General features: G+C 34.2%; 8 protein-coding genes and 1 pseudogene across 8 annotated transcripts in view; 3 read left to right on the plus strand and 6 right to left on the minus strand.

Annotated features, from left to right (window-relative positions):
- Positions 1-2,290, minus strand: part of LOC113425608 (olfactory receptor 14J1-like) — a 6,892-nt gene extending 4,602 nt beyond the window's left edge. Inside the window, exons 1-2 of the mRNA XM_026687834.2 lie at positions 2,268-2,290; positions 807-1,697 (exon numbers count right to left, since the gene is read on the minus strand). Coding sequence (XP_026543619.2) covers positions 807-1,615 — 809 coding nt within the window. The 5' untranslated portion in view covers positions 1,616-1,697; positions 2,268-2,290. The remainder of the gene's footprint in view (positions 1-806; positions 1,698-2,267) is intronic.
- A 7,886-nt stretch (positions 2,291-10,176) lies between these two features.
- On the plus strand, positions 10,177-11,091 carry LOC113425636 (olfactory receptor 14J1-like). The gene has a single exon (XM_026687860.1). It carries the CDS (start codon positions 10,177-10,179, stop codon positions 11,089-11,091), a length of 915 nt encoding a protein of 304 aa, XP_026543645.1.
- Positions 11,092-18,808: 7,717 nt separating this feature from the next.
- Positions 18,809-19,723, plus strand: LOC113425639 (olfactory receptor 14C36-like). Its single transcript, XM_026687862.2, has one exon. The coding sequence runs from the start codon at positions 18,809-18,811 to the stop codon at positions 19,721-19,723; it is 915 nt and encodes a 304-aa protein (XP_026543647.1).
- Positions 19,724-27,425: 7,702 nt separating this feature from the next.
- On the minus strand, positions 27,426-28,379 carry LOC113425609 (olfactory receptor 14A16-like). The gene has a single exon (XM_026687835.1). The coding sequence runs from the start codon at positions 28,377-28,379 to the stop codon at positions 27,426-27,428; it is 954 nt and encodes a 317-aa protein (XP_026543620.1).
- A 4,987-nt stretch (positions 28,380-33,366) lies between these two features.
- On the minus strand, positions 33,367-34,296 carry LOC113425610 (olfactory receptor 14A16-like). The gene has a single exon (XM_026687836.1). The coding sequence runs from the start codon at positions 34,294-34,296 to the stop codon at positions 33,367-33,369; it is 930 nt and encodes a 309-aa protein (XP_026543621.1).
- A 4,225-nt stretch (positions 34,297-38,521) lies between these two features.
- Positions 38,522-39,466, minus strand: LOC113425611 (olfactory receptor 14A16-like). The gene has a single exon (XM_026687838.1). It carries the CDS (start codon positions 39,464-39,466, stop codon positions 38,522-38,524), a length of 945 nt encoding a protein of 314 aa, XP_026543623.1.
- A 948-nt stretch (positions 39,467-40,414) lies between these two features.
- On the minus strand, positions 40,415-41,392 carry LOC113425612 (olfactory receptor 14A16-like). The gene has a single exon (XM_026687839.2). The coding sequence runs from the start codon at positions 41,372-41,374 to the stop codon at positions 40,415-40,417; it is 960 nt and encodes a 319-aa protein (XP_026543624.1). The 5' UTR covers positions 41,375-41,392.
- A 10,451-nt stretch (positions 41,393-51,843) lies between these two features.
- On the plus strand, positions 51,844-53,692 carry LOC113425638 (olfactory receptor 14A16-like; annotated as a pseudogene).
- A 3,382-nt stretch (positions 53,693-57,074) lies between these two features.
- On the minus strand, positions 57,075-58,001 carry LOC113425613 (olfactory receptor 14I1-like). The gene has a single exon (XM_026687840.2). The coding sequence runs from the start codon at positions 57,993-57,995 to the stop codon at positions 57,075-57,077; it is 921 nt and encodes a 306-aa protein (XP_026543625.1). The 5' UTR covers positions 57,996-58,001.
- Between the last annotated feature and the right edge of the window lie 2,947 nt (positions 58,002-60,948).

The raw sequence follows: 60,948 nt of genomic DNA on the forward strand, positions 1-60,948 counted from the left end.
AGGAATATATAAAGATGTATTATTTTTATCATAACTACAATATAATTATAGGATAGATTTGGGATGATAATATGAATTGTCATAAAATAAATCAGCTAAAATATGGATTATTTGGTAAAACATGAATGAATAATAGTATAGTCAAATGATTGATTAACAACGATATTAATGTATTTAGTAATATTTGATTGACAATATGAGAACATATACAATGAAATTGTAAGTGATGACTATGAAGTGAATGCACAAAACAATTTGTAAACCAAACGCCACACTCTATGTATATATGTGGAAGATGGCTTGATGTTTTTATGTTGTGTTTGTCTATGTTTGTCTAAAAAAAAACAATAAAATTTTTTTTCAAAAAAAAAAAAAGAATGCTTTTAAACATTTTGGAATTCTTCAAATAAAGGATTAGGAAATCCTCCAAAATATAGCTAGTTCATAATCCTATCATGAAATGTGGAAAGGAAGTTCCAAAGAACTGATTCAAATCAGAACCTTTGGCAAATGGGGAAAAAATTGGGTTTAATATAATTCTAGATAAATGGGATAATGTATGGACAAAACAACTAAAATTTACATTATAGTTTGAAAGAAAACTTTTATAAAATGATGTACTTGTACTTGACCAGCAAAAATGTATAAAGAGATATCATCATCACCTTTTCAATGTAAGCTAAGCTAAGCTATTTAATGGGTGTATGGGATGTATAGCTTACTTTTGTCCCTCTGTCTCTTTTTTCTTTTTCCCATTAACACAAATAAAGAAGTACATCCAAGTTCACAAATGACCAAATGACCACAGCCTAAGAAGTTTTGAAAGAGTAGCTTTGATATCCCTGTTTCTCATGCTATAAATTAATGGATTCAGCATGGGTGGAAGTGTGGAATAAATTAATGTAATTATGAAATCAAGATTTGATGGTCTATTAGAAATGGGTCTTAGATAAGCAAAGGAGGCAGTAAACAAAAATATAGAGAAGACACTAAGGTGTGGCACACAAGTGGAGAATGCCTTTTTCCTTCCTTGAACAGAAGGAATTTTCAGAACAGCTGAAAATATTTCTACATAAGAAACTATTACAAAAACAAAACACCCAGTTGATAATACAGCACTAAATGCTACAACTCCAATTTCAGTAACATATAAACCAGAGCAGGCAATCTTAAGTAAATGAGGAATTTCACAATAAAACTGATTGACAATATTAGAGCACAGAGGAATAGTAAATGTTTTAGTAGTGTGCAATGTAGCATTGAGGAAAGTGGCAATCCACACACTGCAGATCATTTTGGTGCAGGCCTTCCTGTTCATTATCATTTCATATTGTAGAGGATTGCAAATGGCAACATACCTATCATATGCCATGACAGTGAGCAAGGCAACATCAGAGCCCAGGAAGAAGACAAACAAGAGGACTTGAGCAACACACCCTGAGTAAGAAATATGCCTTGTATTTGTAACAGAATTAAAAACAGCTTTGGGAATGATAACTGAAACAGAACCAATGTCTTGCAAAGCTAAATTCATTAGGAAGAAGTACATGGGAATATGAAGATGGTGGTCAAAAACAACAGCAGAAATGATGACAAGATTCCCTGTTACCGTCATTAAATATAATATTAGTAACAAAGTTGTGTATATAACCTGTAGCTCCCAAATCTTTGAAAATTGCAAAAGAAAAAAGATGGATGTGTTGTTTTCCATTCTTGTTCATGAACCATGATATATCTGGGAGGGAAAGTAGTGAAGTTAAATATTTTCTATTCAATTAACTTCCAATGGATTTAATGAGGAGCTGAGCAGTTTTCCATAAAATTAAATCTCTATTTGCAAATGGACTAAAAACATTCTAAGATACATCATCTGTTTACTCTTCAATATAGGACATTTGTACTCTGGGCTTACCTCCTTTTGGTAATTTGTGAAGACAAAATCTTCATAAATAGAATAAAAAGTTAAATAGAATGAAATGATAAAATAGAATGAATAAATAGAACTTATTTTAAAGTTGCTTCCTAGAATGGCTGAACTAGTGGAAGAGGCAGGCAAACAATTTTTTCCTTCATGAATTTTTTTTTTGCCTGTCTCTTCCACTAGTATTATAACTAGCTAAGTTGATACCCTTTTGGCAACATTCACATCTATTAAAATTGCCACCTTATTGTGGTTGTAGGAGTTGCTATTTAAAGGATGATCTTTAGCATTTAACAATTCTACAAAGCAAGAAATATCAGTGCTTCTTAGTCCCACCGTTTGAAATATAGAATGAAAATTGTAAAGACTTCCTTCATTTCTAAATCTTATTAAGATCTTAATGAAATTAAAACATATAGATAAGTTCTGATTTGATTTAAACTTAAAGGGTAATTTAGTCTACAGTATACTGACCAGATAAAATTAAACGAATGACTCACCATCTTTATTCAAAAAGATTTTTCCCTATTGTCTTTGTGCTGCCACCAATACAAATTTATGTTGTTAAGCTATCAATAAGAATTTATCCATTTTCCACATCACAGTATGGCCACAATAGAGCATATTTTTTACTATATTCTTTGGGACCTGTCCCAAAGGTCTATATTACTCTAGCTGAAGAATTCTGCAGAGGATGAAATCAATGATATTCTAATTTGCAAAACTGATAACTGAAGAGGATGCATCAAAATAGTTGAACATTAACACATTCTCTGTGAGTTTTTGTATAATAGAAATCTAAAATTGTGCCATTTGAAAGTGTTTTAGGTTACATTAGCTTCTTTCCAGTTATGGGTTAGGTTGTTGAAAACAGTTACAGTTATAAACTGAGAAAATGTTGATATCTATCTATCTATCTATCTATCTATCTATCTATCTATCTATCTATCTATCTATCTATCTATCTATCTATCTATATATATATATATATATATATACATATATATATATATATATATATATATATATATCAACATTGTCCTATTCATATATAACTTTATATGCATTTTGTTATATATAAATACACCCATACATACATATACACACATATGTGTATACATATATACACATACATATACACACACACATATACACACATACATACACACACACACACACATACAAATGCAATGTTTTCTTCAGTTTAAAATAACTAATTATTTTTACAGTTTTAATACACACAGACACACAAAAATACAATGGGGAATAAATAATAAAAGTAGAGGTTGATAATACCCCATTTTTTGGATAGACAGTAACTACACTGGGAGGGCTGATCGTGAAAATTCAATGGAATATTATTATTATTATTATTATTATTATTATTATTATTATTATTATTATTATTATTATTATTATTATTATTATTATTATTATTATTATTATTCACAAAAAACAACAATGTACACAACAAATGAGATAACTATGCTGGGTTTCGTATCACAAATCACTAGTTGAACACTTCCCAAGTGTTTAGGATTGCGTGATATATCGGCGGATAATGCGAGCAGATCCCAGTAAGGTAGCCTTCTGCAGCTGACCAATGGTGATTTTGTTAGTGCCAAATGTTTTCAAGTGCTTGCCTAGGTCTTTAGACACAGCACCCAGTGTGCTGAGTACCACTGGAACCACCTGCACTAGTTTATGCCAGAGTCTCTTCAGTTCAATTCTCAAGTCCTGATATCTGGTGATTTTTTCAAGTTGCTTCTCGTCGATTCTGCTGTCACCAGGTATGACAATGTCGATGATCCACACTTTTTTCTTCTCCACAATCATGATATCCAGGGTGTTGTGTTCCAAAACTTTATCAGTCTGTGTTGTTGTTGTTGTTGTTATTATTATTATTAATAATAATAATAATAATAATAATAATAATAATAATAATAATAATAATAATAATAATAATAATAATAATAATAATAATAATAATTGCTTAAAACCATAAAACCAACCATGAACTGAGGAGGCAAAGTTAAAGCTACAGTCTTGCCTTAATTGCATAGATTGGAACATTTTTGAAGATTTCTTTGCAGACTTGGATGAACTCACAGATACCATAACATCATATGTTAGTTGTTGTGAAGACCTATGTGTGCCAACCAAATACAAATACAGAGCAACAACAAGCCTTGATTCACAGCTAAACTCAAGGAGCTACATTATGCCAGAGAGGAAGCCTACAGGAAAGGAGATAAAATGCTGGATAATCAGGTCAGAAATGTATTAACAAAAGAGATAAGAGCAGCAAAAATAAGCTACTATGAAAAGCCGAGGAATCAGCTCTCAAAAAATGAACCAACAAATATATGGAAAACTCTTAAAAATATCAGTGATTACAGCAAACTGCCTTTCCATGCTGAAGGGAATTGACAAGTGGCAGATGACATGACTGTATTTTACTCTAGGTTTGAGAGGAAACCACTGTCAACTATCGCCATCATCTCCATTTAAGTGTAGACTACACTTCTTCTAGAAAAATGAAATATCCTGGGAAATATTAAAAAGGCAGAATATTTCCCCTAAAAAGAGTAAAGTAGAAACTCAGAGAAGCAGAAACTCACCCCCACCCTGTGATAATGGGCCATTAAGGCCTAGGCCAGAGTATTCTACATAATAAAGGGTCTACCCTTCTCCCATCTGACCTCGGAAGACTGTATCAGCCAACACTCAGGTGAAGCCACGTGGTCCAGACAAAGCCTACAAAGTTAGCTAAGACCCCCACCCCTGGGAGTCTGACAGCCAATATTTCTTACACAGGAATAGGAAACACCAAGGTGGGGCCTAACAGAGGTTATATAAGGGTGTCTCAGCATCTTGGTCATCCCTTCTTGACCTTCTCATCTTGAAGTATGTGATCATCCTTTCTTTTTCACTTTGGAGCTCCAAGCCATGTGGTCCTGCTGTCCACTATTAAACCATCTTTCCAAATATGTTTCCAGTGTCTTTTTCCCCACTTGGAACTGAACCCAGAAGGATATTTCTTTCAACATAAGGTACATAAGGTAAACAACAGCCAAGTGTCCTCCAACTGACCCCATCCCTTTGAGCCCCCAATCTCTGGTCATCACAGAAAAAGATGTGTGAGATCTATTTCACAGACAAAAGCCTGGAAAAGCACAAGGCCCAGACAAGATAACTCCTTCTTCCTTGAAAGCTTATGCTGACCAACTGGCCCTCATCTTCACCCGCATCTTTAATAAATCACTAAAGATATGTTACATTCCTTCTTGCTTCAAATGCTCTTCTATCATCCTGATGCCAAAGAAACCCTCCATCAAGGAGCTGAATGACTACAGACTAGTTGCTCTGACAACTGTAGTTTTGAAAAGTTCATGCTGGCCCACCTTTGAAAGGTTTGTGCTGCCCCCCCTGAAAACCATCACAGATCCACTGTTAGATATTTTGCAATTTGCCTACTGAGCAAATAAATCAGCAACAGAGGTGGTATTCAGCAGGTTCTGACCAGTTCTGGAGAACCAGTAGTGGAAATTTTGAGTAGTTTGCAGAACCAGCAAATACTGCCTCTGATTGGCTCGTCCCCATCTATTTTCTGCCTCCCAAGTCCCAGCTGATTGGGTCTTCTTCTGTTGCCCTGCACAGGAGAACGGAGCTAGAAATCAGGTTAGTGGGGTGGGGAGGGAATGGAATTTTGCAGTATCCTTCCCTTGTCATGCCCACCAAGCCACACCAAGCCCACCAAGCAATGCCCACAGAACTGGTAATAAAAAAATTGAATCCCACCACTGATCAGCAGCCATTAATATGGCTCTGCACCACATCCTATGACATCTTGAATCTCCAAAGACCTATGCAAAGGTCCTTTTTATAGATTTCAGTTTGGCATTAAATACCATCATTCCAGATATTCTTCTATCTAAACTGATTTAGCTAGCCATGCTTAACCATACTTGTAAATGGATTGTATCAGATACCCATACAATTATGACAACACCCCCATCCCCCAGGCTGTGTGCTCTCTTCACTTCTCTTCTCTCTCTATACCAACAACTGCATCTTATAGGATCCCTTTGTTAAAGTATGAAGTTTGCAGGTGGTACAACAGTGATTGGCAAAAAATAATAATCAGAAAATAAAATACAAGCTGAATAGTCAAGACCTTGTTGATGATCCAAACTCTGTCAAGGACCTTGGAGTACTCATCTCTAAGTACTCATGATCTAAGTGCTAGAGCCCACTGTAACTGCATAGCCAAAAAGGCATTAAGAGTTGTTAACCTAAACCTACATAGCTTTTTCTCTGGTAATATCACACTACTAACGAGAGCATACAAACATTTGCTAGACCAATACTCGAATACAGCTCATCAGTCTGGAACTCACATCACGTATCTGATATTAGCACAATTGAGAAAGTCCAGAAATAGTTCACAAGAAGAGTTCTCCACTCCTCTACTCATTGCAGAATATCTTATGCCACCAGACTTGAAATTCTAGACCTAGAAAATCTAGAACTACACCGCTTTCGGTTCAATCTAAGTATAGTATATAAAATCATACATTGCAATGTTCTACCTGTCAATGAATACTTCAGCTTCAACCAAAACAATACAAGAGCACACAATAGATACAAAGTCAAGGTTAAGCGCACCAAACTTGATTTCAGGAAATACAACTTCAGCAACGGAGTGGTCAATGTCTGGAATACTCTACCTTTCTCTGTGGTTTCTTCCCCAAACCCCAAAAACTTTAACCTTAAACTGTCTACTATTGACCTCACCCCTTTAAGTGCACAAACGTGCCTACCATCCCTGTCCTATTGTTTCTTTTTATTTTTCTTATATGTATCCATTTCATGTATTCGTAATTATGTTTATACTTATCCCTATTATCTTATAAGCAATTGACAAATAAATAAATAAAATAAATAAATAAAAAGAATAATATAGGCCTTTGATTACATGGGCAAAGTCTCTACCTCAATTTGTCTGATTTGCTCCCCTATGCCAGAAGGAATTAAAATACCTACTCTTTTAAAAAGTGTATTTTATGTATTGAATGCATTTGGATGATGTACATTTTTCATAATCATCTCCTACAGATAATTCTCAAATATTTGTTGTTTTCACATTATTATATGACATAAGGCAGAATATTGATTTTTTTCCCAAAGAAAAATAGTCTATAATACACTGGATGAATATAAACATTTGGTTGAAAAAAGGTTACTTTATCAACAAGTTTATTTTGTGAAATCTAGTTGATTTGGACCATGTATATTTTCCATAGTCATTCCCTATAGATAATTCTTAAATCATTTTTTTCATATTGCCCTGTATAATACATATCCTTGGCTGAACAAATGTTTTATTGGATCCTAATTTGACCCTTCCCCCCACCAGCATCCTTCATAAATACTGTTTATCTTGATGGTAAATTTTCTGCCAGGTTTTCTGAAATAATATAACACTATGTCTACCCATTCAAACACACACACAGAGAGAGAAACATATTTACTCTTTTAAATATCTTCAGTGTTAGTTTAGCACTGAGCCCAGCTTTTTTTAGCAGCCCTAAGTCCATGTTAGTGGGAAAAAATGTACTTAGAGCTTTGTTCAGACTTCTTTCAATGTATGCATCAAGTTATGTATTGGCCTTTCAGATTTCTTTGATTGTGTGTGTGCGTGTGTGTGTGCGTGTGTGTGTTCATGTGCATGTGCATGTGTGTGTGAATCACAATGTGTTACTTTCTACATTTTAAATATTTAAGTACTTTTGGTCTCTTACAAACCTGATGGTTGAGGTGAACTTGATGTACGGTTTTACTTTTTAAATATCCTTTCAGCTTACACAGATCCAATTGTTTGACAATTGTAATTAACACATTCATTTTTTATTTATTTATTTATTTATTTTGTCAAACAATTATTAGATAACAGGTATAAGTATAAACATGGTTATAAATACATGAAATGGATACAAATAAGAAAAAAAAGAAACAATAGGACAGGGATGGTAGGCATGTTTTGATGTGCTTATGCACGCCCTCTACAGACCTCTTAGGAAAAGGGTGAGGTCAATAGTAGACAGTCTAATGTTGAAGATTTTGGGGTTTGGGGAAGAAACCACAGAGTCAGGTGGAGTATTCCAGACATTGACTACTCTGTTGCTGAAGTCGTATTTCCTGCAATCAAGTTTGGTGCAGTTTATCTTTAGTTTGTATCTATTTTGTCGTCTTGTATTGTTTTGGTTGAAACTGAAGTATTCATTGATATGTAGGATATTGCAATATATAATTTTATGTACTATACTTAGATCGAACCGAAGACAGCATAGTTCTAGGTTGTCTAGGTCTAAAATTTCAAGTCTGGTGGAATAAGGTATTCTGCTATGAGTAGAGGAATGGAGGATTCTTCTTGTAAAATATTTCTGGACTTTCTCAATTGTATTAATATCAGATATGTAATGCGGTTTCCAGACTGATGAGCTGTATTCGAGTATTGGTCTAGCAAATGTTTTATATGCTCTAGTTAGTAGAGTGATATTACCGGGGAAAAAGCTATGCAGGATTAGGTTAACAACTCTTTTAAGGGCTTTTTGTAGTTACAGTGGGCTCTAGCACTTAGATCAATTGAGATGAGTACTCCAAGGACCTTGACAAAGTTTTTGTCATCAACAAGGTCTTGACTATTCAGCTTGTATTTTATTTTTTGATTTTTTTTGCCAATATGTAAGATAGAGCATTTATTTGTTGAGATTTGAAGTTGCCATTTGTTTGACCATTCTGACACATAGTTGAGGTCTTTTTGAAGGGTAACAGCATTGTCAGTGGTGTTGAATAGCTTTACATCATCAGCGAAAAGAATTTGCATCAACATGCATCAACCAGAAAGTAAACTTTCCTCTCTGTGCTGTCATCATTGATTCACATTAACTTTCAGAATGAATCCCCCAGGAACAAAAATTTTAGTCTCTGCTGAACTACTGGAAACAAATTCTGACAAACATATTTTATTCATAATAATATATATCCCGTAGTTGTCACTTGATATACAAGTGCAGAAAAGCCTTTTGATTGTCTGAAAGAGAAAAAAAGAGGAAAGGATGATGTGTAGCATATATGGCCTCATGAGTGGCCAGAAGAACACATTGATTTGAAGGGACCGAAAACTAGAGAAGAAATTCATCTGGAAATAAAATATATGAAGAGAGAAAGTGAGATGTATGTTTTCATAATTTTACTGATATACTGGATATTGTTCTTAAAACAGAATGGAATTTATTATGTACTCAGTTGTTTATAAAATATTTAAATAATGTATTTATATACCATCCACACCTAATATATTTCTGTAGAGTATTTCTGTAAATATTTCATTATCTCTATTGAGCCCATGTAGTTAATATACCTACACAGGTTTATCATGCCAAATAAATGCCACCAACCAAATAATATATCCTGTCCGATGCCTGTAAAATAAATGTGTATCTATGTTGGACACTGAATAATTTTGGACAGAGAAGAATACTGTGGAATGTCATAATATATTACAGTAGAGTACAATTAAGTAATAAGATTGTTATCCTCAATGAATCTCATGATATCCCCTTCCCACAAATTTATCAAGGGCACAACTTAAATGAACAAAAAACAAGGTGTGAAGTGCATTCAAAAACATAGAGAAAATTTATGATTATATACACATATACATTCTAGCATTTGCAGTCAGATAGGCAGGTATCTAGTTACCTAGGAAAACATATACAGAAATTCAAAATGATAATTCTCATTGTTTTATAGTTTTATTTGATATTCTTATATATTTTAATTCAGTTAATTTCTTTCTCTTATTCTCTCCTTTCAGAATGAAAAATGATCCCATATATTATACAATATTTAATTGTGTTAGGTCAAGGAGGTGACAGATTCTAGCATTTTCAGCATTTTCTTCTTAACAACATGTAATTTTTGATTAGAAAATATTGCTAATTATTCAATTTTACTTGCTGAGATATTCTTTAATCACATATTCATCTCATGTGTTGATAAAAATCTTGAAAATATTCTTTGATAATCAACCTCCAATACACATTTTATAACTTTTTCATGTTTCCTCCATCATCAGAAGTATTCATATTCAAATGCAAATGTTATTTTATAAGAAGTTGTGATTTTAATATTTATCTTTTTGTTTTCTTTCAGCTGATGCAATCACTCTTGGTAATGAATTTTAAGAAATGGCAAATCAATCATTCATCACTGAATTTCTGCTCCTTGAATTCTCAGCAGTCCGAGAACTGCAAATTGCACATTTCTGTTTATTTCTGACTTTATATTTAATGACCCTAACAGGGAATATTCTTATAATCTTTGCAGTGGTTTTTGATTACCGTCTCCACACACCCATGTACTTCTTTCTAATGAATTTGGCCATCCAGGACATTGCTTCTGTCTCAGCGCTTATCCCAAAAATTATGCTCAATTATGTATTGAACAACCAATACATTTCTTATTCTGGATGTGTTGCTCAAGTCCTTTTCTTTATCTCCTTTGTAGGATGTGATGTTGCACTTCTTACAGTCATGGCCTATGATCGCTATGTTGCCATCTGCAACCCTTTGCAATATGAACTGATAATGAATAGAAGAGTTTGCATGCAAATGGTTGGAAGTGTATGGATTGCTGGTTTCCTCTATGGAGGATTGCATACTGGTGGCACTTTTGCATCACCTTTCTGTTCCAATGTTGTCAATCAATTCTTCTGTGAAATCCCACAGTTACTTAAGCTGGCTTGCTCTGATTTATTCCTAGCTGAAATTGGAGCTCTAATTTTTAGTTCTCTAGTTGTGGTTGGCATCCTTATCTTCATTGTTGCTACCTATGTGCAAATCTTCTCTGCTGTTCTGAGAATTCCTTCTGTTCAAGCGAGGAAAAAGGCATTGTCCACCTGTCTACCCCATGTCACTGTTTTCTCTGTATTTGCAACTGTTGTGTGCTTTGCTTATCTTAGATCCCCACCTCAGAAACCTTCCCATATGGATTTGGCAATTACTATAATGTACTCCATTATTCCACCCATGCTAAATCCATTAATCTATAGCCTGAGAAATAAAGAAATTAAAAATGCTCTATCAAAGCTGTTACATTTCTGAGATTCTTCTAAGAATATTTTGTTTATGTAGGTGTAGCTATGAATCTATGATTGTATAGCCATTTTATTAGGGAACTGATGTCAAATGTTAATTTCAGCAATAACTGTCAGATATATGTAGAAAAACATGGATAAAACTTTCATAAAAGTATTAATTATTGAAGAGTGTTGCATGCTGGAAATAAACCTCTCTTAAAATGTATATGTACATATATGTATATGCATATGTCTCTCTCTTTCCCTCCCCCTCCCTCCCTCTGTCCCACTCCCTCCCTCCCTCCCCGCTCTCTCTGTGTGTATACATACATACACTTTTCGGATTGTTCCCCAATAGGATAGATTTTTTTCAGAGGAAATATCTCAATGCTCCCATTTCCTCTCAGTGAGTAAATTATTTGAATCCTTGGTTGAGCTAAAATATTGCTTATAACATATGAGTTGTCTCATTATAATAATCTCATAAATAAACCTACAGTTTATTAAACCAATAAAAGTGATGCAAGACCTCTCTTCTCCCACTACCCAGGAAGAAAGACAAAAAAAATCACAAATCACAAATCTAAATCAGAAAGCTTTTAATGACTAATTTCCTAAACTCTCCTTGTGATAAACAAAGTCAGAACAAGGCACATGCTATTTTGCTATTTGAAATGAAACAATCTGTGGATTGGATAATATGAGCTCTTTGACAAAGATGTTTTGCTTGGTTCTGTCTGTCTGTCTGTCTGTCTGTCTGTCTGTCTGTCTATCTATCTATCTATCTATCTATCTATCTATCTATCTATCTATCTATCTATCTATCTATCTAATTTATCATCTCTGTCATCTCTATATCTTTCCCATCTCTCTCTCTCTATCTCTCTATCACTACCTATATTTATCTATAAGATCATCTATATTTACAGTGTGTGTGTGTGTGTGTGTGTGTGTGTGTGTATAAAACAATCATCTATTATCTGTCTGTATGTCTGTCCATCACCTATCTGTATCTAGCCATCTATCTATTTATATATTTTTCTATCTAAATATTAAGATTATTCAGTTCCCTAATATTAACTGAAAATAAGAAAAAACCAATCAGTTGGTCCAAGTTATAATCTTTTATGTCTTTTTCCATTACAGATAAAAACTTTTCTTTCTTCATTGGTTTATCTAAGGTGTATACAAAAGCATCAAAGTATCCCAGTAACCACTGGACAAAATGGAGTATCCATCTGTATCTTTTATCTTTTTAATTTAATCTTTATCTTTTTAATCCTTTTGCAAGGATTTTTTGTTTTGTTTTTTGTTTTATTTTGTTATAAAATAATGGACTGTGGCCATACTTTTTCAAATTGATGTTTCCAGAGGGGGAAAAAACCCTAAAATTGTTATGAATAGTTTTCCTGCATAGCAATGCAATCTGTCTCCACTAAGCATTAGAACTGCTAGAAATTCAAATACAACAAGAAAATAGAATCTCACCATTATTATTTTTTTATTGACTTAAGACTTTTGTATATCTGAACACCTTGTACCAAATTCTGGGAGGCTCTCAATCAAAACTTAAAAACAACATAAAAACCATATAAAAGCCACTAAAACCATCAACATTAGAAACAAAAACATAGTGGTAAGTTAAGCTTTTGACATGCAGACATTACTCATCCTAACTCAGCCCTTAGTGGAAAAGGCAGGTCTTTAGAGCTTTTCAGATGAGTAGGAGATATAGAGGTCTGCCAAAATTCAAGGGGAATAATGTTTCATAGGGCAGGGGCTGCCATGCTTCCTAGCTCCCACAAGCTAGGAAGCATGTCAGAAAATGATAGAAGTATGCCTACACTTTTTAACCCAGTAGGATCGGTAAATGAACATAAATTGAAATTATTTGCTAACAATATTGTATCAACAAGCACTAAATTTAATGATTGTTTAATAACATTGATTGAACTCATAAAACATTATGATTTGGTGTCATGTTACTGAATCAACAAAGACAAAACAAAATTTTAAAAAAAAGGAAAAACTGAAACACTGATGTGCAAAATGAATGCAGATGAACCATAAATTGTATGTTGATTAAGAGGCTCTAATGTTATCTTTAACAAGGTAATTCATAGTCTGTTTCTTAATTTGCAATACTTTTTCTACTTTTAATTCATTCCAATACTATAATTTAAACAAAAGAATTATGCAAAAAGGGGAAACATTGAAAATGTTGATTGAATTTGAAAATCCTATAACACATAATAACAATAGCACTTAGACACATATAGTGCTTTACAGCCTTCTCTAAGCAGTTTTACAGAGTCAGCATATTGTCCCCAACAATCTGGGTACTCATTTTACCCACCTTGGGAGGATGGAAGGCTGAGTCAACCTTGAGCCTGGTGGGATTTGAATTGTCAAAGTTCAGGCAACTGATAGTTAGCAGTACTGAACTACATAGCCAAAAAGGCATTAAGAGTTGTTAACCTAATCCTATGTAGCTTTTTCTCTAGTAATATCACATTACTAACTAGAGCATGCAAAACATTTGCTAGACCAATACTCGAATACAGCTCATCAGTCTGGAACCCACATTATGTATCTGATATTAGCACAGTTGAGAAAGTCCAGAAATATTTCACAAGAAGAGTTCTCCACTCCTCTACTCGTTGCAGAATACCTTATGCCACCAGACTTGAAATGCTAGACCTAGAAAACCTAGAACTATGCTGCCTTCCATCCAATCTTAGTATATAAAATAATACATTGCAATGTCCTACCTGTCAATGAATACTTCAGCTTCAACCAAAACAATACAAGAGCAAAAAATAGATACAAACTCAAGGTTAATCACACCAAACTTGATTGCAGGAAATACGACTTCAGCAACAGAGTGGTCAATGTCTGGAATACTCTATCTGTGGTTTCTTCCCCAAACCCACAAAACTTTAACCTTAGACTGTCTACTACTGACCTCACTCCTTTCCTAAGAGGTCTGTAGGGGGCATGTATAAGCACACCAACATGCCTACCATCCCTGTCCTATTGTTTCTTTTATTTTTCTTATATGTACCCATTTCATGTATTCATAACTATGTATATACTTATACCTATTATCTTGTAAGCGATTGACAAATCAAATAAATAAATAAATATAAATAAATAAGTAAGAAATGGCTTCAGTGTTCATCAAGGAATTTACATGGACTTTGGAACTGTGACTGAGAAGGAGCCAAGATCTTGTAAGGATAGATTGATAAGAAAAAAATACATGGGTGAATGGAGTTGATGGCTATAAACAATGACAATGACAATGGTGAGATTTTCAATAAAAGCTACCAAATAAATTATTTAAAAAACAACAATATGAATTATCCGGAGTTCTTCAGTGTCAGGGAATCCATGTAGAAGGAATTCACTAACTCTTGACTTATTTTCCATTCTGCTTTTTTATTTCAGATGTCATAATAAGAGGTTTAACCTAGACTATTTCCATATACCTTTGGCAGTATTTATGCTGCAATGAAATGCTCATCAAACAATATTTTTGATGCAAAGGGGTTAGATAAAACAGAGGTTTATCTATGGAATGTTTGTAATTTTCCTCAGGGAGCTCATTTCTCAAGAGTCTAATTTACTTTAGATCCATGTATATGTGTGAAAATTTGGTTACAGCTTTATTCATACTGCTTTCAATCTGCATGGCAAATAATATGCTAATTTTTCAGACTAGATAGACTAGGATAGGATAGGATAACTTCATTCTTGGATGACTTCTAGTCCAATCCCCTTCTTGAGCAGACCTACACCATTTCAGACAAATGGTTGTCCAGTTATCCAATCTCTTTTTGAAAGCCTCTAGTGATAGTGCATCCACAATTTTTGAAAGCAAGCTATTGCATTGGTTAATTGATCTTACCTTTAGGAAATTTATCCTTAGTTCTAAGTTTCTTCTCTCCTTGATTAGTTTCCATCTATTGTTTCTTGTCTTGCCTTTTGGTGCTTTGGAAAATAGATTTACCCTTCATCTAAATAGGAGCCCCACAAATATTGGAGCACAAGTTAATTTCAGTTCAAACACAAAAGCAAATTGCATAATTGTTTTTGTTGTTTTGACTACATATTCAATTTTTTGCTCATGTAATCAAAGCTTATAGTTTTTTTATGTGTGTTGCCTGTTCAATTTTCACTTTTGAGTCCCCAATGGGTGTCCCTGGTTTGACCTCTGGTAAACATGATATATGTAGGGAGTTTTCTTTAAAATTGTAAGAAGTATTTTTCCAATGTCCTCTTCCTTCCCCTCCTTCTGCACCACCATCACAATCTTGTGGCCCTTCACCCAAGCATAAATATTTACTAATATAATATTAGTAGCTATATATTGTATAATACACACACACACACACACACCAAGATTGTGATGGTGGTGCAAAAGAAGGAGAAGGAAGAGGACATTGGCAATGGAAAAATACTTTTTTACATTTTTAAAGAAAACTTCCTACATATATCATGTTCACCAGAAGTCAAACCAGGGACACCCATTAGGGACTCAAAGATCAAGATTGAACTTGCAACACACATAAAAAAAAACTATAAGCTTTGATTACATGGGCAAAAATTTTACTTTGAAGGTTTGGGGCCCTTCTTTTTTTTCTGAGGGATTTAAAATTATTAATTTTTTATTTAAAAAATTATCTTGTGTATCTTAGTTTATAGGTAGTCTTGAATTACAGCCACAATTTCTATAACTAAGCAACACATTTGCTAAGTGAATTTTGCTCCATTTTATAATCTTCCTCGTTGTAGTTGTGAATAACTGCAGTTGTTAGATTAGTAATATGGTTGTTAAATGAATCTGGTTTTCCCATTGACTTTGCCTGTCAGAAGTTGCAAAATGTAATCACATGACCCTGGGTAACTGTAACCATTATAAATATGAATCAATTGCCAAGTTCCTGAATTTTGATCATGTGACCATGGAAATGCTGTAATGGTCATAAGTATAAAAATAGTGATCACTTTTTTCATTGCTATTGTAACTATGAACAGTCACAAATGAACTGTTGTAAGTTGAGGATTACCTGTATTTGGATGATGTGCATTTTTCAGAAATGAGTTTGATTTTAAACTATTTTTTCACATTAATATATGACATGAGTCAGGATGCTTATTGCTTTTAAAAAAAGTTGTGTGGATGGCTAAAAATCTTTGGCTTCCAGATTGGCTTTTCACCAGCATACTTTCATAAGCACTGTTCATCCAGGTCTTTTTTGTATTAAATACACAAACTAAGTTTTTGGAAGTAATATAAAGCTATATGTACTCATTAAAACATAAATTTCTATTTACAATTTTAAATATTTTCAATGCAAATTTTCTATCACATCATTGTTTTCTTTTGTTTGAAATTAAATATTGCATAAAAATTACAGGAACCTAATTTTATGCTTTTTTCAGTTGCATCATCTGCTTCCAAGATAAATCAGCATCTGAAATTAAATAAAATAGATCCATATGCAGGGTCCAAAGCTTTCATAGCAGTGATGATTATGTCACACCACTGTGCAAAAGTTCCATGACTTTTGTATATTTTAATTATTTATTAATTTATTTTATTTTTCTATAGCTGCATATCTCAGCAAACAACTCTGGGTGACTCACAATTCAAAATTAACTTATTACAATTAAAATCTTAAAAACATTTTAAAATAATAAAAACAGCAAAAGGCATTAAAACAAAAAATATCTGACTACCTACAAAGCAAGATATCTGGCCTGTTAATATAGTTAGCAGTGGGGCCATGTAGTACCCTAGACTCCAGAGCATAGCCAGGTTTTTAAAACTTTAAGGAAGGCTAATGGTATTGGGGCCATTCTAATCTCCAAAGGGAAGATGTTTCCACAAAGCAAGAGTTGCTGCAGAAAGAAATGGCCTTCTAGGCTCCATAAAGGACATTCTCTGGTGATGGGATTTGCAGCATGCCCATTTTATTTGATCTGGTTGGATGGGTAGAAAAAAAGGTGGTTGAAAAAAAGGCAATAAAATATGATGTGGCAATGCACAAATAAAAGGAATGGAGCATTTATTATACTGTCACAATGTGACTGTTGCAGAGTCATGGTCATTTGCAATACACTAGATTTATATCCAAAGATATGCCTGTGGTTCAGAACAGGTGAGTTAAGCAACATTTTCTTTCTAAAAAAGCAACATTTTCCTTCTAAAAAAATTACAATGTATTACTTTGTACATTTTGATGTTTTAAGTGCTTTTGGTACGTTTAAAAGGTTATAGTTGAGGAGACATTTTTGTTCAGTTTTATCTTTTTGTAATATTTGAGCTAATACAGACAGTTATTTGAAAATTGTAATTAGCAGACACATCAACCAGAAAGTAAACATTTCTATCTCTGCTCTCATTATTAATTTGCATTAACTTTCTGAATGAATCTTCCAGGAATAAAGTTTTGGGCTCTGATGAACTATTAAGAACAGGTTTTGACAAACATAACACTTATATTTATAATAATATGTGTCCCATAGTAACCACTTGATAGACAAATTTGACTGTTTGAAGGAAAAAAAGGAGAGGAGGGGATTGTATGTAGCACATAAGGCTTCATAAGTGAGCAACAGAATCCATTGCTTTGAAATAGAAAGCTAGAGAAGAAAATTCCATCTGAAAATAAAATATAAGAAGAGAGAAAGTAAGATTTATGTTTTAATAATTTTACTGATAAACTGGTTATTTTTCTTAGAACAGAATGAAAATAACTTCGTACTCAATTGTTTATAAAATATTTTAATTTATATACCATTAACATCTGATATACTTGTGTGGAGTCTTTCTGTAGATTATTTCATTATCTTTGATGAGGACATATGTTATACCTAATCTATATATATAGGATTTATTATGTCAAATAAATATCCCCAAACAAATACAGTCTCCTGCCCAATTATTTGTACTCTGTAGCTGTGCTGATGACTCTGGGCAATTCTGGACAAAGTAAGAATGTTATGGAATGTCAAAACATTTTACCATAGAGTACAATTAAGTAGTAAGATTGTTATCCTCAATAGATCTCAATGATATCCCCTTCCCTTCCCACAAAATAACCAACTTAAATAACAATGAGAAACAAATGAAGAAAAAAGGCCTGACATAAAATCAAAAACAGAGAAAATTTATGATTATGCAGATATGTACATTTTAGCATTGAAATTCAGATGGGTAGTTATCTACCTAGCTACATAAACATATACAAAGCTCCAGAATAATATTTCCCATTGCTTTATAGTTTTTTAAAAAATATTTTTATATATTTTAATTGAATTCATTTCTTTTTTCTATTACATACATTTCCCATATACTGTACAATATTTACAATAATTATTAATGTAGTTGAAATAATACTTCTCTACATGATTGTGTTAGATCAAGGAGGTTACAGATTCTAGAATTTTCTACATTTTTTCTTAACAAAATGTAATTTCTGATTCAGAAAATATTGTTAATTATTTTATAATCCTTATTCACACATATATCTGATCTTGCATAAAAATATTGAAAACATTCTTTGAAAATCAACCTCCAATACACATTTTATAACTTTTTTCATGTTTCCTCCATCATCAGAAGTATTCATGTACAAATGCAATTGTTATTTTATAAGAGATTGTGATTTTAATATTTATCTTTTTGTTTTCTTACAGTTGATTCAATCACTCTTGGTAATGAATTTTAAGAAATGGCAAATCAATCATTCATCACTGAATTTCTGCTCCTTGAATTCTCAGCAGTCCGAGAACTGCGAATTGCACATTTCTGTTTATTTCTGACTTTATATTTAATGACCCTAACAGGGAATATTCTTATAATCTTTGCAGTGGTTTTTGATTACCGTCTCCACACACCCATGTACTTCTTTCTAATGAATTTGGCCATCCAGGACATTGCTTCTGTCTCAGCGCTTATCCCAAAAATTATGCTCAATTATGTATTGAACAACCAATACATTTCTTATTCTGGATGTGTTGCTCAAGTCCTTTTCTTTATCTCCTTTGTAGGATGTGATGTTGCCCTTCTTACAGTCATGGCCTATGATCGCTATGTTGCCATCTGCAACCCTTTGCAATATGAACTGATAATGAATAGAAGAGTTTGCATGCAAATGGTTGGAAGTGTATGGATTGCTGGTTTCCTCTATGGAGGGTTACATACTGGTGGCACTTTTGCATCACCTTTCTGTTCCAACGTTGTCAATCAGTTCTTCTGTGAAATCCCACAGTTACTTAAGCTGGCTTGCTCTGATTTGTTCCTAGCTGAAATTGGAGCCCTCATATTTAGTGCTCTAACTGGGGTTGGCATCCTTATTTTCATTGTTGCTACTTACATACAGATCTTGTCTGCTGTCTTGAGAATTCCTTCTGTTCAAGCGAGGAAAAAGGCATTGTCCACCTGTCTACCACATGTCACTGTTTTCTTTGTATTTGTAACTATTGTCAGTTTTGCTTATCTTAGAAGCCCACCTCAGAAACCTTCCCATCTGGATTTGGCAATCACTATAGCATACTCCATTATTCCATCCTTGCTAAATCCATTGATTTATAGCTTGAGAAATAAAGAAATTAAAAATGCTCTATCAAAGCTGTTACATTTCTGAGATTCTTTTAAGAATATCTTGTTCAATTAGGTGTAGCTATGAATCTGTCATTATGTATCTTCTATATTAGGAAACTGATGTCAAATTTAATTTCAGTGATAACTGCAAGACATGCATAGATATTTCATAAAATCTTATTAATTTTCTGGAGTGGTGTGCAAACTTGAAATAAACATCTCTCTTTATGCATATATGTATATGAATGTGTATCCGTGTGTCTTATGTTCATATGGGTGTATATGTGTGTGAGTCAGTGTACACAAATGCCCACACACTCTCTCTCTTCATCTATGGAAATTCTAAGTTATCCACTTCATGGTTGTGAACTGAAGAAGCTTCTTGGATAAGAAGTGAAACGTCTTCAGGAAAAACAGTTGCCTTTCAAAAAACACCCCCCCCCCCACTCTGTCTCTGTCTCCATCTCTATCTCTATCTCTATCTCTATCTCTATCTCTATCTATCTCTATCTGTATCTCTAACTCTATCTCTAACTCTATCTCTAACTCTAACTCTAACTCTATCTCTATCTCTCCATATTTCCCCCCAATAGAATATTTTTTATTCAGAGAGGACATATCTCAATGCCCCATATCCTCTGTTATTTGGACCCTTATTAGAGTTAAAATATTGCTTATATCACAAGAGCTATTCCATTACTATAATGTTATGGACTCCTACAAGTTCTTGTATCAGTGACCTAAAATGTTGTATGAGTTCTTTTCTCCCACTACCTAGGAAGAAAGATAAATATTTTAAAAATCACAAGTCTAAATCACAAGTCTTTAATGTCTAATTTTCTAAATTCATCCTGGAAATAAACAAAACCATTTGAAATGATTTTATTCTGCCATTGGAAATGAAATAATCTTTGATTTAAGAGTCATATTTTTAGTTGTTTGAACTATTTGATAAAAATAATTCAACCCTAACCTTAATTCTAATCCTAATTAACATACTATTCCACTTAACTTTTAATTTGTGTCCCCCCCCCAAAAAAAATCCCAACACAAAGTGATGGAATTATGCCTAACCTGTAACAGAGTATTTAACTTTGATTAGAGGTGATAAAGAGAATAATAATTCCATGGATAGTTCTTGATTAAAATCAAGGAATGAATCTTGGGGAAGGGATTCAATAAAGAAATATATTTTTCATAAAGGAGTTAAGATTTTCTTTACACAGTTCTCTCTTCTGTCCTGTTGAGATCTTAACGCTGTTGTGATTTATCAGATGAAATAAATCTTGGCTCTTTCAGTGGAATCTGTAGCAGTATGAAGTGATCGCTTCCTTAATAGCACATTTTGCGTTTTTATAATTATGACAAATCTGTATTTATCATCATTTTCAGTCTCTCTCTCTCTCTCTCTCTCTCTCTGTCTGTCTCTCTCTCTCTGTGTATTATCCCTGTAATATAAACAGTCTAGAGTTACATCAGTGATAAATGCAGCATAAAAGTTAATATATAATAAACAAGCTAACAGAGGTTTCACATCCTCAAAAGAATAAATTATGTCCAAAAATGTCTACAAATAGGATGAATAAATAATATTATGCTTATTACTTTTAAACACATTTACAAATACAGTGAGAAACATCTAAAGTATGTAGGGAAAAACAATTTGCATATTCTGATCTACAATTTAACAGCCTTTTTCTGCCCATTTCCACAGTATTTAAAAAAAAATCCAGATAACAGATAATCAGAGTTAGAAGGGATCTTTAAGATCATCTAGTCCAACCTCCCACCCAAGCAGGAGACCCTACATCATTTCTGACAAATGGCAGTCCAATCTCTTCTTGAAGGTCTCAAGTGATGGCGCTCCCACAACTTCTGAGGGCAAGTTGTTCCATTGGTTTATTGTTCTCACTGTCAGAAAGTTTCTCCTTTTTTCCAGGTTGAATCTCTCTTTGTCTGTTATCTGTTCCTGTGGAAGTGTTATCATTTAAAATATTAGCATATGTTTCTGGTTCAATATTAAGAATGAATGCTTGAAATAAATAAAAAAATATTAGGTTAGGTATACTTTCTTCTATGGCATATTTACAATCTGAATTGAGGGCCTATATATAATGTGTGATTATTAAAAAATATTTCTGTAGCTCACTGAATTAAAATCAACAGAGGCAAGTTATTGAATAAACATTAGCTATAATGAAAAAGCAATTAATCAAAATATAAGAAACAAATATTTTTCTGTTGTTTAGACTAAAAACTGAATAAAGGTGCTGGCAGTTTATCCCCCTCTTCTTACACTATTTTTCATTTATTCTAGGAGATAGTATTATTTTGAATCATTCTGTATCATTGTAAATTATCCTGAGGAATGCGTATATTGTATACCAAGAAACACATAATATAAACTAAAGCATGCCCTGCATAAGGAAAAAAAACTCGCTTAGTTGAAAATCAGAGTTTCAGTAATACAGTACATTGAAGCCTTTTAACTATTTGCTTTTTTGATTCAATGAAAAGGTAGAAGAAACATGGAATACAACACAATCCATCTATTTTAAAAAGCCTTCTTTTCTATAAGTATTACAGAATATGAGGCTGCTTATTATATATTTATTTGAACTATTAATGAACTAAGTATTGTTTATAGGGTACTATATAGCACTGAAATATTTCTACAATAATAGAAAATGTAATAGTGCCATGGAATGACAAAACTTTAAACATAGTATGTTGGAGATAAATATATGGTATTTATGTAGTAAAACCTGAATGGATTTAATACATTTGATTTAATAATCTCTTCAGGAAAATAAAGATAAAGCATTGTGTCTTTCCATTGTTTAAAATAGTGGTAACACTACAAAATAGAACATGGAATAATAATTTTGAAGGTACCTCAGAGGTCTTCTAGAGACCAAACTCCTGCTCAAGCAAGAGAGCCTACATAGTTTATGACAAATGACAAATTTAACATTAAACACACATGACAAATGGTTGTTCAGTCTCTTTTGAAAGCCTCCAGTGATGGAGCACCCGCAACTTCTGAAGGCAAGCTGTTCCATTGATTATTGATGTGACTGTTAGGAAATTTCTTCTTAGTTCTGGGATGCTTCTACCCTTGGTTAGTTTCCATGCATTGTTTTTTATGTTGTCTTTTGATGCTTTGGAAAATAGTTTGACCCCCTCATCTTTGTAGGATTTTTTCAAATATCAGGACATTATATCATGTTACCTCTAGTCCTTCTTTCCATTAAACTAAGCATACTCAATTCTTGCAATCATTCTTTATATGTTTTAGTCTCTATTTCCCAAAGCAGAGGTGGTATTCAACAGGTTCTGACCAGTTCTGGAGAACTGGTAGTGGAAATTTTGAGTAGTTCAGAGAACCAGCAAATACCCTCTCTGACTGGAGATTTTACAGTATCCTCCCCTGCCATACCCACCAAGCCACACCCACAGAACCAGTAATAAAAAAAATTGAATCCCACCATTGTCCCAAAGAATTCATGTTGCTCTTCTCTGCGCTCTTTCCAGAGTCTCAACATCTTTTTTTATATTGTGGTGACCAAAATTGAATGCATCAATCCATTGCTAGTACTAGTACTAATAGCGATGGTAGTATTGATGGTGGTAAAATTAGCAGTATTACTGGTATTTCCATATTAACTTTCTAATATACAAGGTAGCTTATGAAAGATGATAGATAGTTTTAAAGGGTGTCAAACTGGATTTCATTGAGGGCATCAGGATTGTGGATGCCTTGGAGGCTTGGGTTGGTGTGGCCTGGTAGTCATGGCTGACTGGAGGGGGGCTGCAGGGGAGTGGCCAATTCAACATAACTTGTATTGGGGGTCAGGACTAGAGTGGGTGCTGGGTCCTGATCACTGGAGGAGCATCACTGACCCTCTCATGCTGCATGAAAATCTACCAGGGGCTCTGGGTGACAGGCACCCAGCCCTTGAGCTCCTGAAGCACCAGAATCTTATGGCCCAGTCCTGCTTCCTCAAGGGAACACCTAGCCATGCTTGCCTCCTCCTCAAGGCTGGTGTCTCTGTGATTGCTCTCCTTGTGTGGGCTGGGCTTTCCAGACTTGGGGAAAATGAGGTACAATGGGGCTCCTGCTAGAGGGAGCTGATGCTGCCATTGCTGTTGCTATGAGTGAGGCAAGAGGCAAGTGGCGGGATATTGGCCTGGCTGCAGGGGCCAGAGGTGCATGAGTAGAGGGTGCATGGTACAGCTCTGGGGCTGGGCTCAGGTGGGGCAGAGTGGGGAGGGGAGTCCTGGCTGCCCCTTGGATACAGAGGCTCCCACCCTTCCCATCCTGGGTGGGGCAGTGGGAAGGAGGCTCATCCCATGTATGGTGGAGCTGGAGAAGGAGATTTGGATGGTGGAGGTGAGCCCTGTGATGGCAGGACCAGTAGCAGGCAAAGGCATAGGTGCAGGGGGAGACACATGACTCGGCTTACAAGGTGACCACATGGCTGACTGCCCTGTCCCAGATGCAGTGGCCATGAGCAAATAAAAACAAATGGTGGGACAAAGGCAGAGGTATCAGGGAGGGGGCATGTGATTCAGCTTGTCGGGGCAGCCTTGTGTTTGATATGTCTGCACCAGAACATAACCATTCCATACATTTCCTTTACTTCTGCAATAAAATATAATTAATGATGAATAGATACATTTCTCCTTTAATTGAACAGGAGTATGAAAGTTTAAAAGCATTCAGCAGCTAGATGCTGATTTGAGAGAATAATAATCTATACTTAAATAAATATTTGTTGTTAAGCTTTCCATTATTTTATTCAAGCATTAATTTAAAGCATTTATTAAAATACACCAAACTGATAAAATTTGGTCAGATATTGAAGAAATCTTGAAGATCAGCTTCCAGAATGCCATTTTGAATTTCTTGTTCCTCATATTGCAGATCAGTGGATTCAAGACTGATGGCACAATACAGCAAAACATAGACATCAGGATATCTGATGCTGTTGGGGAGATTCTTAGATTGCTTATTGCTTTATTGGAACATTTATTTTTCTTTGCTTACACAGTGATGTGTAAGGAACTTTGTCTGATTGACTGTTTTAGCCATTTTCCACATATTGCATGTTATCAATTCATTCATAAATATAAACCATATTAGATAAGTTGCTTCTATGTGCTTTCTTTAAACATTTTGGTATTATTATCCCCTTTACTTTTATGTTTTTATTAATAATATACTTTTTAAATAATAAAATAATTTAACTGTGTTGTTAACTGACATATTGCTATAACTTGGACATTACAAAGTTAAAATGGTATTTAATTAAAAATAGCATGGTGTGTCCTGGTGTTTCAAATATTTAATGCTAAATGAAAAGTACACAGCTTTGATAATAAATAGATGATCTACATAATAGTGGCAAACATATTTCTATTCTAAGACCTAATCATTATACCTGATGAAAAGTATTAACATTTTAGACTAAAAATCTAATTAAGAAGGAAGTACAGTACCAAAGTCTGTGGGTTATTTTTTATGGGAAACTGAGGAAGAAACAAAACTCTTTTCTTCAATGTTGACATAAATGAGTGTCCTAGCCATTAGCTTTATGCCTCATAATAGTAATCAATCCACTTTTTCTTATCATTTTTATCTCACAGATATTATAAAGTCTGTTTTAAAGTGGCAGCATTTTGGTAGAGGTATTTTTCCTTATTACTATTTCTATATCTCTATTTGTATCATTATATTCTATTCCTTAGACCAATGGTTATCAACCTGTGGTCAGGGGACCCCTGGGATATCAGTACAGGAAGTCTGCAAAGTCTTTAAGAAATGTTATAATATAAATATTGAGTTAGGTCTTGATGGTTCATGACCATGGTCTGTGGCCACAAAAGGTACTTGAAGTGGTGTGTGGTGAAGAAAAGGTTGAGAATTGCTGTCTTAGAACAACTGAAGAAAAAAGCAGGGAACAATTGCTCTACATAGCACTCACTTTTTCAGGCTTTGAGTCCCTTTGACTTGTAGAATATAGTTCCTTCACCTTCAGGTGACTTCATGGTCTTACAAACTATTTGTATTAGTAAAAAGACCTCATTGTGCTTCCCAGATTTGCCAGGTTCACTGTTAAACCTGTAATCTTTTGGCCACCTTCTCTGAAACTCAGCCTGAATCATTCCTTCAAACCAAATCTGTTTAACAACTTAAAATTACCCATTCCTTTCTTTCCTTCTTTCCCTAATTTCCAAATTTACAAAAACCAAAGCTGCCTACAATCATTTTAGGTTACTGATTCTTAATAACCTCCATTCCTCCTGTTCACATTGTTGTTTGATAAAATGTATCTATTATTTTCTTCACACTCAATCTCCTTTGTCAACTCTGTGTATCTCCTTTCTTTACAGTAAAAGGAAGATCAGAGGAAAGACTATTATTCATTGTGATCACAGGCTTTTTCTGAAAAACTGAAAGGAACAGAGTATCTATCTGTTTGGGTGTAATGTAACAAATGTTACAAAGCAATGTGTACGGCAGGCTGACACACATTTTTTTTTTCTGTTGATTCATAGCTATTCCACGCCTTGCATCTCCATTGCACATTTAAAAAGTAAAAAAAGAAAGAAATTATTTTAAGTTGTTCCCATAGTTTAAAGCATATTTTACACAGCCAGGCCTTACTGCTAAAATAACTCCAATTAAACAGAAATTCCCTAGAGATGGAAGCTATTAAATTTGATTTGATATCAGCCTATGTATGTAAAGCAAAAGGACAAAGATATGGAATATCTTGAAAGTAGAATCTAAAAATAAAATATATGAAGAGCAAAAGTAGAATGTATATTTTCATACTTTTACCAATCAAACGTGCATTGTTTTTTGGTTAAAATAAAATAACTACCCTCTGTAATTTGTTGAATATTTAAATAATGTATTTATGTACCATCAATGTCGTACAAATGTCTGCATAGTATATTATCTAAGCTGATCTTTTAAATGATTTTTTATAGTGAAAATTTATGCTATCTATGTATCTGACCACCTACCTATAGACATATATAGCTTCAGACTGATAAAGCTTGTCTTTTCCTAAAAGATTTATTAGATAAAATTGAACTGTATTTTAAAAAATTAAGAATAACAAAGAAAGATGAGAATGATCATACAATGAACAACTGGTGGGAACATACAATTAGAAATAATAAAATAAAACATATTAAAATATTATGGGGATATGAATACAAACTTATAGCATGCTGGTTTTAATTGCCATTAAAAACAAGAAAGTTTGCATAATTGTTGTACCTATATCAAGGAATTAAGAAAGCCAGAATTAAATTTATATTTAAATAAATGCATCTACCTACAACATTATAATCTGATTTTTTCCATTCATGTTTACTATGTGGTATAAATAATAAGATATAGATTCATTTCTCCTTTAGAGAAAAAGTGTATGAAATTTAACAACACAGTTGGTATTCAGATGTATTCCTTTATGTAGTATCACAAGGATTTAATATTAAATACTAATCTAAGACAATAATGTTTTAACTAGATTAATGCTTGTAGAATCTAAGCTGCCCAGGGCTGTAAAAAATGCCAAAACCAAGGCTACATAACATCATTGTAGTTTTTTTTCAATTTCAAAAAGATAAAGCTTAACACACCAATTCAATCCCATTTAATTTATCAAAAGATGGATCACTTTACTTATTGTAACTAAATGGTCAAACAATTTAAAGTATTTATTAAACTACACAAACTGAGAAATTTGTGGCAGGTTCTTGAAAGAAATATTGATTATCAGCTTCCTGAATGCCATTTTAAGTTCTTTGTTCCTCATAGTGTAGATCAGTGGATTCATGACTGGTGGCACTACACAGTAAAACATAGAAACCAAGATATCTGATGACGATGGTGAGCTAGATATGGGTCTCAGGTATGCAAAATTACCACTTATCAGAAATAGACAAATGACTATGAGGTGAGGTAAGCAAGTAGAGAAGGCCTTATGCTTTCCATGGGTAGATCGGATCCTCAACACTTCTCTGAAGATCTGAACATAAGAAAAAGTAATTACAGCAAAATAGAAAAAAGCTAAAGTAGAACCAAAGGTTAGAGCCCAGACTACTGCACCATATGAGTCACAGCAAGAGATCTTGAGCAGCTGAGGGATTTCACAAAAGAATTGATTAATGATTCTGGAACCGAAGTTCACTGTAAATAAGTTTCCTGTATAAAGTATTGCATAGAAAAGGCCACCCATCCATACACTAGTTGCCATTTGAATGCAGACAGTTTTTCTCAGTATAGTCTCATACTGCAATGGATTGCAGATGGCTACATAACGATCATAGGCCATGACACCTAGGAGAAAGAAGTGAGACAGCATGAAGAAAACAAGGAAGAAAACTTGACAGAGACATCCAGAGTAAGAAATGGCTTCTGTGCTCATCAAGGAATTCAGCATTGACTTGGGAACCGTGACAGAGATGGAGCCAAGATCTTGCAAGGATAGATTGACTAGAAAAAAATACATGGGTGAATGCAGCTGATGGCTACAAACAATGACAGTGATGATGATGATATTTTCAATGAGGGCTACTAAATAAATTATTAAAAAAACAATTATGTGGACTATTCGTAGCTCCTCGGTATCAGGGAATCCATGCAGAAGGAATTCATTGACTCTAGATTTATTTTCCATTCAGCTTTTTAGATTTCAGGATTTGTAACAGGAAATCAAATGTAAGGTCCTTTTCTCATGTATCTGTGGCAATAATCAAGAGGGAATGAAATGCTATTCAAAGAAGTTCCTTTAATCTGGGAGTGCTAGTTTAAAACTAGAGGTTTACCTATAGGACATTTGTAATTATCCTCAGGTGGCTGATTTCTCAAAAGCCTAGTTTATTTTAGAGCTGTAAGTCCATGTAGCTGTGGGAAAATATGTTTATGGTTTTATTCATGTTTCTTTTTATCTATATATTCTATTTTCTTATTTGTATAAAAAGATTCATTAGTAAGAAATGAACTGAAATAAAATAGAAAAGATTATCAAAGAAAACTGTAAAAAGATGAGAAACTATGTATGTATGTAGACAGGTAGATAGATGTCCATATATTTGTATAATCACAAATTTTTAAAATTTACTTAAAGACTCCGCAGAGATAATGAAATAAATAAGTAAAATGATAAAAAATATAAATCTTTCTCTCTTCATTCCAGATGGGATTTATTCTTCAATTTTAGCCCCTTCATTTAAACTATTTATAAAGCTTATATGACCTCCTCTCTTTTTCTGGATGTGATGCTCAGATCCTTTTCTTTATCTTTTTTGTAGGATATGATATTCCCCTTCTTATAGCCATTGCTATGATTGCTATGTCATCATTTGCAACCTTTTTAAAAATATGAATGCGTAATTAATAGGAGCCCTTGCATGCTGATGTTTGGAAGTGTTTAGATTTTTGGTTATGGAATATTACATATTAATGGCAGTTGATGCTCCAATATTGTTAATTAGTTCTTCTCTAAAATCCCAGCTACTTATGCTCACTTGCTCCAATTTATTCCTAGTTGAAATTGGAACATTAATTTTTTAATGTTCCAATTCAGGTTGGTGTCCTTATCTTCATTATTGTTACCTTACATAAAGATCTTCTCTCATTCCTAAAAATCCCTTCTTTTCAAGGGAGAAAAAAGGCATAGTCCACTTGCCTATTTCATGTTGTGGTTTTCTCTGTATTTTTAATCATTGTATATTATGCTAGGCTCCATCTTTGCATATGAAGACAGGCTATTTACAGCTCCCAATGAAGTCCTTTGACTCTTAGTTGGTGCCAATCACTTTTTCCATTGTCTTACCTAGAAAGGAAAGATGGAAAATTGTTCAGACAGGTTGGGTCAAATGATGCTTTCTTGAGGAGGGGGTGGACCAAGTTCTCCTTAAATGGTGTCAGAAACACCCTCTTTTGCAGAAATGTGTTAATCACCACCTGGATCCAACTGTCCAGAAGGCTTTCACTAACCAGGAGGGACAAATATCTAATAACCAAGTAATTGCCTTGACAGCCTAAGAACATTGTCCACTTCCTCAGGTCGAGCAGGATCAAACTGTTCCTAGATAATCAGGCAAGTCTATTCTTCAACCATCTCCAATGTAACTGTTCCACCTTGGTCTCAATCTGAAAACAGACATGAATGAGTTTATCCATCACTTTTTTAATCCATTTTACTCAACAATATTTTTTTTCATGGCCCTGTAATCCTTGGGAGTTTTGGGATTGATGTGCCAGGAGACATCTCATTGGTGCAGTCCTGTCCAGGGACTCAGCTGCTTTATGATTACAGGTTGTGACCAAAAGTCTGCATAGGAGACCCCCCCCCCCCAGGATATCCAGAGCTCTTTCTGGAATCCAAGGAAGTCTTTTAGTTGTTGAGAGTAGGCCATTCAAATAAGTCCTGCCTTCGGTTCCCAAGGTCTGATACCCAAATCCTCCGCCAGTTCATGTTGCCACTGCTTCAAGAAGAAAATCATATTCTCATAAAAGCATGTGATTTAATTGAAAAGTAATGAGTTAAGTATCTAAGATATGAATGAATATCAATATTAATGAATAGATTTGTATTATTTTTGATGATATAGTATAATTTTAGAATGTACCAGACAGAATCCCAATGTAGGTTATGTATTTTATATTAAGTACTATAAATATAGAGGAAAAAGACAAAGGCATCATACTCCATATAGTGTATAGGAGAAGTACTTCTTCTTTTTTTTTAAAGAAGAAAAATAAATGATTGGCTGGAATAGAACAGACAAAGAATAATAAATATTACGATATGAATTGAGAGGAGATAAAAAAATAAAAATGAAATAAAATTGAGAAAATTTAAAGGAGAGGAGAAGTTATATAGAAAATTGAAAATGTTAAGAAGATATGAAATGGTATGTAAAATGAATATGAAATTGAACTTGTGTCTGTACCAAGAGTTTTAACCCGGGACTAAGCAACTTTCAGAAAAGAGATTTTTTATACTTTTATGTTTTGTGTTTATGTGTATTTATGTATTGTTTGTCTTGAAAAATAAAACTTGTTTAAAAAAAAAAAAGAAGAAGAAAATCATATTCGGAGTGTGACCGCTGTCCTATATCAGGTCTTAGATGACCTAGGATAGATCAATGGCTGCTATAATGGCCATGAATTCCCAGGCCACCTTAAGGTCAAACCTAGGGATGTCAGATGGAAATCCCTAAGGTCCTTAAGCCTGGGGAAGTCCACTGCCTGCCCTGAATGGCCTCTAACAACTTAGGCAGGAGGTTGCTATGCAGCACACAGGCTGATACAGCAGCAACACTCCCAAATAATCCTTTGAGCCCATATTTAGGAATAAGAATTCACACCCAGAAACTTGTGCAGCATGAGGGTTAGAAGAGATTCCCAGATAACACTAACCATGCCTGCTCTCCTGCCCTGAGGCCTTTGCTGGTGCCATAACCTAAGTCTGCTGGACATATTTCTGAGAGGATAATTTTTCTCTTCTGGCATGAGCAAGGTTGCAGTAATGCATGCCAGGTCAGCTTGTTTCTTCAGATGCAAGAAATCAGGAGCTGGGACAGGGTTCAAAAACATTGCAAGTTTATTTCATGCAACCTATATACAAAAATTTAAATTACTAATGGTCAGTGCAAATTGGCACCAGCTAAGAGTCAAAGGACTTCAAGGGGACCTGTACTTAAGTCTCTTTCAGGGGCATAGGGATTGATGATGATCACTATCCAGACTTATGATTCATGCATTTGACCCTGCCCTCAGACTCAGCCTGGTCATTTCCTACAGTTCTTTCCCAATGAGGTCACAAACATGGGGAGTGTGCTGTTGCCCAACCTGGTATTCATTAATAGTAGCTTAAGGGATAGTCATCAAAAATGTATGTAATTAACTGGTATATTCATACAAGCAGAATGTCACAAAGGTAAATTTGTGGTGAATCAAAAATAGTATAATGTGCACAATGTTTCAAATACAGTGCTACCTTGATGCTCACATGCTTTGAAGCTCATTGAATTTGGTGCTCCACACATTTTGACATGAAAATTTTGTCCCAGTACTTATCCTTTGTATGGTAATTGATGCACAAACTAGAACTTGTCAGTATCAGCTGCCTTGCAACTCACTACATTATTCCTTATGGGAAAATGTGCTTGGTTCTCATCATTTTTGGTACTTATCATGTTTCCTGGAACCAATTAATGATGAGTACCCAGGTACCTATAAGAGATGTTTTTTAACTTTGATATACAGAAATTTTATATGGGGATAAAAATATTTAGCATTTCATATTAATAATTGTATTAAGGAAGAAGTAGGAAAGCCTATAGTTATGACATTTCTAACATGAATTTCTCAATAATCCTCCTCCTAACGTACATCAGATTTTGGGTTATTGTATAAAAACTAAGAATTTGTTAAAAATGGTCAGTATATAATTAGATGTATCTCCATTATGTAATGAATTTTTTTTTAACTTATTAACTGTGCTGTTATAGTTTTTTATACTTGTATGATATACCATCACATTATACCAAGAGGGGAGAAGGAGGAGGAGGAGGAGGAGGAGGAGGAGGAGGAAGCATTGCAATTTTTTATATTTTGGAAGTGAACTACCTTGCCACCAGAAATCATTCCAGAGATGCTCAATGGGGCATCTGAAAGGTCAATATATTGCTTTCCACACAAATAATAATAATAATAATAATAATAATAATAATAATAATAATAATAATAATAATAATAATAATAATAATAATAATAATAATAATAATTAAAAGGACAAATCCTCTACCTTCACATTTTGGTTCCCTATCTTGTCCCTGAAGATATAAACTCATTACTTTTTTTATAAGGTTTAATTTACTTATCTTAATGTAATTAGATGATGTATAGTTTTATAGTCATGTCCCAGGAAAATTCTCTTTTTCACATTATTATATGATACAAGATACGATCTTGATTTAAATAAAAAGTTCTATAATTTTTATACATTGCATGAATACAAATGTTTGACTGATCAAATATTTTCTTCAACACTATATTGGCCATTCACCAGTACTCTTTCATAAATACTATTTATCCAGATCAAGTTCTGCTCTGTATTAGATCCCCAAGATAGGTTTCTTAAATAATTTCAAAGAGAAGGTTATACATACATGAAAGCAACTTTTTTGCCTGCTGGTGCATAAACTTCTTTTTCATTTTTATTTAATAATGTTTGATTTAATAGTTAGATATACAGATGTAATTATTAGGTATGATACAGTAAAATGCATCTGTTGAATAAAAAAGCAATTAAGAAAGCCTGTATAAAATTATATTTAGATAAATCTATATATTGGCAGGAACATTATGATTCTATACATTTATATTAGTTCTGAAAAAGAATATAAGTAATACAAATCATAATGAATGGATGAATTTCTCCTTTAAAAGAAGAGGAGTATGAAATTTAACAGCACAATTACCATTCTGCTGTATTTTTTATGTTGCTTCACAAAGATTTAATGTTAGTTGCTGCTCTAAGAAAATGGTAATCTTTACCTAAATTAAGGTTTATTGGTTTTAAGCTTCCCAGTGTTGTATTCAAGCAATGATTTAAAGCATTTATTAAAATGACCATAATTGAAAAAATTAGGTCAGGTCTTGTAAAAAACCTTGAAGATCAGCTTCCAGAATGCCATTTTAAGTTCCTTGTTCCTCATGCTGTAGATCAATGGATTCAAGATCGGTGGCACCACACAATAAAATGTTGAAATGAGGATGTCTGATGTTGATGGGGTGCTGGATGTGGGTTTCAGGTATGCAAAATTACCACTTATTAGAAACAGACAAATGACTAGGAGATGAGGTAGAGAAGTAGAGAAGGCCTTTTGCTTCCCTTGAGTAGATGGGATTTGCGAAACTGCTATAAAAATCCTCACATATGAAAACACAATTAGAACAAAAAGAATGAATGCTAAACAAGAACCCAAGATGAGTACCCATTCTTCTGCAGCATAAGAGTCAGAGCAAGAGATCTTGAGCAGTTGAGGGATTTCACAGAAGAACTGATTGATGATTCTAGAACAGAACTTCACAGAAAATAAATTTCCTGTATGGAGCATAGAATAAGACAGCCCACCCATCCAGACACTGATTGCCATTTGGATACAGGCTTTTTTGCTCATTATAGTCTCATAATGCAACGGGTTGCAAATGGCTACATAACGATCATAGGCCATGACACACAGGAGAAAGAAATGAGACATCATAAAGAAAATAAGGGCGAAAACCTGGCAGAGACATCCAGAGTAAGAAATGGCTTCTGTGTTCGTCAAAGAATTCAGCATTGATTTGGGAACTGTGACAGAGATGGAGCCAAGATCTTGCAAGGATAGATTGACTAGAAAAAAGTACATGGGCAAATGCAGCTGATGGCTATAAACAATGACAGTGATGATGATGATATTTTCAATAAGTGCTACCAAATAAATTATTAAAAAAAGAACAATATGGACTATCCATAGTTCCTCAGTATCAGGGAATCCATGCAAAAGAAATTCACTGACTCCAGATTCATTTTCCATTTGGCTTTTTAGACTTCAGAGCTTCTAATAGGAGAACAATACCCACACTCTTTTCTCATGTATCTGTGGCAATATTCAGTGCTTTTTACACAATTTATTTTGATGTTAGAGTGCTAGGTAAAAAGAGTTTTATGTATGGGATGTAATTATGTCATTATCCTCGGGGGTGGTGGTGGCATTTCTCAGGAGCCTAGTTTATTTTTGAAGTCATTGGTGTTAGAAAATGTAGTTAAAGCTTTGTTCATTCTGCTTTTAAACCAGGGGTCAGTAATTAATTTCCCAAGGGCCATATGAGAAAGTGGGACTGTTATGGAAGGCTGCTGTTCTGCTACCCTTTGCTGCTCCCACCACTGTACCACCTCTCCCACCACTTCCTAACCCTGCCTTTGCCATCATGAGGTAGACAGGGCCATAAAGTGCATGGGTGTGCTTTAATCTATAGAGCAAATATTGTATTCATCTTCCAGACTGCTTTGATTGTAGCACAAGATAATTTCTGGACTGACTTCAGTTTCAAAATTAAAATATCTTTGACAAAAGCATATTTGTTTTTTGTTTTTTTCTTACTTTCCCCCTCTTGGCTAAGTACTTCAGAGTTGCATGTAAAAAGCTGTGAGATAGACTGCGCAAATAGCTCAGATGTAAAAGAGAATATATAGAAAGAAAAGCCAAATAATCCAGGTAACAATCATCCAATGTTTGCATATCTTAAAAAATAATCCAAAGAACATTTTTAAAATGGTTAAAATTGTCAAATATACAATTATTACTTAAATCAAATTTGTTTTGTTTATCTTATAATCATATTTGTAGTTTTGTTTATTTTTAGATGAAATACCACCATGGTATATTAAGGCTATAGAGGATGAGGCGGAAGAGGAGGAGATAGAATTTAGCAATGAAAAGTCACTTTTAGCAATTTTTATGGGAAATATCTTATGAATCGTGATGTTACCAGATGTTAAACCAGGGACTTTTTTTGTCCTAGTCCTGGATATTATTATTATTATTATTATTATTATTATTATTATTATTATTATTATTATTATTATTATTGTTGTTGTTGTTGTTGTTGTTGTTGTCATTGTTATTGTCACTATCATTATTATTATTGTTGTTGTTGTTGCTGCTGTTATTGTTGTCATTGTTGTTGTTATTAGTGTTAGTGTTATCTTCTTTGCTTAAATACTTTTCATTTAATGAGTAGACAATGAATAAGTTTCCATAATTTGTGAATGAACTATCAGAATCTTATTGATTCTGAGGGAATAGCCTGTGCACAAATTTTGCAGTTTATAGTAAAATTAGAGTTTCTAAATAAATAAACAACAACAAACAAAAATGGGGGAGACTAAGACATAGGTTAATACTCATAATTATAATATTCTCATAATAATAATTTCTTGCTGATAACTCTTAAAAATAAATTTTCCAACTTGGACAACATTTTAATTTAATATGTTGTTTGTTTCAACACTATGACATATATCAACAAATACAGAAAAAAAGTAAAACAATCAATTTTTCAAATCATGAAGATTGACACAAATATCTGAAGAAAGACAGATGGACAGATAGAAAGGTATTGTCCACTGGTTTTATGTGTGATTAATAGTAGTCATTTTTTAAAACTTTTTCTCTCACAGATATTATAAAGTCTATTGCAAAGTGGCAGCCATTTTTGCTACAAGTATTTTGTACATTACTATATCAATATTTTTGTTTATTTATTTATTTGTATCCCACTTTTATTATTTTTACAAATAATTCAAGGTAGCAAACATATCCAAAACATATTCCTCTTCCTGTTTCCTCTATAACAGCCTTATGATTTGATTTGGACTGAGAGAGAATGATTTGCCAAACTCACACAGCTGCCTTTCATGGCTAAGGTTGGACTTGAACTCATAGTTTCCTGCATTCTAGCCTGGTGTATATTAACCTTAGACCAAATTGCCTCTATAACTACTAGTATATTCTAGCTCTATGCCCTATTGAGAAAAATATAATAGATAGTTGCAAATTGGCACCCCCATTGTCAGGGTTTGAGCCTCTTTGACTATAAAACTTTGAACGCAGTTTCACCTATCTCTCTCTTCAACTTTTGACAAGACATTTTTGATTAATCAAAATCTTTGAATTCAACATGGAACAATCCAGTTGATTTCTGGTTCCCTCAAATCCAACCCTTTTAGCAGCTTAAAATTGCCTATTCTGTTTCAAGATCACCAGCCAAAGTTCCTCTTTCCCCCCATTAATTTCTAAATTTACAAGAACCAATACCTCTAGATCCATTTTGGGTTGCTGGCTTTTACACCACAATATCTCCTCTTTCTATTGTTGTTCCAAAAATGTCTTTTATTTTCAGTCTTCACATTATTTGTCAATTTGGCACATCTCTGTTCTTTACAAGAACATACAAGCTAGAGGAATATTATGATTATCTATTATGATCTCAGGCTTTCATGTTAACTAAAAAAGGGTATGTCTTTGATGTACATGTGACAAGATGCTATAGAGCAATGAGCAACATCAGAGAGTCACACATTATTTCCTGATGATTTAAAAGTGCATATTTTAACTCCATTGCACATTAAAATTATTTTCCTTACTGACCACATGACTCCAGTTTATACATTCTGAATAGCCATCAATAAAGGCTATTTATTTGGGGCTCAAACCCCAAAAATGGGGGTGCCAACTAGTGCAAAGATGTTGAGAATAAAGATAATGAATAATTTCGAAGTAAAATCTGGAAGTAAAATGTATGAAGAGAAAAATTAGATTTATATTTCCATAAGCTAGACATTATTCTTTGGACAGAATTAAAATATCTGTAAGATTTGTAGATATTTTAAATTGTTTATTTATGTACCATAAGCACAATATAGATTTCTGTTTAGTATTTCCTGTCTCTTCTGAGGCTTTAAATGAACTTGAAAAAGAATGAAATTTTATGATTATACACACACACACACACAATATATTATATATATATATACATGCATACACATACACATACATACATATACACATACACACATATACACACACATTTGCATCTGTTTACCTATATGCATACATATATACAAATATATCTGGTTTCAGAATGGTAATTCTCATTTTTTAATAAAGAGATTCAGTAGAAGAAAATGAACAGATAATAAATTGTGATTATGATTATCTAGGAGGTTCTTAGGAAGAACTTGAGGCAAACAAAGACCAATATCAGCAAAGTACTGGCAGCTGATTTGATGGGCTTATAAAAATATGGTATCTCTATCTTTTAAAGCAGGGCTATGCAATGTTGATCTTTAATAGATACAATCATGCTAAGCATGGTGCAGCTCTGGACGTTTGATAGAATAATGACATAAAATTCTGGGGATTTATCATTTGTCTGTTCCAAAATTTCCCTCCCCCCCCCCTTTTAATGCATATATTTAGCTTGCTTGCAAGAAAAAAGGAATTTTGATTTTTTTTTAAAGCTGCATTTTATCCACAATAAGATTAGCTTTCATATATGAATGTATAATATAAAACTCAGTACTTTCAATTTCAGGGATCTATGAAAAGGGCAGCTGTAAAATATTTCCTTTTTTCCTCTCACCAAACTTTAACAACAGAAAAGAGAATCTTTTACCAATTTTCTGTTAACTTCACAGTTTCCTGTAAGATATGTTGCATGCAACCATGAAGTATTATTATAAAAAAAGAATGTTGAACATATAAAGAAAACAAATTTGCTTCTTGCTTTCTGTGCATGCTGAAACATGTTTTCTTTTTTACTTTTCTAAAATAATGTTTTTAGACATGCATAAATTATTTATTTATTTAACTGTTTGTTTATTTACAAATAAGGAGGTAAACATATCTAACACACCCTCCACCTTCTATTTTTCTCATAACAATAACTCTGACAAGTTGGCTGGCAGAAAGTGACTGGTCCAATGTCACCCAGTTGGTTTTTATGGCTAAGGCAGGATATGAATTCACAATCTTCTGCTTTCTAACATAAACCAAAAGGAATAAATAAATAAATAAAATAAAACAGAAAATTGTACATTTCCTAAAAGAAAAAGAATTAAGAAACCCATTGTAAAAATTATATTTTAAAAAATCATGTATAGATAAAGCATGATGTATATTTACATACATTTTTGCAAATACATATAATAACGAATGGATGCATTTCATCATTAAAGAAACAGAGATATGAAATTGTTCAACAGCACAGACAGTTGATTTTCTTAAGAATCAAACTACTTATTAAACTGATTGCCATTTTGAGTTCCTTGTTTCTCATGCTATAGATCAATGGATTCATGATTGGTGGCACCACACAGTAAAACATAGAAATCAGGATGTCTGATGTTGATGGGGAGCTGGACAGGGGTTTCAGGTATGCAAAGGTACCACTTACCAAAAAAATACAAATGACTATGAGGTGAGGTAAGCAAGTAGAGAAGGCCTTTTTCTTTCCTTGGGTAGACGGGATTTGCAAAACTGCTTGAAAAATTTTCACATATGAAAATACAATTAGAACAAAAAGAATGAATCCTAAAGAAGAACCTTGAATGAGTATCCATTCTTCTGCAGCATAAGAGTCAGAGCAAGATATCTTGAGCAACTGAGGGATTTCACAGAAGAACTGATTGATGATTCTAGAACAGAACTTCACCATAAACAAATTTCCTGTATGGAGCATTGAATAAAATAGCCCACACATCCAGACACTGATTGCCATTTTGATGCAGGCTTTTTTGTTCAGTATAGTCTCATAATGCAGTGGTTTACAGATGGCTACATAACGATCATAGGCCATGACACCGAGGAGAAAGAAATGAGACAGGATGAAGAAAACAAGGAAGAAAACTTGACAGAGACATCCAGAGTAAGAAATGCCTTCCGTGCTCATCAAGGAATTCATCATCGACTTGGGAACTGTGACAGAGATGGAGCCAAGATCTTGCAGGGATAGATTGACTAGAAAAAAATACATCGGTGAATGCAGTTGATGGCTATAAACAATGACAGTGATGATGATGAAATTTTCAATGAGGGCTACTAAATAAATTATTAAAAAAACAATTATGTGGACTATACGTAGCTCCTCGGTATCAGGGAATCCATGCAGAAGGAATTCATTGATACTAGATTTATTTTCCATTCAGCTTTTTAGACTTCAGAGCTTGTAATAGAAGGTCAAATCTCAGATACTTTTCTCAGATAAAGTGAAATGTTCAATTTCTTTTAATAAAAGAATACTAGATAAAAACAAAGTTTATCCGTGTTTACTTTTGTAATATTCCTCAGGGGACCCATTTCTCAGGGGCTTAGTTTACTTTAACAGCCTTAAGTTTATGTGGAAAATGTGGTTAGAGATTTGTTTATACTTCATTTAATCTATAGAACAAATAATGCTTTGATTGTTTCATAAGATAATTTCTTTGTTGACTTCACTTTCAGAAGTAAAGTCTCTGTAACAAAAGCATAATTATTTGTTTGTTTGTTTTTCTTTTGCTAAATACTTCAGTTTTGCATGCAAGGAGCTGTAGTAGACACTGTGCTACAGCTCAATATAAAAAAGAGTTTTTAAAAAGATATTCCAAGGAATACTCCAGGAAACACCTATTTAACCTTTGCTTATCTTAATAAAGAACTAAACAATTGTTGGTTAATCAATAGTTACCTGTACCTCCACTACATAATCAAATGTATTTTCCTTATTATATGTGTCATTTATAATTCTAACTATATTTGAATGAAGGAGTACTTCAGTATACTATGGGTATAGATTAGGAAAGAGGAGGAGGAGGAGGAGGAGGAGAATAAAGTATATTAAATAGAGTTGAGGAGTCAAAAGTTTAAAAACATCAACTTTGCATTTCCAAAACACTGGGGACAAATAAATACATTAGAACAATGTATATTTTATAATTAGTGTATTTAATTAGGACATTTAATATTTTCCCAATTCAGAAGAAGTTTCAACCTTATATTACTTTTAAATTCTTTCTGGAACATGGTTTTGCCTAAATTTTGGTGATATCCTATTTAAAATATATTTAATCTCCCTAAAACACAGTGTATGAAAGTGATTAAGCCAATGCAAAACTCATAGTGATATGGAAATGTTAAAATAGGTTTCTATAGAAGAACATGCTGAAAGAAATAATTTTGTAAGGGCAACTGTGAGCTCTTTGTTTCTCATGCTATAGATCACTGGATTCAGCAGAGGCGGAACAAAGGTATATATCATAGTCAGTGCCAAATTCAAACTAGATGGAATATTAGAAGGTGCTTTTAAGTAGGCAAACCATCCAGTGGATATAAGTATAGAAAATACAGTGAGGTGTGGAAAGCAGGTTGCAAAGGCTTTTTGTCTTCCATGAACAGAAGGGATTCTTAGCACTGTTGTAAAGATCAGCACATATGTTATGATGATGAAGACAAAACAAATTCCCTCTATCATAATATTGATTGCCAGAATAGTAAGTTCTGGTTGGTATGAATCAGAGCAAGATATCTTGAGCAACTGTGGGATTTCACAGTAGAACTGATCAACAACATTGGAGCAAAAAGAGACTGCAAATGTGCCTGTAGTATGCATTGCTCCATTGAAAATTCCCATTAGCCAAGAACAAAGTATCATTTGTGCACAAGCTTGTCTATTCATCACCATCCCATAGTGCAGTGGATGGCAAATGGCAACATAACGATCATACGCCATGACTGTGAGAAGGAAAAAATCAGATTCAACAAAGGATACAAAACAGAAAACCTGTCCTGCACATCCAGAGTAAGAAATGTTTCTAGAGTTCATGAAAAAATTGGCCATAGATTTGGGAATAATAGTAGAAACAGAGCCAAGATCCTGAATGGCCAAGTTCATCAGGAAGAAATACATGGGAATGTGAAGGTGATGGTCAAAAATAACAGCAGAAATAATCATGAGATTCCCTAAGACAATTGCCAGATACAGTATCAGGAACAGCAGAAAGTGTAGAATCTGTAATTCCCAGACTGTTGAGAATTGAAGGAGCAGAAAATTGGAAGGAGATGACGTATTATTCATTTTATTAAGAGGAATAGTATCTAGAAGAAAATGAAAATTAAATTAGGAAATTCCAAGCTTCCAGAAAGCTTTTTGGGCATGTCAAGTCTACAAGTACTGTCTAGTATGTGTTAAAGCAACATTTTTTGGTGTTGTTTCTGTATTAGCTGGAAGTGACTCTTACAATATCAATATCTTCTTTTTTTTCATCCCAAGCTTCTCTGCATAGACCCCCAAATTATAGCCTATTCTTGTGCAAAAATATTTATTCTCAATTTCAAACAAGAATGTCACCATTGATTTTGGTTAGCCTTCCCTTTCTGAGGGAACTAAAATTTCAAGTGAATAATTTGGAAGGAGACCTGGAAACTTACTTATATGAATCACATAAAAAGGTTATTGCAATCTATCACCAGAAAATATCAGCAATAACTCAGAAACAAGCACACAAACTATCTATAATATTTCACAAAGAAAATGGACATTGTCTTAAAATTTATTACATTAAAATTCAGTTAGTTAACAGTTCTTAAAGACAAAATCATAACAAAAATATATTTTACAATTGAGACTCTAAAAACACATGACAGTAGTTTAAAATATTTCCAGCTGACCTCAGAAAATCTTTTCATAAAGAAATACCTTATTTCCATGTGAAATAAATAAATGTTGAAAGTTTATGTGATAGAATGGGAATACAATCAAATGTTGGTAGTGGTTAACACAATTATTTTAAAAAAAGAGAAAAAAGATTTTGTCAGTCTTAGTTCAAAATAAATACAATGGATGTTGACATTCATACTTTCTGTCCATTTTTTAAAGTTTAATATATAGTACAGAATGTGTGAATAATTATCAAGCCATATGCAACAAAATGGAAATTTCAAATACATAGTCATAGATGAAATACTACAATACTAAGTTATCTTAGTAACAACTGAAAACTACTTACATCCCTTAAACAATTACTCAGTTGCCAGAAACAGCTATGCACAGACTGTGTTGTCACAGTCTAAAGGATGGACTGCAACTCATGCTCTTTTTTTATACAAAATTCACTCACATGAAATGAAATGTACACTCTAAATTTTTACAGCACAATAGAACACTGCTTTTTACATGATTATAATCTATTTGTCACCTGAAACTACAAAACTGTTTCCACCTGAATGCAAAGGAATTTTAGGATTGAAAAGGGATAAAATTCAGTTATCAACATACTGGTAAATTATCCTATTAGACAAGTGATTGAATGATGAAGAAGAATAGTTCTGAATATCATCAATCTCCTTGATTCTAATAGAAAAGAACCAATTGCATTTTACATGTGTTAAGCATTTAAAAAGTGTTAAACAAAACTGATTATGCTGAATTTCAAAACAATAGAAATAATACAGTTTAAAGAAAGAATGTCATTTTAGAGATTCTAAAAATAAGTACAATCATTCAGTGTAAATTCTTACATTTATTATTTTATCTTTATATCCATAACAAAGATGAATGTAATAAGGGATACATTTTTTACTTTAATATTTACATTTTTCTTTGGCTGACTGTGGATAATGCTAAAACTAAATCATATCTATCAAAATCAGGAAGATACACATAATATATATTCATACATTCCTATCTCTTAATATATTTTATAATTATGTTTTCTAAGCAGAAATGGAATTCAATAAAATTTTCTGAATCCTTTGTAAAACTTTTTTTCAATATAGATTTAATTTTACCTCCAGTTGCTTTTTAATTACTTATATAATTTATCTCTGTTATTTTTCTTTGAGAGAGTCAGTCAAATGTAGTGGTCAAGGCTGGGAGATCATGAGTTCTGGTCCTATTTTAAGCACAAAGCCACTCTTTAGAAAGTTGGTCTCTTTTAGGCCAATCACTCTCTAGAAAGTCACCAGAAGTTGTCACTGGTTTGAAGGCAAAATACATGGATAGATATATAGAGAGACATATATGTACCCCTTTCATTGATTGTTATTTCAAAAGTTGTATTCATAAAGATCACAATTTAAATTTATCAATCTCCCTGGAGACCAGCACACAATAATTACAGTGATATTTTTCCCCTTGTAAAGGAGAATTATCTACAGAGAAAAAGAAGAAAATGTATAGGGGTAATTTTTCATTGCTATTATTTATATCAGAAGTATTTGATTATCTGAAAATTTCATGGGCAAATCATTTCAGGGATATAAGGGTAGGAAATGCCAGTATAACACACAAAGACAATGAATTGGAATTATTTTGTTTTCATTCTTATATTTATATCCCATTTTTCCACTCTTGAAAGTTTTGATGAAGAATCCTCCTTCAGAATGACTGGTCAATCATTTGCTGAACATCTATAATTAGTGGTAAACTTAATTCTGTTTTTTTTAACAAAACAAAAATAACTGAGTATATATTGAATTGTATTGTCCTTGGGTGCCATTTTGTTGTTATTATTATGGGGGGAGAGTATTTAATGCTTTGTTTTTTAACCCTGAGTCATAAGTGGAGAAAGATGGCTAAAAATAAATATTTTTCCATAAAGTAATTCACAACAGAGAACAACCACATTGCCTCAAATCCTAGTCATTTATTTATAATTATAATTTATCATTTAACCTATTGTACAAATAAGTATTTGCTCAAAAGTTTTGGATAAAATATATATCTTGATTTCTTAGTTAAAATACACAGGGAGGTAAGTATAGTTCTTATGCACTACAAACCAAGGTTTTGAAGGAATTGGCAGGTGTGATCTCAGAAACACTGAACCATGTCTTTCAAGGATCCTGGAGCACCAGGGAACTACCAGAGGAGGACTCAAAAGGGGCTGGTGTAGTTCCCATTTTTTAAAAAGGGGAAAAATGGATCCAGGAAACTACAGACTTGTCAGCTGACATCAATGCCTAGAAAGATTCTGGAAAAGATAATCAAGCAACAAATCTGTGAATAGCCTAAGGAAGCACAACCTATCAGTGCTAAAATTCATTGTGTTTACCAATTTGTTTGTAATCGCACAGACAATTACATTGACAGAATTGATAGATGTTTCACTTTCAGAATAAAGGAGCATCTTCTGAAATGGATCCAAACAGACTTGAGTAATCCAACAACAACAGCAAATCATGGCCATAAAATGCCTTCTTCAGCCATTGCAAGGTACTTAATATCTGAATGGAACTGCATCTACATGGAGGGAAGTATGCAGTGGGGTACCTCAAGGCTCTGTCTTAGGTCCAGTAATCCTAAATATTTTCATCAATGTTTTAGATGAGGGGATAGATAGGTAACTCATCAAATTTGCAGATGACACCAAGCTGGCAGGAATAATCAACATTCCAGAAGATAGGCTTAAGATAGAGAAGGATTGTGACAGATTTGAACACTGGCCCATATCTAACAAAATGAAATGAAAAGTAAGGTTCTACAATTAGGCAAAAAACCCCAAATACACAGGTATAGTAAAGGTTGTACCTGGCTTAACGATAGTAATTGTGGGAGGGATCTTGGAATCCTAGTGGACAATCCATTAATATGCCTTGATAAAATCCCACTTGGAATATTGCATCCAGTTTTGCTCATCACACTGTAAAAAAGACTCTAGAAAGTGTATTGAAGAGCAAGAAAGATGATTAAGGGCCTGGAGCAGAGGTGAAATTCAATTTTTTTCCTTACCAGCTCTGTAGGTGTGGCTTGGTGGTCATATGATTAGGTGGGTGTGGCCAAGTCAACCTCACTTGGCCTCTCTCTCATCTCTCATCTCTCATCTCACCTCTCTCTCCTCTCTCTCCTCTCTCATCTCTCACTCTCTCATCTCTCTCCCTTTCTCTCTCTCTCTGACACTCTTTTTTGGGGGAAGCAAAGTTTTTGTGCGCTGCTCGACCAGAGAGGGGAAGAGGCGAGGAGGATCTCTGGCAACAGGAAGAGAAGCAGTGCCTCCCCCATCTCTCTCCCCATACCCTCCTCCTCCTGTACAGCACCAGCACTTGGTGGTCATGGGCCCACTGTGGAAGAAAGTCACGATGGACAGGGATCCCTACAGTGCCTTCTCCATAGCCTGAATTCCCGGTGGTTGAGTCAGCCGGGTCAAGTGGGCACAAGCAGTTCCAATGGGCTGGCTCTCCCCAGTTGCTGTGGAAATTGCTGGCTGGGCTCCTCTCAGAGGCCACAATGCACTCACTGCCCCTCTGGCACACACTAAGCCTCCTCCTTCCTGCTGGACATGCAAGCGCTTCTGGCTAGGAAGAGAAGTGTGATAGAGAAGAGGCTTGGCAGGTGCCAGAGGGGTGACAAATGCTTTGTGGCTCCTGAGTGGAGCATGGGAGATAGTGCCCTCCCCTCACAGGCCAGGAAACACCTAAGAAGGGCCCTGATGCCACAATCTCCTGCATGCTACTCTTCCTCCCCATGCCCATCAGTCCACCTGTCACTGGTATCATCCCTGTTGCCAACACGGGTGGGATTGGGTGGGCATGGGTGAGGCCAACCAGGGGCAATTGTTTGGTTTGGCGAACCAAACCCAATTGTTCTTATCACTCCATGCAAGGTGGTGTGAGGCAGTTGAATTTCACACCCGGTCTGGATGCTAAAACATATAAAGAATAGTTGCTGGAATTGAGTAAGTCTAGCTTAATGAAAAGAAGGTCTATGGATAACATAATAGCAGTGTTTCAATATCTACCACAAAGAACAGGGAATCAACTTATTCTCCAAAGTACCTCAAGGCAGGATAAGAAAGAGTGGATGGAAGCTAATTAAGGAGAGAAGCAACCAAGAACTAAGAAGAAATTCCCTGGTATTTAGAACAATTACTCAGTGAAACAATTTGCCTTCAGAAATTATGGATGCTTCAACACTGGAGGTTTTTAAGAATACATTGGACAACCATTTGTCTGAAATGGTATAGGGTTTCCTGCCTGAGCAAGGGGTTGAACTAGAAGACCTCCAATGTCCATCCCAAGTCTGTTATTCTGTTATTCTGAGAGCTGTAGGTTTTAAGGTATCAGACTAGAAACCAGGAGACCATGAGTTCTAGTCCTATCTTAAGAACATACTAATTGGGCAACCTTGGGCAGCCACACTCCCTCACCCTAGGAATAAGGCAATGGCAAAACACTTCTGTAATTTTGCCCAGAAAACTGAAAGATTTGTTCAGGCAGTCTTCCAGAGTAAATACTCACATGAAAGGGGGGGAAATGCAAATGAAGGGCCTGAAAATGAATTTTTAAGGCACACTTTATTGCTAATCTTAATTCTCAAATAGATATATTGGTGAGTGGATGATTATCCTAAGCAATCTGCCACAGCACACCAAATCCATACACCCAATCAATAAAAGGCATATCTGCACTACTAACCTACTGACATGTCTTTATTAGGCCCACTCAAGTTATACAATGTAGAACTACGTAACTGTTTGAGAAGCATATGGGGAGTGCTCAACTTAGTCACATAGCGAATGTTCAAAGTTCTGACAAACCTGTCTGGAAAACTATTGATGACCAAAATTCAAAATTCTGACAGTTGCCCCTCTGTAATCACATGACTACATTACAGGGACTTGACAACTGGGGTGCATTTATGTTTATTTGCAGGATCTAGTGGTCCCGTGATCATAGTTTCTTTTTTACAATAATGATGCTGAAAACCGAATTACTTCCAGTCTGGGGCATAACTGGCTTCATAATCATTGGTTTATTTAACAACTGTGATAATTCATTTAACTATGATGGTAGTCACTTTATGACCACAACATTTGCTTAATGACCTCTGCAAACAAATTAAAAAATTGGATTTTTACTGACCTGCTTTATGACCTTCATGAATAATGACCAAAATGGACATGCTCTTGAGGTCTACTTATTTGCCTCATAGGCTATGAATTATTTCAGACCCTCTTCAATATCTCTAGCACTTACAAAATTTGAAAAATGCTTCAGCTTGCCTATAGAAAAGTTTTCCTCCAACTGGAGAATTGCAAGTCTTTGAGGCATGTAAAAGGGCTGGGGAATGTTAAGATCCTCTTAACATTCCCCAGCCCTTCTAAACCTGCACAAACTTGATTTTTTTCCACTGATCTTTGCAATGAGAGATAATCAGGAGGAGCTGAAGAGAGGTGAAGTGCTTCATAGAAATTAACTTGAGTCAGCTTGTTCAGGATCCTTTCCTAATGTTCCCCATTTTGTCTTAATGTCAATATCAGACACATTATTATTAATCAGAAAATGCACCTATGGTATTTCTTATATGGAGATTTGTATTTTTTCCCTTTTTGTGCATATTTCATTTTATATGTCTGCATATATATTCAGAAACATATTTTGCATACTTTCCATGTTCCCTGTTCACTAGCAGCATCATAAGAAAAATTTCCTGTAATACAAAACTTCAAAAGCTTCTAATTTAAGCTTCTTAAAGCTTCTTAATCAGCCTTCATCTGTTTTCACACAGAACAAACTCTAAATCATTTTCATACATCAATATAACTCATTAAGACAGTTTCTTGTCTTTGGAATTTCCATCTTGTGCCAAAATTACCTGAAATACTTGGATTATTATTCACAGCACTAATTGGAACAATTACTGACTTGAGATGTGACAACATGTTAAATGACTTTCCATAGAATTTATGGAATTTAGATTTTATTGTTATGGTATGTGTTCTTGCATGTGATTCTGTTCATCTCCTTACCCCTCTCAGTGAATACAACAAACATCAATAACATTTTAAAAAATAATTATTTTTTATATATTCAAGAAAAATAAAAACCGTTTAAATTTTAGTTTTTATTTATATACATACAGGGATATAACTGTATTGCTGTCTTCAAACTTTTAATTAATCTTTTGGGAGAATGACATCAAAGTATAAGAGATTTTTTCCCCTCATCTATTTATTTGAGAAATGTTTAAATATTCCTAGGTCAGTTCAGTAAACATTAACATAACATAGATGTGTATTTTTATCTTCTTTAATTATTATCTTCAAATATATTAATGCAAAAAAAGTTATCTTAAGCAGAAATAAATTAGTTTTTCTAAAGAGAAATAGAGTGAACAAAGCACATAGGTCCTTGGAAATACCTTGCTTTCCAATTATTATAATGAAAGTTAATTATCCAGTTTTCCAAGTATTTGAGAACTTCTGAAAATTAACATTAATTATTCCTCTAGGAATAGTTTTATATCTTTTAATTAGTTAGATATTAAGCACTTTAAAGCTACATTATGAATATATTTTATCTTAAGCTGAGTTTATTTTTCTTTATTCAATTAAAATTATGTATTCAATTATTATATAAATAAAAATTATTATAATTATTGCAGGCTAATGAAAGGTATAATACAGTATATCATTCCATGCAATATATTATTTTTATATAATATTTTGAGTTTTATGTTATTATAGTGTGTTTACCTTATAAACACTGAAATGGCAGAGAACAGAAAGAAATTCTATATTGATGTTTCTCTAGATTCAGTTTACAGATAGAAATAAAATTAACCTTCTATATCACATGAAATGAAATGCTGATCACAAACTGAATAACATTGTGAATTAGCACCAGAAGTAATTTATGTTAAGGACAGAAGATTCCAGTTTTTTATAGTGAAATTATTTTTTTCCAGCATCTTGAAGCTGAAATTTGAAAAAAAAAAAAGTTGTTTGATCACGTCTTGACTGTGTGCATCAGTTGGAATAAAGATTGTTACCTGTATAGCCAATCCTTTCTGTGTGGAAAATTACATGATAATGGTTAAGACATAGTTATAAAGATTTAAATTTATTTTATATATGATGAATTTGACAGAGTATCATCTTGCTCTTTTTAAAATTTTATAACCTTTAGTATTGGAGAGCCCTATTGTATTTTGTTATGCAGTGTTTTTTTCTCAAATCTGTGGTCCTTGGTAAATGTTCCAGAAGACAAATAACAAGCACTGCACATGTTATTTCCTGGGAGAAAAGCAATAGAAAGCTCATCTTATTGATATGATTCAAGTACAGAATATTGATGCTATTGTAATTACTGATCTATTAATGTGGCTGTTGGAGTTTTAGAGTGATGATTTCAACACATCAGGATCTCCAGTCTAAGAGTTATCTTTCTATCTTACCTAGAAAAACCCCTTCAATTTAAGGCTATAAATTAATTATTCATGACATCTTTGTGACCATTCTTCTCTCCCCCCCCCCCCAATCACTTGTGTCTGATTTACGGAAACAAGTATCTGCAAGTATGGCAACTTTTTTTTTCAGAACTGATTTGCCATTGCCTCTTTCCCGGGGGTTAAAGTGACTAGCCCAAGATCACCCATCTGGCTTTGTGCCTAGGATAGGACTAGTACCCATGGTCTCCTGGTTTCTAATCTGATGTTTAACCCTTTTAGAAAACTGATGTACATCCATACATCAAATTTGTACATTTTGTACTATTATATAAAGATTGAATCCTGCCATTTGTATATAATATTGTTTGTGGAATGTTTAGACCTGTTGGCATGTTCTTGAATCCAGACTCAGTGATTGTTATATACTTTGATACCAGTAACAAACTCCAATAGCTTTAATTCTTTAATGATGGATCCACGTTTATCATTTCAGTCCACATAATATTGGGCCGTGCCTATCCAAGTAGGGTGAGAACACACCAATCATCAACCTTCTTTTAATGTCTTCTCTATAGCAGAAGAATGTCATTTCTTTTTTTGATGTTGCAGGCTAAAACAAAAGACTTGTATTTTCACCAAATGGTACATAGGATATTACAGCTATGATATCTGTTATTTCTCAGCTCTTAAAACTTTCCTTGAATTTCCCTGATCAATTAAAACCAGTTCAGTTTCATGATTTGATGTAGAGAAAGTACATTTTAATTCCAGAGAAATATTTATCTAAACTTATCTATCTATCTATCTATCTATCTATCTATCTATCTATCTATCTATCTATCTATCTATCTATCTATCTATCTATCTATCTATCTGGAAAATAAATATATAAGTGATATCTATGGGTTGAAAATAAAAATACGACAATCTTACCCAGATTCCAGAGGTGAGAAATGTTATTCTTTTCATTAACTCAGATGCACTGAACTTAATCAAAGAAAGAATCAGGTGATAACTACAAAATGCTTGAGTGCATTAAAAAAAATCATTCTGAGCCACTATTCTTTTGGAATAACCAGCTAGCTAAGAATGTACAGCAGAGATGGTATTCAGTAGGTTCTGACCAGTTCTGGAGAATGGGTGGTGGAAATTTTGAGTAGTTCGAAGAACCAGTAGCATAAATTTTGAGTAATTCGGAATACTACCTCTGACTGGCCCTGCCACTCTAAAGTGGTTTAGAGCACATGGGAACAAATGTAGTACTGTTTTAAATATTTTTAATTTGATGAATGAAACTATATATCTCATCATTAATGGCTGATCAGTGATTCTGACAGAGATATACTGTAGGTCCTGCCACTAGACAGTTCCACGAGAATGGGTAGGGATTAAAGAATTGTCATTGATTTACTGCCTTCAGCTGTTAGCAACTACATTGATAGTTTTTTTTTTTTCTGTGATAATCTGGTCTTTAAAATCTTCCTATAGTAGTGATTAAAGAGATTTCTCTAATAAGAAGAAAAAAAAACACTGATGATGTGAAGCCTTGCTTTCAGGATCATCTTTTCCAGAATCATTTTGGTATTTGTATTGATGGTGTTTCACCTTATTTACTTAAAATGTTTTACCTTGGGAGATGGGGATTTCTAGAGTTCCATACATAGTTTTCTAACATTCCAGTTGTGGCCTCATACGAAGCCAAAATGTCATTTCCAAAATTCTGTGGTTATGATTGCATGGCTTTATTTTATTTTATTTCTAAAAAGCAGTAATGAAATTTGAGGGCTTTTGAGAGACAATCTGCTTCCATTTCTACTTTTATCACCTCCCAAATTCTCTGGTATGTTCTAGAATCATTCTATTTAGATCTAAGAACTACTTAGAACTAAGGAGAAATTTCCTGAGAGTTAGAACAATTATTCAGTGGAACTATTTACCTCCAGAAGTTGTAAATGCTCCAACACTCCAAATTTTTCAGAAGAGATTGGACAGAGATTTGTCTGAAATGATATAGGGTTTCCTGCCTAGGCAGGAGTTTGGACTAGAAGATCTCCAAGGTCCCTTCTAACCATTCTATTCTATTCTACTCTATTGAAGTTACTTTTGTAATCAATATTCAGTGGGAGATATTTTGGTGGGAACAGGAGGGGCAGAACAATTAAAATGAGAGAAAGTTTGTCTCTATGAAACCAGTTCTTCCACTATGTCTAGAAAGGATAAACAACGAATGGAAAATATGGAGCTCCATTGACTCTCTAAATGATTATATGAGCACATATAAGTTGTAATACTTTTAGTTGTAAGTTATTTTAAGCTACTCAAGTCATTTTCAATCTGTTTATTTCTCTAGGCACTGTGAAATTATTGCTGTGCACAAAATGTTTCAGAACACATCTGTATCTACATTCGTATTTCTAGAATTCGCAGAGACCTGGGAACTGCAGATTCTTCATTTTATTGTGTTCCTGTTATTATATTTAACAATTGTTACAGGGAACATTTTAATCATCTCTGCAGTAGCATTTGACCACCATCTTCATACACCATTGTATTTCTTCCTGATGAACTTGGCTGTACAGGATTTGTGCTCTGTTTCAGTGATTCTTCCCAAATCTATGATCAATTCCCTCCTGAATACCAGGGACATTTCTTATTTTGGATATGTTGCTCAGGTTCTTTTGTTTTTCTTTTTTATATCATCAGATTTTTTTCTTCTCACAGTTATGGCATATGACCATATGGTATATTGGTATATTGCCATCTGTAATCCACTGCACTATGTAATGGTGATAAACAAGCAAGCATGCACCCAAATGGTTGCTATGGTATGGCTTGCTGGACTGACTTGTGGGGTTTTACATACCAGTGGGACTTTTTTGACCCCTTTCTGCTCTAATGTGGTAAATCAATTTTTCTGTGAGATCCCCCAGTTACTTAAACTTGCCTGCTCTGAGTTATACTTAATAGAAATTAGAGTTGTAATTGTAAGTGTTGCCATTGGAGTAGGTTGCTGCTGCTTCATTATTGTGTCTTATGTACATATCTTCATGACACTCCTTCAAATATCTTCCAGGCAGGGAAGGCAAAAAGCATTTGCAACTTGTCTTCCCCACATCATTGTATTTTCCATGTTTTTACTTACAGGAAGTATTGCTTATTTGCGACCAACCTCTGACACTCCATAATATCTGGACTTGATTTTTACAATGATATATTCAATGCTTCCTCCTCTGCTGAATCCAATTATTTACAGCAGTGGCCCCCAACCTTCTTTGTGCCACGGCCCAGTACCAGCATCACAAAATGATCCACGGCCCGGTACCAGCATCAGCATGCATGACAAGGCAAGGCGAGCCGAGCAACCGGCCAGCCAGCTGTCCCCCGCTTCTCCCTGCCACCTTCAACTCCTCCTTTGTACCTTTGTCGATGGGCTTCGCTTCAGGATGGCTTCAGGATGGTCGTTTGGCTCACCTTGCCTTGGGTGCTGAAAGAATCCCCACGCCTTAGTTTCGTTCGAAGCCCCCCCCTTCAATGAAACTAAGGCGCGAGGATTCCTTCAGGACCCAAACGCCGCTTTCCAACCGGAAAAGCTCACCCGGAAGCACTTTCTCATCAAAACAAGATGGCGGTGCCCAGCAAACCGGCGGCCCGGTAGGAAATGTTCGACGGACCGGTACCGGTCCGCGGCCCGGTGGTTGGGGACCCCTGATTTACAGCATGAGAAAGGAAGCCATTAAAAAAACTCTCTCAAAGCTATTCAGAGGAAAACACTGTTCTCTGAATACATCATCAAGATTGGATTAGTCATACATCATATATATGACTAATGTCTGATGTATTAGTCGTTTAATATATTAGTCATACATCGTACATCATCCAGATTGGATTAGCACATAGCCAGGTCTTTTTCACTGTAATCGGTAAACCTCACATTTTTAATTTTTTAAAAATTATCAAGTTTTTTATTTGAAAGCTATTATTGATAGAGAATGTAACAGTGAGGATGATGGATATATTGCTTTAGAATATTATTGTATTTTATAGCAAAAGCACTAACAGTGAAAAATTCAGAAAATCTCGATGCTCAGCTTTCATCAGGCTTTCCAATTTTAAGAGAAGGTACCATATGTTATTCTAAAAATTCAGGTAATACATATTATAAGGTTTCTGCCCCCAAATTCTATCCACTAACATTTTTTAAAAGGATACACTCTCATTTCAGAATAGAAACCCATTAAACTCTCTGACTTTAAATCATTTATATTACAATAGAATTATCCACTGATCTTTTTGATATTTGATCTGCATTGGTTGGTTTTGAAAGAAATAGTCATGGGCATCAAAAAATGGGAACTAGGGAGAAATGAAAAAAAGTGCATTATGATGTGACAATACAAACTTTATTCTTTTGTACTTGAATCATGATATCGTACGCAAGTACTTAAGAGACTGAACTTGAGCTAACATACAAGTTTTTTTCAAAAACTTTTTACATTGTCACAGTTTGTGTTAGACAAGCTGGGAATATATATTTTATATACTTTAGTCTAAAGATTTATCCTTATATTTGTAATAGTAGGTTCCCTAATGCAGAGCTAGCCCAGAATATTTTATGGAGATTGTATTTGAAAAAATATACATAAAACATAATGAAGAATTACTTGGCATATTTTATTTAATTATAAGTGCAAGGGATTATTCTGAGAATCACCTTCCATCTTGCCAGTCCAAAAGATTTTAGGATAGAACCCTTATTTCTTAGCAACAATAGGCAATACAATATCTTAGCTAATGACAAACGTAATAAATAATTTTTTTTTTTGAAGATCATAGAAAGTAAGGTTCTGAGCAAATTGGCAATCTCATAGACAAAAAGCCAACAAAATGAAAGAAGAGGGTGCACAGAGTGAATATCTAATATGGTATTTACAGCCTCTGCTACTTTTCCCCCTTTTATTTTATAATGTCAAATTATCAGAGTTCCTGCATTTTTCTTTGCAAGCTTTTTCAAAAGTAGTTTGTCACTGTCTACTTCCTAGGGCTGAGAGAGAGTGACTGGTCCAAGGTCACTCAATTGGCTTTGTGCTTGAGACAGAACTCCTGGTCTCCCCATTTCTAGCCTGATGTATTAACCGCTACACCAAAGTTGTCCTGTCTTCATTGTACTTAGTAGTAACTACTTGTACCCCACAACCCCCTGTGACTATCAGATTATAAGAGGCTGAAGAGTCAGTGCCATGTCAAACAAAGTCAATGTTCTTCTTGAGGCTTTATAACTATAAAATGTGAAAAATAATGCTAGGAATAGTCTAAGATCACCTCTGTAATTCTTTTTAGTCACTGGATTTAAGGACAGGTTTGGTACTTTTCTTCATTTTTTTTAATGAAGTAGCCAAGAGTTTAAACAAAATGAGATAAAGACATACAAAAGGAAAGACTGGCTTACAGTTCAAAATAAAAAATAAAAAATGACATGTTTTGGAAATTACAGTTGTCCAAAATATGAATAATTACTTAATAATCAGATTATAAATCAGAGGTGGTATTCAGCAGATTGTAACCAGTTCTGGAGAACTGGTAGCGGAAATTTTGAGTAGTTTGGAGAACCGGCAAATACCATCTCTAACTGGAGATTTTACAGTATCCTTTCCCTGCCATGCCCACCAAGCCACGCCCACAGAACCAATAGTAAAAAAAAAAAAATGAATACCACCACTGTTATAAATATATATCAGTTTAAAAAACTAGAAATCATATCTAGCTTCTTCATCATATACATCTCATGTTGGAGATAATTATATGAAGATAGTTATAGTTACATATGCAGATATAGTTCAATTGAATTCTATAAGGCAAAATACAGCAAGGAAACTACTTTGTAAAAGATGGCTGCTTTAATAATAAATAGATGGAAGAATAACAGCAGCTCTCAAGAAGGAAAGGGGATATTAAAAGGCAAAAAACAAATTTTGAAATACTCATACAAAACCATCACCTCCTCCTAGGACACACATATAAACTTTTAATTAGATATAATACAAGGACAGGACAAAACAAAATTTTTATGACAAAATGGAAGCAACGTTTTAAAGAAACAGATGTCACACAAAACTGGAAAGAACTATAGATTAAATCTCTATAATATATACATATAATCTAAAGGAAAATTGATATACATGTTCTACAGTTGATATACAACTCTATCAATAATATTTAAGATAGAAAAATTATATGGTAGTAAGCAGAAACAACATTCTATCAGATGTGGTGGATCTGTAAAAAGAAAAAGCCCTCAAAAGTATTGAAAAGAAATCTAGAGTATTCTATAGAAATCTTGGAAATTAAATTTGAAATGAAACCACAATTTTTCTCACTAAATACAATTTTGGAAAAAAATGTATCAAAGAATATAATATTCTAATGAGATATATCCTAAGGGAGAAAAGCCTAATGCTGGGAACGATTGAGGGCAAAAGAAGAAGGGGACAGCAGAGAACAAAGTGGCTGGATGAAATCACTGAAGCAGTTGGCATGAGCTTAAATAGACTCTGGGAGGGGGATAGTAGAGGACAGGAAGGCATGGAGGAATGTTGTCCATGGGGTCACAATGGGTTGAACATGACTTTGCAACTAAAAACAACAACAAATCCTTACAATAGAAAGCATTAAATGTTGTTCAGTGTTGCAATTCCAGCAGTATCTGCTTGGGAATTCAAAAGTGGAAAACATGCAACAAGGGTAAAGCTAACAGGATATATACAAAATTGAAGTTTAACCAAATTTAAACAAGAATGATTCCCATATGTAAAATACATTACTACAGCATGGAAAACATGATAACCTACTGTCTGGCTTTGAAGGGGGCCTACATGTCTACAAGCATTGCAAAGCAGGAGAAATAGGGAGAGAGAGAGAGAACAATTCACTGGACTCTTTAATATGAAATAATCAACTTAAGATCAAAACTTTTTAATTTCTGGGGAGACATGATGAACAAAGGATGGTGGGGAAGGATCAGGCAAAGGAGATTTTGCCTAAAGAAATGACATGTTCCTGTATTTCCTCTGCCCCCAGAGTGGATTTCTTGATCAAAGAAATATAATTTCTGTCCTGTGACTAAGCACTCAACAGAATATATTTTGCATTGCTGGTGAAATCATACATATCTAGCAATGAAGGGGAAAATGTGATTTCTAACATAGATATATGGCACTTGTTTATATGGCACTTGTTTGGAATAGCTATGTCTTTCCCTACTATTTTTATGTTCAACTACATGATTCAATGAGAATATGCAATTGTTTGAAGAATCTCTGACCAGCGCTCCTTGATTGCCCCATATATTCTGAGATTAAAAATGAAATTTAAAAATGAATGAAATCAATCAAAAAAGAAAGCATTATCTGACATTGGAGAAAGAGTATATTCCTATCTTTGTTTTCTTACTTGTTAAGTAATATGTAGGAGAAGAGACATAGTAATATTTCATTTGCTTTATTGTCAAATTGTATTATCATAGCTTTTCCAATTTAATACAATAAGGTGTGAAGTTGTGGGATGATGTTTATTTTATCCTAACTTTCAGTTTTATACTCTTAATATTTCCCATTTATATAAGTGACCTCAAAGTGAAAATTCTTGACAGAGCAATCTTAATGTCATTGTTTCTCAAGCTATAGATTAATGGATTCATCATGGGTGGGATAACTGAATACATTACTGTAATGGCAAAATCAGCATATGATGGCTTCTCAGATATAGGACGCAGATAAGCAAAGCAACCAGTAAACAAAAAAATGGAAAAGACTATTAGGTGTGGCAAACAAGTAGAGAAAGCCTTTTTTCTTCCTTGGACAGAAGGAATTCTCAGGACAGCAAGGAAGATCTCCACATAAGTAACAACAATGAAGACAAAACAACCAAATGCTAATGTAATGCTAAATACTACAACTCCAATTTCAGTTATATATAAATCTGAACAGGCAATCTTCAGTAAATGTGGGATTTCACAGTAAAATTGATTGATAATATTAGAGCAGAAAGGAGTAAGAAAAGTCCCAGTGGTGTTTAATACAGCATTGAAGAGGCTGGTAATCCACGCACTGCCAACCATTTGGGTGCAGGCCTTTTTGTTCATTATCATTTCATATTGTAAAGGATTACAGATAGCAACATACCTATCAAATGCCATGATAGTAAGAAGAGAAATATCAGAGTCTACAAAGAATAAAAATAAAAGAACTTGAGTTACACATTCAGAATAAGAAATCTGTCGTTTGTTCATAAATGAATTGAAAATGGATTTGGGAATGATGACTGAAACTGAGCCAATGTTCTGCAGGGCTAAATTCATTAGGAAAATGTACATAGGTCTGTGAAGGTGAGAATCAAAAATGATGGCAGAGATAATCAGGAAGTTCCCAGTTAGTGTAATTAAATACAAAATCAAAAATACAGAGCCATAGATAATCTGAAATTCCGGAATGTTTGATAATTCCAAGAGAAAAAATATAGATGTGTTGTTATCCATTTTTGGTCACAAAGATCACAACCTTAGAAGAAAAGGAAGCACTCTTAACATCATTTCCATTCATTATCATTTGGAGACCTTTTAATCATAAATTGTATGATTTCAACGCAGATTAAAATAAATGTTGATCTTTCCACTTTGGATAAGTGTTTTAAGCATAAATATTACATCCATATTGCTTCAATTTTCTTGTATTAATTAAAGTTCAAGGGTATGGTATCAGTTGCAGCTCTTCAGTAAGCAAACATGCCTTATGATTGTAATCAAGATAATCAGAGTTAGGATAAAATTTGTTTTAGTAATTAGATTTTTTTTTTAAAAAAAAAAATCATATTTATATATGTGAAATGAATTTAAAAGACTTTAAAATAAAAGTGAGATGTGAAAATGAAAGAAATATTTGTTAGAGTGGTTGTACATTCAGCCAGATACCTAACCCTAACCCTAATCAGATGCTGCTGCTGCTGCTGCTGCTGCTGCTGCTGCTGCTGCTGCTGCTGCTGCTGCTGCCGATGATGACGATGATGATTTGTGGAAATGTTGTATCTCCTGCATGGGATTTGTATTTAAATTGCCTTCTGATCGATCATTGTTAAAATGTATACATCTCAATATATGTAAGTAGTTTTCTGTTTTCTGCTTGACATCTCAAGAAGTAAATATATATATACATTTGCTATAATACATAGCAAAAATAAAAGAAGGAATAATTGGATAGAAGGATTAGATAGATAGATAGATAGATAGATAGATAGATAGATAGATAGATAGATAGATAGATAAGTTTAGAATTCAAAGGGTAAAAAAAGGCAAAGTGGAGAAGATCATTGCTTACTTTCTTCATTAATTCTCATTTTAGGTTATCGGGTATTTATCTGTTACTTGAACTTCTTTTATTTCTCATATGAAACTTTAAAGATTTTTCTGATAGCTTTATCAAGGTTTTTTTAGCTTCACAGAAACTTGCTCAGTTCCCAGGAGTCATGCACGTCTTGTGAGAAGAACCTCTAAGGTCTTCTCACTTCCTCTTGACTTTTGATTTTCTTTCCCTAATTAACATAATAAACTAAAAAATAACACTAGAAACCATATAATTTAGGAAATAGTTATGCCTGTCTAAAGAAAAAATTGGATAATTTTTTTAGGTAGGGTTGAAATGTTAAACAGATCTTTATTACATATATATTTTTCATATGCCACAGGAACTATTGTTTAATGACATGTATGTTTGGAGAAGGAAAACTGAAATCAGTCCTTTAAACTTCTCCATATTCTGAAAGCAGAATAATTTTCTAATGCAATACAATGTAAATTGTTTGAAAATATAACTCCAACCTGTGAGGTGTCTATACAATCTAACCCTAAGCAAATAGAGATAGACCTTTTTCAGAGCCTGCTTTGATGCCCTTATATTAGATTTACTGGCAGGGGATGGGATTTCTTATTTGCAGAGACTTTGCCCTTGTACATCTAGGCAAGTAGAAACTCTGCCTCCTACAGTGTCCTATTTATGATGTCCCCAGTTCTGCTGTTATCTCCCCAATCATCTCCAAATTTGAGAGTCATACTGATAAATTATATGTTTATTACTTTTTAAAGGATGCTAATCCCAGATTCACAGATCAGGTGGTCTAATCTGTCAAAGGCCTGTACTAATCCTGCATCACCCTGTTTCCCCTTTCAGAGGCCCCGGCACTTAATCTCCCCATTTCCTCCCCCATGACTGCCTCTTTCTTCATCCCATGGCGGTGACTTTACCTTCCTCCCATGGCTGGCTGCCAGGGAAGGCAAGCCAGGGCTGAACCATTGTTGTCGCTCGGCTCCCCGCCAGCCCACGTAGCCCTTGTCATGAATGCCTGCAGCCACTGAAAAAAAGACACGGAGGCTGGAGGCTTTTTGCAGTGAAAATTACTGACCTCCAACTTTGCTTGCTCCACTTCTCCAATGTGCTACTGTGGCCACATTCTAAGTGCCGGCCCCACAGATCCACCCCATTGAGCCTGCTGTACTGGAGGGACTTACCCAAGCAAGTCCAAGCAGAGTGGTGCAGTGCCTAGAACATGGCGCCTAGAACTGCATGGCTGGTGCCTAGAATGTGGCAGCAGTGGCGCATTGGAGAAGCAGAGCAAAGCTGGAGGTTGGTAATTTTTGCTGCAAAAAGCCTCCAGACATGGTGTGTGGACTCCAGCCACACTGAAATAAAGATGCGGTGTCTGGATGCTTTTTCCAACAAAAATTACCGACCTCCGGCTTTGCTCGTTCCGCTTCTCCAACACACCACTGTGGCCATCAGAGATCATCACGCATGTAGCACATGCGCAATAAGGACTGACTGGGCAGGAATGGAGGAATCAGGCAGAGAGGAGTGGGACCAGCCAGGGGCCTGTTTTACCAGTTCTCCAAACTACTCGGAACCCTGAATTGTGCCCTGCGAGGGTCCCACCTCCAGCACTCCTCTGCCACCACCTTGCCTCATAGTGCCCCCTGCCATCCCCATTGCCTCCTAGCACCCCCCTAAGTCATCCCACTGCCCCCCGGGGTGGTACTGCCCACTTTGGGAACCACTGTTCTAAGGGCACTAATTACAATTGGTTCAATATCTATTTTCTTTTTTGATAAGTGTTCGACTTCAAACAGCAAATCCTGGTATTTCACATTTTTCAAATAGTTTTTTTTTTCTCAATCTTAGCATCATCTGGTAGATCATTATGAATGAACTAGATTTTTTTAATTTTCAACAACTATTATATGAGGCATGTTATGAACAAAATGCCTATTTGGATTTATAGTTTCATAAGATCTTAACTGTTCATTTTCAAAAATCCTCTTAACTTGATGGTTCCAGTGGTCTTGGGTACATTCAAATCCTAACTTCTGGTGAAATTTTCAATGAATAATTCTGGCAAAACCATTATGACACTGCTTATCACTGATTATAGTCAGTTTGTGAATT

Source organism: Notechis scutatus, chromosome Z, assembly GCF_049901735.1.
Source record: "Notechis scutatus isolate UNSWTSFEM ecotype Mainland chromosome Z, rNotScu1.2, whole genome shotgun sequence".
NCBI classification, from domain to species: Eukaryota; Metazoa; Chordata; class Lepidosauria; order Squamata; family Elapidae; genus Notechis; species Notechis scutatus.

What these genes read in the sequence shown, in the direction of transcription:
- LOC113425639 (XM_026687862.2), top strand. Translation starts at nt 18,809, where the DNA reads ATGGCAAATCAATCATTCATCACTGAATTTCTGCTCCTTGAATTCTCA.
- LOC113425609 (XM_026687835.1), bottom strand. Translation starts at nt 28,379, where the DNA reads ATGGAAAATAAATCTAGAGTCAATGAATTCCTTCTGCATGGATTCCCT.
- LOC113425610 (XM_026687836.1), bottom strand. Translation starts at nt 34,296, where the DNA reads ATGGAAAATGAATCTGGAGTCAGTGAATTTCTTTTGCATGGATTCCCT.
- LOC113425636 (XM_026687860.1), top strand. Translation starts at nt 10,177, where the DNA reads ATGGCAAATCAATCATTCATCACTGAATTTCTGCTCCTTGAATTCTCA.
- LOC113425613 (XM_026687840.2), bottom strand. Translation starts at nt 57,995, where the DNA reads ATGGATAACAACACATCTATATTTTTTCTCTTGGAATTATCAAACATT.
- LOC113425611 (XM_026687838.1), bottom strand. Translation starts at nt 39,466, where the DNA reads ATGGAAAATAAATCTAGTATCAATGAATTCCTTCTGCATGGATTCCCT.
- LOC113425612 (XM_026687839.2), bottom strand. Translation starts at nt 41,374, where the DNA reads ATGAATAATACGTCATCTCCTTCCAATTTTCTGCTCCTTCAATTCTCA.